The 72,089-nt window shown below is 46.6% G+C and overlaps 1 protein-coding gene across 1 annotated transcript; it reads left to right on the top strand.

Moving 5' to 3' along the window:
* The first annotated feature begins 30,850 nt into the window (after window positions 1-30,850).
* On the top strand, window positions 30,851-32,158 carry LOC134533465 (uncharacterized). Its single transcript, XM_063370988.1, has 4 exons — window positions 30,851-30,995; window positions 31,460-31,700; window positions 31,741-31,882; window positions 31,937-32,158. Exons 1-4 carry the CDS (start codon window positions 30,851-30,853, stop codon window positions 32,156-32,158), a joined length of 750 nt encoding a protein of 249 aa, XP_063227058.1.
* Window positions 32,159-72,089: the final 39,931 nt, after the last annotated feature.

Below are 72,089 nucleotides of genomic sequence, written 5' to 3'. Positions count from 1 at the left end.
ACCCAGGACCCCGCGCACCCCGACAACCCAAGCCGCATTGTGTGCCCTAAACCTTAACGTCACACCGACATTACCGCCAGGCGCGGAGCTTGATGACTTAGACGCCTACGTGCGAGCGGCCCAACTCACGGACACAGACACACAGGAGATCGTGCGCCGTTGCGGGAGCGGAGAATGTGAAGGCTACCGTGTATTGGACGGGACACTGCAGGCGCGACCTAAGGGGACAGCTGGCCAATGGCGGACGTTCGCGCCAGCCGCCACCCGCCGGGAGGTGTTTGACATGTATCACGTGAACAGGCTAGCCGGACACCCCGGCGCAGACCAGACGCGACGCGATCTGCGGGAACAGTTCTACTGGCCAGGGGTAAACAAGTTTGTACGGGACTGCGTGAGGAGATGTAAACATTGCCAGAGGCACAAGGCGCGCCGCACCGACGGGACAGCCCAGCAGGTACCCAGGCAGCCCACCGAGCCATTCCATACAGTCGCCATAGACCTAATGGGACCATATCCCCGCACGCCCCGAGGGAAAAGATTTTTGTTGGTGGTGACAGACTGCTACACGCGTTGGGTGGAGGCCTACCCCCTGGCGAACATCCGCGCCGGCACCATTGCACGCAGCCTGGAAACGGAGTTTTTTCCTAGGTGGGGGTACCCCCGGGTCCTGTTGTCGGACAATGCCACCCAATTTGTCGGGCGCCGGTGGGCGCAGCTGGGGAGAAAATGGCGGGTAATCCTACACACCACCCCCGTGTACCACCCCCGCGCGAACCCCACGGAACGACGCAACCAAGAGGTGAAGGTTCAACTGCGGTTGAGGCTCGCGGATGACCACGCCCAATGGGACACGCACATCCCGGACGTTCTGTACTGCATCCGGCGACGGGTGAACGCGGCAACCGGCGAAACACCAGCCACCATGGTCCAGGGGCGGAACCTCACCCTCCCCGGGGAATATCACGTGCGGCAACAACAAACGGACCCGGACGTAGAGAGCCCCGAAGGACGCCTGAGGCGATTGGCCGAGACGCACGATAGGGCGCGACGTAACCAGGCAGCTTACCAAGCACAACGCACACCCGAGACGACCCGCCCGCCCCCTGAACTGAAACCAGGCCAGCTGGTTTACGCGAGGCTCCACCCCCTCTCCTCCGGCCGACGCAACTTCTGCGCCGGCCTGGCGCCAAAGTGGTTTGGCCCGGTGGCGGTGGTCAAGGCGGGGCCCACGGCGGTCGTGATAAAGTTACCCTCAGGCCGGGCCGCGAAATATCACCGGGACGATGTGCGCTTGGCACAGGAAGAGACGGAGGCGGCGGACGAGGCGGAGACGGGGCAGGAAGAGACGGAGGCGGCGGACGAGGCGGAGACGGGGCAGGAAGAGACGGAAACGAGACGTGACGGAGCAGGGACGCGGCAGGAAGAGACGGAGGCGGCGGACGAGGCGGAGACGGGGCAGGAAGAGACGGAGGCGGCGGGCGGGGCGGAAGAGACGGGAACGAGACGTGACGGAGCAGGGACGCGGCAGAGAGAGACGGAGGCGGCGGACGAGACAGACGGGAGGGCGGCCGCACAGCTGGTCACGTCCACCCCAACAGACGGGGGCGGGTTCAGAGGCTTCCCGGACCTGGGGGCGGGACAGGCGACGCCCCTCGCAGTCACAGATGTCCGGCCGAGGCGGCTGTTCGAAGACTCGGGGAGTGACGTCTCGCCTTTCAGGGGATTTCTCAGGGACACGCCCGGAGTGACGGAGGGCCAGTCGACATCCCAACCACTGATAAGGTGGCCGGAGGAAGTAGAGAGTAGGCCGGGTTCGCCGGACGAGCCATTATGGCCGCTGCATTACTCGTTGGCAGACTCCACGTTCAGGGTGACAGTAACCGAACCGCAGGAAGACGAAACACCGCGGGAAGAGAGGGGAGACCGGGCGTCACAAGACCCAGTTCCGGCTCCGCGATACACGCTACGACCCCGAGGGATCGCGAGGAAGCACAGCTGTTGTTGATAAGGGGGCGACCACGCCCACAGGCGACCCAGCGGAAACGTCGACATGACCGGCTATTCGAGGGGGGGGCAATTGACGTCAGCCGGGGCTACGCCCCATGAGCCTAGTCAGTCTCCGTTTCCTCAACATTCCTCTCCCCTTCCCCGGCATTTGTACCGCCATGTACGTAGTCGTGTGTTTGAATTGCGCGCCACGAACTACCACAAGAGGGCGCTTAGAAGCAGTGCGGCGATCCCTAAAATTGCTATGTTAATATTAATTGTAAGCCTTTTTGTTGTTTTCATCCATCTTCGCCCCAGTGCTGTGTAATTTACTTGTGTTTTCTTTAATTTAAATAGGTTACCTTAAATAACTATAGACGTTGCCCGGGCGGACCCGAACAGGCACGGACTTGGACGAGGGTAGGAATGCTTTTACATAAATTGTCATTAAATAAGTAAATAGTAACGAACTTTCCATTGTCAGTAATTTTTATATATTTTTAATGTTTATCTGTAATTTACTCAACTTTCGCCGGGGCACGGAATCGTAGAATATAGTAACGGTAATTGTGTTGGCGCGAAGGGCGCCATGTTGCCACCTGCGAGCGATGAGCTCAGCCCAGTCCATCTTCATCACTGACCGAGAGCAGACGCGCCAGCACCCCGGGGACTTCACCTTTGTTCTGCACTGACCAAGTAATTCTGTCTCGTTAAGTATTCCTGAATCTCTTTCGCTCGTCATCCTCGGGGCAGCTCTCGGCCAGCGGGCTGTTTAATTAATTAATTGTCTCAGTCGAGTTTTCAGCAATCGTGTAATAAGTAAATTTTGTAGCATGGCCACGTGTGTGGACCATGCCTTCACCTAAGTCGATTCGTGCCTCAGGCTTTTTCTACCGTGTAACGTGTAACGGACGTGGAGATAACGTGTTAGTGAAATTAAATCTGGGAATAAAATATAAACTGAGTATTTTATTTAACCACGTGGTGAGTGACTTAGCCTAGGAGTGTGGCGTGCCCGACGCCTAGAGCGGGCCAGGTCTGGAAAGGTAGGATAGAAAGGGCTGGTAACTCGTCCCCACTTGGGCTACGTAACGCCCTGAGAGAGAGACTCCGCCGGGTCCACGTGCCCTTCCACGTGGTGGCGCCCATATTTAACATCTTAAATTCACCGGTAACGCGCGAGCAGCCCTCACCGTTAATGAGAAACAGTATCACATAAACATCATTTGCAGTTTAGACAAACATAATTTTTTTTGAACGAGAGTAACTAGAATAAAAAAATATATTTTTTTTAATTTGTCAGAAAATTAAACTACTGGTAGAAGATGGAGCATGAGAATAGTTTTTTTTTATTTTGTGATCAGATGTTCACAGTAGTAATCATATTTTGAACTGTTAGTTACAAAAAATTTCACCACAAAATGCCAAACTTCTGCTGTAAGAGGTAGAAAAAGAGGCAGGTTTTTTAAATGTGTAGACAGTGACATTCCTCTAGTTTCAAAGGTTAAATGTGCAAAACTTTATTTGTGTAGAATAAAATTGTACATTTGTATATAAAAAAAAAACAGCATGCAAACAAATTGTTTGTGTTTGTAAGATTAATTTTTTGTTACAAGTAAAAAATATATAAATTTTGTAAGACCACCTAGTGAAAAATGACCAAGCTAATAGTAATTACAACAATTATGTGAACAAATAACCATCAATAATATAATACACTATAACTCTAGTGTGTTAAAATGTAGTAAAAATTTATGTACCTACTTAAAATAATTCTTAAGTGACAGGATTTAAACCTGGAAACTTGTAATCCATAACTACGTACAAACCACTGAGCCAAATAAACATAATAATTTACTGTGAAAAATATTTCATTGTAGGTAAGTGTTTGTATCCTAGGAGTGTAACATCTTTTAAAACTTGCAATATTTATTTTTGTGACTATTAAATTCATTACTAAATGTACTCGTGATTATATTGATGATTTGCATTTCGAAGTCACCATTAATTTAACAGATTTTCATTATTTTTCATGCACATAACACATTTCTCCATATTGAGGGCTGCTCGCGCGTTACCGGTGAATTTAAGATGTTAAATATGGGCGCCACCACGTGGAAGGGCACGTGGACCCGGCGGAGTCTCTCTCTCAGGGCGTTACGTAGCCCAAGTGGGGACGAGTTACCAGCCCTTTCTATCCTACCTTTCCAGACCTGGCCCGCTCTAGGCGTCGGGCACGCCACACTCCTAGGCTAAGTCACTCACCACGTGGTTAAATAAAATACTCAGTTTATATTTTATTCCCAGATTTAATTTCACTAACACGTTATCTCCACGTCCGTTACACGTTACACGGTAGAAAAAGCCTGAGGCACGAATCGACTTAGGTGAAGGCATGGTCCACACACGTGGCCATGCTACAAAATTTACTTATTACACGATTGCTGAAAACTCGACTGAGACAATTAATTAATTAAACAGCCCGCTGACCGAGAGCTGCCCCGAGGATGACGAACGAAAGCGATTTAGAAAGAATTAACGATACAGAAATTACTTGGTCAGTGATGAACAATGGTTGAGGTCCCCGGGGTGCTGGCGCGTCTGCTCTCGGTCAGTGATGAAGATGGACTGGGCTGAGCTCATCGCTCGCAGGTGGCAACATGGCGCCCTTCGCTCCAACACAATTACCGTTACTATATCCTACGATTCCGTGCCCCGGCGAAAGTTAAGCAAATTACAGATCAACATTAAAAAATATATAAAAATTACTGACAGTTTAAAGTTTGTTAATATCTACTTAATTAATGATAATTTATATAAAAACATTCCTACCCTCGTCCAAGTCCGTGCCTGTTCGGGTCCGCCCGGGCAACGTCTGTGGTTATTTCAAGTAACATATTTAAATTAAAGAAAACACAAGTAAATTACACAGCACTGGGGCGAAGATGGATGAAAACAACAAAAAGGCTTACAATTAATATTAACATAGCAATTTTAGGGATCGCCGCACTGCTTCTAAGCGCCCTCTTGTGGTAGTTCGTGGCGCGCAATTCAAACACACGACTACGTACATGGCGGTACAAATGCCGGGGAAGGGGAGAGGAATGTTGAGGAAACGGAGACTGACTAGGCTCATGGGGCGTAGCCCCGGCTGACGTCAATTGCCCCCCCCTCGAATAGCCGGTCATGTCGACGTTTCCGCTGGGTCGCCTGTGGGCGTGGTCGCCCCCTTATCAACAACAGCTGTGCTTCCTCGCGATCCCTCGGGGTCGTAGCGTGTATCGCGGAGCCGGAACTGGGTCTTGTGACGCCCGGTCTCCCCTCTCTTCCCGCGGTGTTTCGTCTTCCTGCGGTTCGGTTACTGTCACCCTGAACGTGGAGTCTGCCAACGAGTAATGCAGCGGCCATAATGGCTCGTCCGGCGAACCCGGCCTACTCTCTACTTCCTCCGGCCACCTTATCAGTGGTTGGGATGTCGACTGGCCCTCCGTCACTCCGGGCGTGTCCCTGAGAAATCCCCTGAAAGGCGAGACGTCACTCCCCGAGTCTTCGAACAGCCGCCTCGGCCGGACATCTGTGACTGCGAGGGGCGTCGCCTGTCCCGCCCCCAGGTCCGGGAAGCCTCTGAACCCGCCCCCGTCTGTTGGGGTGGACGTGACCAGCTGTGCGGCCGCCCTCCCGTCTGTCTCGTCCGCCGCCTCCGTCTCTCTCTGCCGCGTCCCTGCTCCGTCACGTCTCGTTCCCGTCTCTTCCGCCCCGCCCGCCGCCTCCGTCTCTTCCTGCCCCGTCTCCGCCTCGTCCGCCGCCTCCGTCTCTTCCTGCCGCGTCCCTGCTCCGTCACGTCTCGTTTCCGTCTCTTCCGCCCCGTCCGCCGCCTCCGTCTCTTCCTGCCCCGTCTCCGCCTCGTCCGCCGCCTCCGTCTCTTCCTGCCCCGTCTCCGCCTCGTCCGCCGCCTCCGTCTCTTCCTGTGCCAAGCGCACATCGTCCCGGTGATATTTCGCGGCCCGGCCTGAGGGTAACTTTATCACGACCGCCGTGGGCCCCGCCTTGACCACCGCCACCGGGCCAAACCACTTTGGCGCCAGGCCGGCGCAGAAGTTGCGTCGGCCGGAGGAGAGGGGGTGGAGCCTCGCGTAAACCAGCTGGCCTGGTTTCAGTTCAGGGGGCGGGCGGGTCGTCTCGGGTGTGCGTTGTGCTTGGTAAGCTGCCTGGTTACGTCGCGCCCTATCGTGCGTCTCGGCCAATCGCCTCAGGCGTCCTTCGGGGCTCTCTACGTCCGGGTCCGTTTGTTGTTGCCGCACGTGATATTCCCCGGGGAGGGTGAGGTTCCGCCCCTGGACCATGGTGGCTGGTGTTTCGCCGGTTGCCGCGTTCACCCGTCGCCGGATGCAGTACAGAACGTCCGGGATGTGCGTGTCCCATTGGGCGTGGTCATCCGCGAGCCTCAACCGCAGTTGAACCTTCACCTCTTGGTTGCGTCGTTCCGTGGGGTTCGCGCGGGGGTGGTACACGGGGGTGGTGTGTAGGATTACCCGCCATTTTCTCCCCAGCTGCGCCCACCGGCGCCCGACAAATTGGGTGGCATTGTCCGACAACAGGACCCGGGGGTACCCCCACCTAGGAAAAAACTCCGTTTCCAGGCTGCGTGCAATGGTGCCGGCGCGGATGTTCGCCAGGGGGTAGGCCTCCACCCAACGCGTGTAGCAGTCTGTCACCACCAACAAAAATCTTTTCCCTCGGGGCGTGCGGGGATATGGTCCCATTAGGTCTATGGCGACTGTATGGAATGGCTCGGTGGGCTGCCTGGGTACCTGCTGGGCTGTCCCGTCGGTGCGGCGCGCCTTGTGCCTCTGGCAATGTTTACATCTCCTCACGCAGTCCCGTACAAACTTGTTTACCCCTGGCCAGTAGAACTGTTCCCGCAGATCGCGTCGCGTCTGGTCTGCGCCGGGGTGTCCGGCTAGCCTGTTCACGTGATACATGTCAAACACCTCCCGGCGGGTGGCGGCTGGCGCGAACGTCCGCCATTGGCCAGCTGTCCCCTTAGGTCGCGCCTGCAGTGTCCCGTCCAATACACGGTAGCCTTCACATTCTCCGCTCCCGCAACGGCGCACGATCTCCTGTGTGTCTGTGTCCGTGAGTTGGGCCGCTCGCACGTAGGCGTCTAAGTCATCAAGCTCCGCGCCTGGCGGTAATGTCGGTGTGACGTTAAGGTTTAGGGCACACAATGCGGCTTGGGTTGTCGGGGTGCGCGGGGTCCTGGGTATGCGCCCGCTGGGTGGTGGCAAAAGCTCCTCCCACTCCGCATCGTCACAGGCTGTGACGGTGACGTCCGGATCTCGCGACAGCTCGTCCGCTAGTTCGTTCTGTTTTCCCGGTACATGCTCGACTTCGAAATCTAAGGCCTGTAGAAGCATGGCCCAACGCGTCAGCTTCGAACGTCGCCCCTGCATCGTGGCCAGCCATTTGAGACATTGGCTGTCAGTTCTCAGTACGAATTTCTGCCCCTCCAGGTGTGGGCGGTAGCGTCTGAGGGCCCAAACTACGCCTAGACACTCACGCTCGTTCACGCTATACCGCTGCTCGACGTCGCCGAACTTGGCGCTTGCATATTCAATCACCCGGGGCTCGCCGTCGTCGCCGAGTTGTAACAGGATGGCCCCGATGCCCTTCTCGCTCGCGTCTGTTTGTACGATCAGGGGTCTGCCTGGGTCCAGCCGCGCGAGTAAGTGGCACTGTTGAAATCTGCGTTTTAGCTCGTCAAAAGCGTTCTGGGCTTCCACGGTCCACCTGAACGGACGTTTGGGTGACAGCTGTTCTGTCATCGGCGCCGCTACTACCGAGAACTCTGGGACGAAGGCTCGCAGCCAGTTAGCTAGCCCCAAGAACTTTTGCAGTTGCTTGCGCGTGCGTGGGGGCTCCTTGTTGATAATTACACTCAGCTGTTTTTCCGTGGGTCGGTTTCCGTCCGCGTTAACCACTAAGCCCAGGAAATCTAGTTCTGTGGTCCCCAGGTGGCATTTTTCGCGATTGCATGTCAGACCATGGCTCGCCAGGCGTTCCAAGACTAATGCTAAATGATGCGCATGTTCTTCCCACGTCTGAGACCAAACAATTATGTCGTCCAGATACGCGGCCGCAAACTTGCCCGAGTAGTTGTCTAAGACCCGTGTCATCATCCCTTGGAAGGTAGCGGGGGCGTCCTGTAGGCCGAATGGCATCGCGCAAAACTGAAATCTCCGCCCGTCTGGGGCTGTGAACGCCGTCTTAGGTCGGTCCGCCGGACGTATCGGCACCTGCCAATACCCAGATTTTAGGTCGAGGGAAGAAAATATCTTGGCGTTACCCAGGCCTGAAAGTGTGTCGGCCATGTTCAGCAGGGGGGGTGGGGCATTAATTGTCACTCTATTGATAGGTTTGAAATTGACACAGAAGCGTAGTTTCCCGTCTTTTTTTTCTGCCAACACGACCTGGAAATTATACGGACTTTCGCTAGGCTCAATTATCCCGTCATGCAACATGTCCTGAACCTGGTCTAGGATGGTCTGTTTACCAACGTGGCCGTAGCTACCGGGTGGGATAAACATTGGCTCGTGAGGATGGGTCGGGATGGCATGCTCAGCTATGGTGGTACGTTTCAGCGGGTCCGCGGACGCAAACACATTACACTGATGATCGAGGACCTGCTGGATGGTAGCACGAAACTCGGGGGGAACTCCGTGCTGGAACTCGTCGAGACTGACCTGGTTTACTGCTGGTGGAGTAGGCTTACCCAGCCCGTGGATGGTCCGCCGCCCCTGGGTGCCGACGTGGACGCAGCCGGCCCGGATGTCGATGGCTGCGTGCTGCTCGTAGAGCCAGGGTAGCCCCAGAATGACGTCATCACGTAACTGCTCCACCACCAGCGCCGTCGTGACGGACCGTTGGTCCCGCACGTCCACCTCCAGCGTCGCGACGCCCTGGGTGTAGCAGGCGTCCCCCGTGGTAGCCAGCTGGAGTTGGCCCGGGTGGTACTCGAAGTTGTCACGGCCAATCACGCGTGCCGCCACACAGTTGTGGCTGGCGGCGGTGTCAACAAGCGCGTGGACTGCGCGCCCGTTGACAACCACCGGAATGCGCAACAGGTCGGCCTCCGCCGCTCCCACGTGACCCAGGAGAGGCCCCGCCGCCGTAGGTCTGTTGTTGTTAGGTGAGGCGGGGGAGGTGGGCTGTCTTAGCGCGCCGCCCCCTTGCCGTCCGTTTCCCGACGGCTGCTGCGCCGCGAAGTCAGGCCGGAACTTGTTCCTCACCGGGCAGTTCTCGTGCCAATGGAACGTGCCTGGTGGACACGTGTGGCACTGAGGTGGTGGGCTGCCGCCGGTAGTCCGTCTCCGCCATGTCAGCTGCGCGTGGCCGCTCGGTCCGGGTTCGTCGCGCCTAGCTTGGTCTCGGGTGGGCGCCGTGTAGGGCACCAGCGCCTTGGTGTCGGCGGGCGTCGTGTCTTCCTGCTTGGTGCTCAGGGTGGCGTGGATCCTGGTCGGTCTGACAGCTCGTAGGTCCTGCTCTAAGACGCGCGCCTGTTGGACGAACTCCTCTGCCGGACGCCGCGTCATCGGGCGTAAATACGGGCGAAATTCCGGGCGCATCAGCTCAACTACCCGCTCCAGCACTCCGGTAGGTTCTTCTCCGGGAAACAGCCGCTTGTACAGACGTATTTTTTTCATGATAAACGCCTCCGCCGCCTCCGTCGCGCCTTGCTCGAGACAATACAGCTCCGTCCGCACTCTCATCTCTGTCTTCACGTCCGCGAATCTGGCCTCGAACAATCTCGCGAACTCGGTCCACGGCATGTCATACTCCTGGACGATCTGCCACCACGTCTTGGCGTCGCCTTTGAGCGCGGTGCTCACCCTGTTCGCCCACTCACACTCCGGCACTCCGTAGCGATTCAGGCGTTCCCGACACGCGTGTACAAATCTCCGCGGATCGTCGCTGGTTCTGCCCGCAAATTCCGGTAGCTCCACGTGTCCTATGAGAGGTACCCTGCTCCGTGGTGTGTCGGCGGCGTCTCTCACCGGGCTGCGGCCTGACGGGCCCGCTATTCTCACGTGGTGGCACCACTGGCACGTGTACCACCCGTCTTGAAAGGAGATTATTTCGGACTTCGCGAGACACGCCGTGTGCTTGAACGCGCGACAGTTCCGGCACCAGCCTCCCTCCCGCGTCTTGCCCTCACACTCCGCATCCGTGCACTTCCCGTGTCCCGCCTCAAACTGATCCGCCCGTTCTGCCTGCTCGTGGTTCGGCTGCGCTTCATACTGTCCTACGCACACGCACGTGTCCGTCCACGAAGAAATCGCCGTCCCGCTCACCTGGCGCGGTCGCGCGCACATAACACAATATAAGCTATTCTTTTGAAACAACTCACTTGCCTTAATCGCGCCCGGATTTTTGTCAAGTCCGTGGTTGTCCGACATGGTCGTGTGGTGGTGAGGCCGGTCGATTGCCCCTCTTCCCTTCGCTACGCGACGCGACGCGGATGGCGGTACACACACACACTGACCTGGCCCGGCTGCTGTTGTCGCGAGGAATGCGGCCACCTGGCTGCTCGCAGCGAATTCCTGGAAGCGCGCGCCCGGCTGGTCACGTGGCCGGCGCGCCAGAGTCCCGCTATACGCTCCGCGCGAACAATAGTTCCAGCGCGAACTTTAGTTCCGCGCGCTCCGCGTAACAACCGCCTATCTCACACGCTCGTACAGGTCTGGTTTTCGCGGAAGATGTAACTCGCCCCACGCTCTTGGGCGCCATTTGAGGGCTGCTCGCGCGTTACCGGTGAATTTAAGATGTTAAATATGGGCGCCACCACGTGGAAGGGCACGTGGACCCGGCGGAGTCTCTCTCTCAGGGCGTTACGTAGCCCAAGTGGGGACGAGTTACCAGCCCTTTCTATCCTACCTTTCCAGACCTGGCCCGCTCTAGGCGTCGGGCACGCCACACTCCTAGGCTAAGTCACTCACCACGTGGTTAAATAAAATACTCAGTTTATATTTTATTCCCAGATTTAATTTCACTAACACGTTATCTCCACGTCCGTTACACGTTACACGGTAGAAAAAGCCTGAGGCACGAATCGACTTAGGTGAAGGCATGGTCCACACACGTGGCCATGCTACAAAATTTACTTATTACACGATTGCTGAAAACTCGACTGAGACAATTAATTAATTAAACAGCCCGCTGACCGAGAGCTGCCCCGAGGATGACGAACGAAAGCGATTTAGAAAGAATTAACGATACAGAAATTACTTGGTCAGTGATGAACAATGGTTGAGGTCCCCGGGGTGCTGGCGCGTCTGCTCTCGGTCAGTGATGAAGATGGACTGGGCTGAGCTCATCGCTCGCAGGTGGCAACATGGCGCCCTTCGCTCCAACACAATTACCGTTACTATATCCTACGATTCCGTGCCCCGGCGAAAGTTAAGCAAATTACAGATCAACATTAAAAAATATATAAAAATTACTGACAGTTTAAAGTTTGTTAATATCTACTTAATTAATGATAATTTATATAAAAACATTCCTACCCTCGTCCAAGTCCGTGCCTGTTCGGGTCCGCCCGGGCAACGTCTGTGGTTATTTCAAGTAACATATTTAAATTAAAGAAAACACAAGTAAATTACACAGCACTGGGGCGAAGATGGATGAAAACAACAAAAAGGCTTACAATTAATATTAACATAGCAATTTTAGGGATCGCCGCACTGCTTCTAAGCGCCCTCTTGTGGTAGTTCGTGGCGCGCAATTCAAACACACGACTACGTACATGGCGGTACAAATGCCGGGGAAGGGGAGAGGAATGTTGAGGAAACGGAGACTGACTAGGCTCATGGGGCGTAGCCCCGGCTGACGTCAATATCTTAAATTGTTTTCATTTTATTAGATGCAGTCTGTATACTCTCATCATAATTCTTTACTGCTAGAAACAGTAACAAGGTAATTTTTCTCAAATAATTCATCAGAAATATTTCAACACTCCAAATCTTATCCCAGAACATAATTCATTACATCAAAATTCAGTATTTAACAAAATATATTGGTAATCCATAATAATCTACATTTACTTATGCCTATTATAAATTGTGGTGAGTAAGAAGCTATAAAAGAAATACAATTAGTCACTATGTTCTGTCATACAAACTACATCAATTGACATGATTTTTCTTTCTAAATATTTCATCAACATAAATAGGCACTTCAAGTATGTTTTATAATGAACACATATTTGAAAGATAAATAAAAAGCTGACAAAAAATACACAAAACTTTATTTTTTACTACAGGTATTATCTCATTACTATTTTGCTTTAATTGCTTTTTTCAATGCAAATGTGTAGGAATTGTTTTCCCAACTTGTAGCTGATCATTTATTACATTAATTTACATAAAAAGTAATTTAATATTTTTTCTGTAATTTTACATATTTGCGAAGTTTCAAATGGTTTAGCGTTAAGTCTCCTTAATGAAATATGTACATAAATAAATTTTGTTACCAAGATATTTATGTAAATGATATAACATTATTTACATGTTGGTTAATACCACCTCTATTAAATGTTAAATTTATTTATTATACTGTTGCCATTAGTTTTTTTTTATAAAAGTCATTTCGCACAAAATCCTGGATAAAAAGAATTAGTGTGGTAGCTAGCCATGAAAATTAATACCATATTTTCTTTATCTCTGAAATTTATATGGCATATGTATGTATGTGTGTGTGTATATATATACATACACACACACATACATTAAATTACTATATATTTGTACGAATAAAATATAAACTGCAAGGCTTTCAATATCATCACACTTTAATGTGATTGTTAAATGGACAAAGTCACAAGACCCACTTGGCTGACCCAGCCACAGGCTGGAAACAGTGGATGATGATGCTTAGTATAAATTTTGGTGTGTGGTAGACAAATACAGGTTATAAATTGAGGTAAAACTAAGCATGACTCCCTAAATACTTCATTTGGAGCTAACAAGACATATTTTACATCACTAGATTATTTCTTGTTACCATGGGCACCCATACCTGGGGCAAAGCACCTCCCCCCCCCCCCCCCTTGATAGAGAAAGACAAAAATGTAGTTACGTATAAGTCGTCCAACACTGAAATATTTTCACGTAGAAGATTTTAAATATATGTACCTACTTACAAATCACCATTTGTCTTCCAAAATATTTAAAACACCATATACCTCCAGATCTCACTTCCCCCCCCCCCCCCCCTCAAAATATCACATGGGTGCACTTGCTTGTTACATAAGTATACAAACACATTTTTAACTTTTCCATGCATCTGAATTACTTAGTTTGATATGCTACATATTTTCTATTCATGTTGAAAACAACGGTGGTTAGGTTCAGGTTTTTTTTTGTTAAACTGCATTAAATCACTGTGGCCCAATTATGAACACAAAACATATTAAAAATTATAAAATGCACAAATATGTAAATAGAATAAGAACATAGACAATTACTTGTGAATGTAACAAGGGACAACTCTATGCAATATGACCAGAGTTATTTATTTAGTTTCAATTTAGTGAAAAACCAGAGAAAGAAAACAATACAATGAAAGAATGAGTGATCTGACAAGCTATGGAATGTTTGCTATTTAAAGATAAACAAAGCAATGACAAATTAATTAAACCAGAAAATGAAGTTCATTAGGTGTGGTTCACATCAAACATGCTTTTATTCAATGAACGCTGAGCAATATCAGTATATCAATATATTATTGTTTTCCTACAAACATAATACATCCAATAACATTTAGTCCTGTCAAACAGTTTTAGAAGTTCTATCTTGCGAAGTCATAAGTTTTTGTTAAACAATTCTGTAGCAAACACACATTCTGAAATTATCCATGACTGCAATTCACATGTAAATTATTTCATATGAAATACAAAAGATTACTATCACTCCAAACACACCCCACAATTTTTTTTGCTAAATCTAAATTAAATGACACTTCCTTCAAAAAATCTATAAGCCTACTATTTATGTTACAATTTTTTTTCATTTTCTTGCACACTTTGTTGCTGCTTCTTCCAACACGTTTTTTACTTAGCTGTCGATTGAAATGATTCGATCTTAAAAAAGTCCTTATTCTTACAAATGAAGCAACCAATTTCTTCTCAACAGCAGGCATTTTTACATTACTAAACCACAGCACGAAAACAAAATCAAAACATGCACGCAATTTCACAGTTTTGTTTACTTTGAAGGTCTAGCGGTTACGTCATATCACGGAAACACCCGAACGACCAAACTCGTTTTTCTTCTGTTGAGACGACCTGGTATCTAATGACCTTGGTAAGGTTAATTCTACTACAGGTTAGGAAGAAACCGGGTTTTCTTATGGGCGAGTTTGGCACAGGGAAAAATTCTGCCGCTAGGTGCGCTGGCGTAGCGAAAGGGTAACATTTTACACACTGCCATGAGGGCGAACGTGAGAAAACCGCATTGAAGTCAAATAAAATAGTCGGTATGGTATTTAGTTATGTGCTTTTTGTTTGCAAGAATTATATTGAACAAGTCTTCCGTTAAGAACGTGTAAATTTCACAACTTTGTGCCTTTTGGGTACGTAAATAAAAGCTATACTGCGTTTATGTTTCGCCGCGAGCAATCTGCATATTATGAAGGTAAGCAAATATTTGAGGTAAGTTATGTCTGGATGAAAAAAGATGTGCTTGTTTGTGTTTTTATCGGTTTGATATCACAGTATCTATACTATTTAGTTTGTGAACGTTGTTGATTCTCGGATTAATGGAAATTAGGCGAATAATAACTAAAGTGAAGTTGAGGTCATGACCTCACTTTACCTTACTTCAGTTTACCTGCAGGTAAGCTTTGTACTTCAATTACAGATTTACTTGTTAATATAGCAAGCATAACATAAACAACCTTTCACTTGGTTATTATTCGACTGATTTCTCGGGATATGCGACAGTCTTTCCAAGCTTAACGTAATTTTGATTCATGCCACTAATACAATTTACATACCATATTCCATTATCAGTTACAGCAAGTCCGAATTTAAAATTTACGGACACAAAACGTTGGTGATTTACTAAGATATTTAAGAGAAAAATAATTGTTTTTTCAACTTTTCCTCGCTTCACTGTGAAATTTGGTTTTCAAAACTATGAGTGTAGTGAGCTTGTATGGTGCACCCATCTACTTGCAGCATTTGTGCTTGTTTAGAAATTTGAAATAGGGATAAAATGTGGTAGGTAAATGGTTGTTCCTTTTGTGCTTAATCTTCAAGCACTATGTGAAGCAGGATGGAAAATATATTTAATTAAAAAAATTAAATAATTAGATCAATGCCATTGGATGTGTAGTTTAAAGGGGCGGTTCTTAACTAAACGATTTTACTATTTTTTTTTGTAGTTAGCCTAACTCAACTGACTATTTTAATATCTCAATCGTTGTAATGTAACCAACCTAACCAACTGTCCACACCCACTATTTAAGTATTTTAAACGCAGCTTACTAAAAACCTAACCAACCATTTTCACAGTATCAAAATTCTTGACATATTTTTTAAAAATTATGTTATTGTAGTATACTGTTTTAACATGTAGAAACGTTAGGTTAGCTACATTAAAATTACTGTGAAATGGAGTGAATGATTGGTTAGGTTAGTTTTATGTGTATGTTGCAGAACTATTAGTTATTAAAATGGAAACGGGACAAACAAAATAATTCAAATTTTCAACCACATGGTTGCCTTCATAAGAGTGGAGAATACACCATGTAGATATGTGTAAAGGTTTTAAGTTGGATTTTTTATATTTAATTTACTTATTTATTATGCTGTAAGTGATGGCCTCAATTTAATTATTTGTTTATTAAATTGAAATCTCATTGCAAAGTACCACACTTAATTGAAACATATAATTCTATATCCATGTAGTATGCTTTAAAATTGTGAACTTTTATAATGAAGTACCAAAGCTGAATTTTTTATGTTTCAATGGAATTTCACTGAAGTCAAAACACATGTTTTAGAGAAGTAATATAAGCAATTGTAACTATCACGTTTTAAAATTACTAGCTGATTGTTTTTAAATATATTAAATTGTGCTGGAAAAATCAGTGAAATAATATGTGTATTTGTATTACTAAGCCTGCACTAGAATTAATTTGTCCCTTGGCATGTAGTGTCTCTTGCTCCTGCCCTCTCTGTCGTCGCCAGGTGCTCAGAGGCAGGAATGCCACAATTGATATGTCCATAAATTTGTCCCTATTTTTCATTTTCAACACTGATTACTTTCCTGCATTTCATAACATTTTTTTCTGGGGTCTCAAAAATAGTTATTGAAAATTTTATAAGGCAAAAAAATTAAATTCCAATTGCAATATTGAACTTTTCCTATAGACATCACATAAGGATTAGTTAATTAGCTATTATTTGCTTTAAAAAGTCAGCAATGAATGTTTTTTTTAAATAATACATACCTCCAATATGTTTTGGTTGACCTTTGATGTGAGAAGGTAACGAAAGCCAATAGAATTAAGTGTATGTGACAACTCAATGATTGATGTTATCATTACTCTTATTCCACAGGCTGTTGATGGTGAAAGAAACAATTCTGGCTGATATTTGGTGGATAATTCCCACGTGTCAATATACTCCAAGAAACCAAGAAGTGTCTACATAAGAAATAAAGAATCATTAAGTATTTTTAATGTTTCAATACAGGAAAATCTTTATTTTTGTTAAGTGCAGTTTATGAATAGAAGCTGTCTATAAAATTATTTTTGTGTACTTATTTAATAAAACAAGTATATACATTTAATTTACAAAATAATTTTTAATGTGTTGTGTGCACAGGATGTGAATAAATTGGCCGAGCCCATATTTCCCATTTCATTCCCAAAAATGCTCTTGGAAGTAAAAGAAAATTTTGTTCATAAATTCATTAGTGCCTCTGGTAGTTAGTCGGTAAAGAAAACAATGACAAGTACCATTATCGCTTAAATTTTGATGTGTGGAAATTTTATTATGAATAACTGCATTATGGAAATTACATAATTTGTACAGCAATTTTTAGTTACCTGCTTCATGAGAGTAACACTCATTTTCTGGAAATTTTTTGGCTGCACATGTTTATATGTTAAATTTGGGGCCATTCTTAGGCCTGCCGCTTTACTGTCATACTTCAATAGAAGTTCCAAGTGGTTCATGCATGCTGCTTCCATCCCGATCTTAAATGAAACAAATTCCGTAACAGATTTTAACAATCAAATAATCATATTGAAATGTCAGCAATTTTTTTTTTACATTTGAAAACTAACCTTAAATACACGTGATTTAAGCCATCTGTTTCTTATACAAGTGTGGACCATCAGAAATGAAATATAACTTTATGTCGCCTGTGTCACTACATGGGTGGGTAACTGAATTACAAAAGTTCTTCTCATATTTTATGCCAATACCAAACTTTTTCCACATTGAACGGTTTGTTGTTGCTCCATCACACACTACGCAGTCTACAAACAGACCAGCTGCATCTAGTTTCGCAATAGCATCCAGAACCAAATTTGTAAGGACATTGCCAGGGGCTGCATTTTTGGTGAGATACAGACCAACAACCTGGCCCCAGTTACAAATAAATGGCCGAAAGAATAGGACCAAACCATGGTCAGCATACTGAGAGAACTGTGTGTCTGTTGTATTAGAACCTACATCCACTAACCCTGTGATTGTACCAGACACTGATTTAAATCCAAATGTTGTGTTAAACTTATTTCGTCAAACGGCAGTACACCATGATGTTCAATAGTGTCTTTTCTTATAAGCAAGGATTACAGTTTACATTTAATGCACTGCAGAATATAATCTGAAATGCCACATTCTGCCTTTATACCTCGGATGTGTGTGTTGATAGTGCGTACTGTGGGAACAAAAAGAATTTTTTGTTCTTGAATATGCTTGTACAAAGAAGGGCTCTTACATCGCATAAGAATACATTCCAGTATCCATTTCTTACTAAAAGAATTTTTCTGCAACGTACAGGAATGAAAGCACTGTTTTACAGCTTCTTGCTGTTTTTCTGGCAAATTGTTTATGGCCTCTTGTAAAGCAGTAGTAGAAAGCTGTTTGTTTTTTCCTTGTAAGTGTTTTATCATTGTAATGGCAGATCTTTCTTTTAGTACCGAACGCTTCACATTTCTAGTTAGAAAGCATCTTCGTGGAACTTTAGATTTACTTATTAGTCATGTTTTGAAGCATTTGCAGTGTAGGAAAACTTCATTTGAAACAAAGCAACATTTTGGACTAAACAAAATTCCATTGCATATTGTTGCATTACTTAATATTTTTAATGACACTTGAGGTGAGTTCATGCTGGTTATTTCTTTTATATGTACCCCTTTGCAAAACTCTATTATTTCCAACTTTCTGAGAAGTAACAAAATGCTGTCTGTAGTATGGACATAGTTAAAATTTAACCTCCTCATATTTATTTTACAATTGCAAATGTACAAACTTGGCTGAGCACTGTCACGTTCCCAAACAACTTTAATTAACAAATCTGCATTGTTCTGCTCAGATTTTCGGTAGTAGAAATATGTCAGTGAAGCATCGTTTTCTGTTTTTCTGCCCCAACCATTATCAAGAGACCTTGATATTAGCCACTGCCACACATTTTCGTTTTTTGTGGTGCTTGGGGAGCTGGCACTTTGTGGCTCTAAGCGAGCAATATTGACAGAATTTTTGTTATCAATGTTCTGTAAACAAGAATGTTCAAACATGATTATTATTTTGCTATATATTTCTAACAATAAATATTCTGAAAAATTTTTATAACTATTTGTTTTACTTCAAAGTTATATGTATGTAAAACTAAGTATGTATGTGTATTTAAAACTGTGTACATGTAAAACTGTATGTATATGTATAACTGTAAATATGTAAATGACATGCTCCATAGCCTTATGGTTTCTACCAAAAAGAAGGCTCAATGGAATACAAATAAATAAATAAAAAATAATATAATAGTACACTGTTTACCTAGTTTCATACATTGTTTTATGCTTCTGATATAACTTAAATTATTGCCAAAAACTAATGTATTCCAATTAGTAACAAATCAGAGGTGGTAATTGAGTAGTTAATAAAAACACAAGATGATTTTTTTTTAATCACACTTACCTACAGTTTTTAAGATGATCCCTTCTTTTACGAACTACTGGATCTATTACAGATTCCAATGAAGATTGTTTTGACTTCATTTACATTTGCGTGTTCTTTAAAGATGTGTGTATGTATGTGTAAACCATTGTGTGATAAAATAGGATTTTCTAAGCCCAGTGTAAATTAATTTTTCAGATTGAAATTAAAATTCCCTTAAAGTTTTACTTAACAGTGATTAAATTAACTCAAATAGGTTTTGTTTTATAGAAAAGCAAATACTTTGAAAATTATTATTATTCCTATTGTAATGCACTCAAAATCTTTAAAGAATTTCATCATTTTTTTTTTCCTTCTGAATTGTGCTGGCGCCCAAGTTTTAATAAACATTGCAAATTATGGTAAATATGTATTGTACGGATTAGCGCCAAAAAAAATCGTACAAATATGAAATAACTTTCATTATATTCTCTTTTACGTCCTCTTTTCAAAACTGCCTGCGGAGATTAAAAATTCCAATTACTTTAGGAGATATCGCCGTTCTTATTTTGCAATACAAGCCCTATGTAATCATTCGAGCCGCGCCATTTTATATTTTGCCGTGTGTGCAAAACGGGACAAAGGTAGATTAGGTCAGGTCAGCTACATTATAAATAATTGAAAACTGAGCGGACATGAAAATTATATAAATTTATTTCAATTGTTGTTTAGTTTTAGAGCATTTTTAATGTAGCTGACCTAACCTAACAAACCCGGAACAAATGATTAACAGTAGGAACGAACGTAATTTTTTTTTTACGCGCAACAATATAATAAAAAATAACACAACAAAATTTGAAACGTTAAAAACTCACCTAAGTTGGAGGCGGGTACATTTCCTTCGCACTTAATAAGAAATGATGTAGACGTTCACCTACGTTGCGATACCTCCGACGGAACATGAATTCCGCAAGGTACCCGACGTAGTGGTCAACTCGTCGACCATATCGAGGTACATTTTGCCTCACTTCCCGCCAAAGTCTCTCTATTCTTTGGGTGTTCGCCCCTGTGTCGGGATCAACAAAGTTCATATTATGATTAACCTTCAGGTGAAGATAATCATGCTGAGAAAGACAATTATAAGCACGCCAACAGTCGCTTATAATTGTTGTTCCAGGCGAAATGTACTTCTTGATCACGCGCAGAAGCGTTCTGCTAGTACGATCTTTGACAGGAACGAGAAAAATGTTATCACCATTTCTCTCGATTCCGCCAAAAACCCACTGACCCTGGATGACTCGCCCCTTATTGTTTTTACGCTTACCAATTTTTGCCTCATCAATTTCGACAACTTTCCCCGGCCCACCCAACTTCCCTACATTTAAGTCCAAACTCCACTTAATTAATACTTCCCTGCAAAATGACGACCAATCTACGACGGTTTTCAAACTGACATTACAATTCTTCTGAATGAAAACAGTATTTGGGTGATGAATCGTTAAAAAAAAATAAGTCATCTTCATAATCGTTTCAATCGAAAGTCTACTTTTGGAAAACCACGTGCCGGTCCTGAAAGATTTTTTGAAACAACAAGTTACCCTTTTAATTCTTTTACTGGCACGAGTTACCGTTGTCCGGTGACATTGAAAATATTCGCTGTCCTCGGCCAACTCAATTACCGTCCCACATTGGTCGCACTTTACCTCACTACTCAAAACTCCATGATCAACTAAAAATTCAAACAAAAATTTCCAATCATCACACAAATGCACAAAATCGAATACATGCAGGGTACACCCGCCGCATAGCTGACTATTCCCAGATACACAGGCCATTTCAAAGACAGAATGTAACACGATAATGATAGACGAATTCCAAGAACGACTACAACATCTAATACAAATAGCGAAGTGACCGTTGTAATTACACATCGTTTTGAACAATAAGAAATTAATCATCACCTATTGGTTCATTTGAATATTGGCCTATCACGACCTATCACGTGACAACCTTATCCAATAAAACACAATTGACACTCGTAAATAAATAAAACAATGGTCGACGCCGTGTGGATGTACAGATATAGTTATTAAAATTAAAAAATTCATATCTCCTAAAGTATTTGGAATTTCTTATCTCCGCCGGGTTTAATGAAAAGAGGAAGTTATAGAGCACAGAATGACGGTATTTTCGTATTTTTAAAATTTTTTTTAAAAAATTCAGCAAAAAATGAATATTAAAAAATTCAATATCTTCAAAAGTAATTGGAATTTTTAATCTCCGCAGGCAGTTTTGAAAAGAGGAGGTAAGATAGCATATAATGAAAGTTATTTCATATTTGTACGATTTTTATTGGCGCTAATCCGTACAATACATATTTACCCAAATTATACTGCAATAAGGTAATTTTAAACAGACAATCATAGTCAAGTCTTTAAGTGAACAACTGAATTTCATGTTACGATTCTCAATTCTATACCTTTAATAATAAAACTTAAATGTATTTCTTTCAATTTTATGTTTTACTTAAAAGATATGAAAGAGCACTTTGCTGCCATAATTGTTTTACAGCAGATCCAATGTTCCTGAAGAGCCAAAAAATTGTGGAGAAATAAAAATAAGGTAAGTTAATTTCCCCTGCCATGAAGAGAAAAAAATATTTTGTAGGACTTAATGCAATAAAACTATCATAAAACACACACACAAAATTCACAGCTATGCTATAGCATAAAATCAAGTAATTAGGTATCTTGAAAACCACTGAGTACTGTGTGGTAAAAAAATTTCATTAAAAGTAAAAATGCCATCAACGGTAAATGGTTTTAAATGAGATTTTGGTTACTTTGAAATTTTAAATTTAAATGGTCATAACTGCAGCAAGTATTGTGTTTGATTCAAAAATGAACTTGCACTCATCTCTAGTTTTCTTCTGTATGTCTTGCGCTGTGTCAAGTATGGAGGCAAGTTTGGAAAAATAGTTGGCACTGCAGATTATGTTAAAGTTATTTTACCTCTTGGTATCTTGATGGTATCACCTTTAACTTCGTGAACATAATATCTTAATATCATTTGTTCCTGAAATGTGTATACATAGTTGCTAATTACTTGACATTGCAGCTGTAATAACAGCTGTGTTCAACATGTATGCCACATGCCACTTCATGTCCTGTAACACTTTGTGCTCTTTAAAAACTGTGCATCTTTGAATTTGAGCACATTATTGTTCGAGCTAAGTGGTTTTTAATGGATTTTCTCGTTTTCAACACAATCCACAATAATAAGCCCTCATTTGTGTTAAAATATAAGTAAAACTAAAAATGTTGAGTAACATTACAGTCACCCTAACAAAAATTAAACAGTTATCTCATTTTGTATTGTAAGTTTGGAACTATTCAAATCACTTCATTCATATATATATATATATATGTGTGTGTGTGTTTTCTGTAAATCAACTGTGCTTTTTGTTCATCAATATTTTTCGCATGAATTTATTTAAACCCAAATAATATTTAAAATCAAAATGCAATTAAGGTAATAAGAAAGGGATTTTGAATGAGCTTCAAATAGTCATTGGCTTCATTAGAATTTAAATATTAAATAATGTACTTACAGCACACATTGATATACTTTTCAGTAGGTTGTAGCAAACTCAGGGTAGTTGGATATTAAATTATTATCTTTATACACTTGTGGTTGGGCTTTCACCCGTTGGCAAGGAGCTCCCCTCTAGCTCACTCTACCAATTTCTGAAGTCCGTCCCTCCTCTCCCATTCAGTACCCTTCCCTCAAGCCCATTCCACTCGCCCTGTCCTCACCAGAAACACCTGCTTTCCTGGTTCAGTTCGTCTCCACTCCCTCTGGATCTTGCACTGGTGATCCCTCCTCCCTCTGTACACCCCTCGGGTCAGCCTATCTCCCGGATTTCCCCAGCCCCTCTACCCAATTACTATTTTATATGACCTCACTCGTTAAATATATTTTTCCTACTTTATATTAAACTGAGGATCTTGTGTACTAAGTCACGTGCATTTAGATTTTCCTAGTTGTGAAATGAAATTGTATAGGTCTATAAATATATCTTGGGACATCTGGCTTCCACAATGTGTTTTTTTACGTTCCTTAATACACAGTGTATGTTCTCTGTGTTGTGTGTCTATTGGAAGATTGAGCAACAATTTAGACTGAATTGTTATTAATGCCAACAAAGTTTCAAAGTGCTGTTAACTTTCTCTAGTAAGTGCAATTGCATTTCAATTTAAATTAACACACATGCAGTTCTGGTGAAAACCTTTTCAATTGGAATATTTTGATCTAATTGGTTATCTAAAAAAAATGTGTTAAATATAGTCAACAGATTGGAATCCTTGAGCAAAATGATAACCTGAATGAAAATTGAAACGAAAGAAATATTACTTATGGTAAGTAGTATTATAGCAAACTAGAAGGCTATTTGAAAATTTTTTAATTAATTAATAGGTGAATAAATGATATTTAAAGTACCTATTACAATTATCAACAGCCCAAAACGTACTGAAAATATGAATGCCATTTTTTTTTTTTAATTTTGGGGTTATTGGCATACAAAAGATATAACCTGAAGTTTTTTTTAATAATGATACAGAAGCGAACATGAACCTTAACATAAACAAAAATATCAAATGCATGTTGTAATACCATTTTTATATCTGGTTTGATACCAACGAACTCATCCTACTCTACTACAGAGCCTAACGTGACTATCAAGCTGGAAGTCGGGGTGGAATTGGTTAGGATATACTATTTATTTTCACGAACCTCGAAATTAATTTCACAAACATAATCAGCTTTCCTCAAGTCTCTATCACTCATTGGGATCTTTCTGTTCCATAATTCTCTTATTTTTTCGTCTGCAGGAGCCTTAAATACTTTTTAATGCTTGCGTCGTACTTTCTACAACATCCAGTTTTGCAACCGGGCACAAAACAACACTTAGGCATATTGAAAAACTAAATTAAAAACTACTTAGAGATGAAAGTTAAGCTATCCTAATTTTAAATTCAAAACAAACTGACAAGTTTTACACATATTGTTATTTCACTTTGAAAAATGCAAACGGCCCATTTAAATACATTGAAATAGATAAAAGTGACCACCTCATGGAACACTACTGCTACCTGGCGGAGAAACCAAATAGTGTGCCAAACTTATAACATTGATCTTCCCAACCTGTAGTAGAATTAACCTTAACCTTGGGTTGAAATAATAATTATAATCATCAATTCCATAGAGGCAGATTTCTATAAGTTACAAAAAGTGGTCACAAACAAAGAAGAAAGATTTTAAATTAAACAGCTGAGAGAAAGATTAAAGTTCAAATATAACAATATTTTTGCAATTAAATTATTAAAATAATAATTTATAATATTGTATTAATGTGTCTAAAACGACAAATAAGTAAAAAAAATTAACATTCATTAGAATGTTGACATAGCAAATTTTGGCGATAGTTTCCTCATTGAAACGAAAAGTAAACCCAAAACAAGTATATATATGAATTTTCAAAAATTGTTTTAAAAAATTCAAACTTACATATTAACTCCTTAAAAATAAAATTATCAATTCAATAAAAAATGAACTTACTTTATGGTATCCAAAGAAATAGTTAGATATATTGACGCCACTCCCGCTGCCTGTTTAAGTTTTTAATTAAATATTAGCGTTGTAAAAGATCTCAGGGGTTTTAACGGGGGTTCGGCCTCGTGGCTGCAGGCAGGAGCGCGTCGTGGTTCGAAACCTACCTGGGCTGTTCAGGCCACCCAGGACGCCTTGTAAATGATTGGTAAACGAGTTACAGGATACTGCACTTTATTCAGTATTGATACACTTATTGGTCCCGGTACTGGCCGCGTCCGTTGTCGGACCGCTGTGACACGCGTATCTCTGTACGTAAATGACGCGCGCGACCAGGATAGGTTGCAAAGTAATATCGACAAACTGAAACGGTGGGTACACGTCCCTATGAAGGATTTGGCGGATAGTCGCAGAACTTATGTTGCTACAACACTTAGGCTGACATGGAAACACGAAGAGAAATCCCTATGTTCAGGATTGTTTGCAATCTAGCCTGCTACGAGATCTTACTGTCTCTAAAATTACGTAGATACGCCAGCTGGAGACATCTACGTTAAAGTCTCTTGAAAATGAAAGTTATTCAGTTAAATTACACGTTACAAATTACACATTTAAGATGGTGAAAATTAAAAGGCGAAAGTTAGTCAGTAGCATTCCACACTCGTTACAACGAGCCTACGGTAATAACAATTAGCTGGCTGTGAAGCCGAAACTGCGTACCACTATACGCTGTCCTTAAACTAGACATGGAAATACGTAGAATATGAGAAAACTCCCTGTCGGGATAAAAATTAATAAGTTACGAGTCGCACGAAATATCGTGCGACTGGGGTGGGGTCGGCGCCGAGCTAGTTAAAGGATTTTAAAAGACTTACACTATTGCTGATATGGAGATGAAGCGCGAAAGTTGATGGCCCGACGTTCGCGGAGCGCCCGACCCCTTCGAGTTCCCGACGGTAACTGAGCGCGAAACCGCCCTGCGGCCTTGCGCCTAACCACGTGGAACGCGGGAAAACCGACCCGGCCAGTTCTGGACTTAAAGACAAGTTACACAATATATGCTTAAAAAACAATTAGACATAATTTCCCTTACATGAATCCTCTTTTAAATTGTTATTAATTTAGTTGTTTTAATTTGACGGAATAATTATATAATTAATTAGGCGCATTACCACACCCGGCCGGGCGCTGTCGTCGCTTTAGTGTTCGTCGCGGCGCACTTTCACACACTCGGCGGGAATCATGCTCAGGCGTGTTCGATGCACTTAGGAGCAAGTGTTGTTGTGGAATAACGACCTTTGTGGACCAGAGGGAGCACCGGCGGTTGGCGTCAATATATATGTGTTAAGTTTAGTAAATTTATATTAGATCCACAACATTGCAAAAAAAAAAAAAATCCAGTCACTTACTCTCAAATATAGAGAAAAAAAATTTAAATTAAATGTGGAGGAATGAAAAAAAAAATTGGTAACAATAGTTTCTAAAAAAACAAATACAATTATATGGCTGGTAATCATAGTCATGTCTTCAGAAACATCTTGTGACTATCCTGGCAAGAACGTCTTGTTTCTCAAGGCGGGCGATTTCAAAATCCCATTTCCATAGTCCATTAACAAGATTAGATTCATGAAGACTGTGTATGCTCAAGCATTAGGTTCATTAATGTACATACCACTTTGTCGCCGCCTCGTCTCTAGTGAAGATGTGGAGACGGGGTGGATGTCGCTCGGTCGTTCGGTAGTCGTGGTGTTTGCCCGGCGCCAGCTCTTGGGTAGAGCAGCCTCACACTCTGAGGCAGGAGTGGACCGTTCGGCCCAGTGCAGCTGACCGAGGACGTGCTGACAAGGAAGGTGCCCGCAGTATCGCAAAGAGTCGCTAGCGGAATGCCCGCGGTCTTACGAAGAGTCGCTAGCAGGAAGGTTTGTAGTAGGAGAGAGGGGATGTCCGTGGTCTCACGAAGAATCGCTAGTAGAGGATTGCCTGCGGTCTCACAAAGAGTCGCTAGCAGATGGGTAGGCAAAGAGAGGTATTCCAATAATTCCACAATTACTTGTATTGGTGTTTATTCTCCCAGATTGGCTGGGAGAGGAGAGCTCATAATGATATTTCTTATCCCAGATTGGCTGGGAGGGGAGAGCTGTCTAGGCTTGTAAACCCGCACAATTTATACATGTTTCTTCTACAATAATTTGTGTTAGAATATTACATATTCCTATTCTTTGGATCTTTTGCATTTACAATATTATTTACACGTCTACAAAACATACTTCCAATGCACACTTAATAATCTTCATAAATATTAACAATAATAACTTGACGACAGTCGTCATACCCTCCCAGATGCAGAGGCCGTACCTGTCCACCGACGTGGACCTAAGGGAGATATGTTCCCCCCCTGCCCCCCCCCCAAAGCACCGACTGTGAAGTGCAGCGAACAGGGACACACCCACGTGCCCCCTGATACATCAGGAGTGTTGTAAATAATTATGTTCTATTAATACATTTAAATTACTACGAGCCTCCGCAAATATATAACTTATGTCTGGATTAGTGTATATGAATGTCATGTAATACTTCGTTTTATTCTGTAATTTAATAACTGAGCCATTTGTGTTTGTATTATATTAACTGACTATTTTTATATTGTTATAATATTTCTGTAATTCATTCTAGTGTTATGTCAGCCATGTAACTGCAGTCTGGCCTGCAGGCGCGCCTCTCCCACGCCGGCCGATTTCCCCTCCCCTCCTTCACGGCCCATGGGCCTCGGCCTGCCAGCGGGCGGGGGAGGGCAGTGGTGAACCAGACACGAGAGCGAGTGGACGTGCGCTCCGTTCCGCTACACTCGAGAGACGCGTTTTCTTAGCGCAGAGTCAGTAGTCAGTGAAACATCACGGGACTGTCTGCAGCCGAGCTGTTCTTCTTGAGCATTCATCATTCCGCCGGACTTTCTCAGCATTACTTGTCTATCGGGACTTTTAACTGCAAATGTAGCAGGCCGTGTAAGTGCCTTTTCAAACCACCGAAACTCTCAGTCAGTACGAGTAATTTCTTAACCCTGTCTGCTCACGTGATGGGCCGCATACGTGCTGTGTATATATACAGAACTTCCGTAACCGGTATGTTTAGCTATGGGGCTACCTTCTCTGTTCGTTTCCGATCGCATCCTAAGGACGAGACTTATTTCCGGGAGTCCGGGTCGCGGCGGGGAGGACGCTCGTTCCGCGACATGCCGGCCAAGCTGCGGCTCGTGAAAACGGACTTCACCTCATTATCCTTTGAACTACCTACCATTCCTCCTAACCACGTGAAATTCCCTCCAGGTCCCGTATTTTCCAGTCCCGGCCACATTGGCCTGAACTCACTTCCTCACCAACGAGAGCTACATAGGCAAAACAGGACATTTCGCAGATAGGAAATCAGGGACCATAGGCCGAGGGACGTCAAACATATATAACATAACTATACTACATTGTCTCTTTATATTTACAACTGCCATCTGGTGACGAGTGGTGGCACTACCAGGACCATGGCTGGAATATTGTGCCGCGGACAGGGCTGTGACCCAGGTTTTTGTTAAAATAAATAGGAGGTACAACGTCAACTTAACGAAGAAATAACTAAAGACAGCTGGAAAGACACAATCACACACAAACCTTGCCGACTGGACTCGTTCGTTTACAATTCTGCTACTTATCACTGCTTATAACTGAAATCCCAGGGCTAGAGGATATTCACAGTGATGCCAACCATTAGTGCTCCTCGAAACCGCACAGACTGCTAGGGCGCATCGCCGCCTCGCCCCGAGCATGTGCGACGTGAACGCACCTGGGTGCAGGGTGGTGCAACGCCTCGAACATAAGCTGCCCCGCCTAATCGACTGTCGCCCGCGCGATAGTCGACCACGGGGGTACTAAGAGGTGACCTGATTATCGGGACTTTGTAATTAACTTTCAGCACTCTTAAAAACAATCTTAATTGAGTAATGGCTATGATAAAATTTTATTTGTAATTCTGGACGTTAGCGCGATCAGGCGGCGTGCATGGCCCGGGATTACTTTTGCACACGACACTATTTTCGCGGGAGCAAGGCTGGGGAGTCGTGCGGACGCCACAGCCATCGCCAGTTGATCACCAACCCTCCAAGGAGACGAGTCGAGAGTCGCCCACGGAGCCTATCGACCTCTGCCCTTGCCATCTGTACCGGAATTGCGTGAGTTTAAACACGTCAGCTCCGAGCCTCACGGACAGTCTGGCTAGTCGACCTGAGTTCACCCCTTACTTAATTCGTGCTCATCACTGGAACTCCCAGTGTTACTTAAATACTGTTTAAGGTTAGTGGAGTGTGAAGTGTGCACGGAACATAATGGTAGCGCAGCACAAGCCCATCAGAAAGGTGGCCTGTAGAGCGCAGCTCCCAGTAAGCGGGCCATGGACGATGCAGCGCATGTATAGCGTGCCTTATAATAAATCTTTAAATCGAGCCTCCGCATATCTTTTACAATGCCCGTAGCATAGCGTCCCTGGTGGCTAAAACAGCTGGTGGTAACTCTGACGGAAACACCCTCACTGCCTGCCAGCCACGTGGCGACGTCACGCCCTGAGTCAAGAGTATCGGCTACGCACTAGCACATAGTAAATATTGCTAGTTGGCACCCAAAAGCAACTCCACACCCTTAACAGCACATCGGCAGAAGGCATAATGTGTAAAATGGCGCCCACCTACTGTGGCAACATAACAACGCCGCAAACGCCATCCGAATCGCAGAAAATCCGGCAGAGTTACGCGTAGGAACAGCACAAAGGGGAGAGAAAGCGCGCGCAGACGTTCAGGCGCCGCGGAACGGGATGCGCCGGGGTAATCAGGTCATACCACGGCCCTCCCGCTCTCAGATCGTTCGCACTATCCCTCCCGCATTCCACAGTTTCACACCACCCCCCTCCCACGCGCAGATCGTTCACTTACCCCCTCCTGCCAATCCCCTTGCGGGAGAGTGGACTGCCACAACCGATCGCGCGCCGAGGACAAACGAGCCCGCCCGAAGATCACAGTGACGCCATAGTACGTCACCAGCCGCGGCCACGTAAACAACCGCGAAGCGCGTGAGTGCGGGCAAGACCACTCGGTCATAAGCGCAAGGGGGTGATCCCCGGATCTGTCCGCGCCCGCCACCGATGCTTCAACCCGACGCTCGGGTCAGACAGCCGTGGATCACCTATGGACAAGAGGCCGGACATAGCCATCACCATGGAGAGCTATTGCGCCAGGTGCGGCAAGCCGCACACCACCAGCCACAGCACCGGTGAGTACCCCCACCTGTACTGCACCTGCGAAACGGTACGCGTCAAGATGGAGGGGCAGCCCAGAACCCAAGCGGGTCCCTAGTGCACCACTGTCCACTGTCCCGGTTACCAAGGCGAGGTAGCGAAATGCCAGCAGTGCGGAACAATTTAACACCGCGCATGCGCAGACGCCCTGGAATTCGTAAATTTCCGGGACTGACTTTAACTGTGTGGGGGGTGCGAGCGAGGGCACCCAGGGGGTCAGCTAGCTACCACATCCTGCCCCCTCCACCTGGCCTATTACCCTCCCGGAGTTCGCGGGTCTAAACCACGAGGATCCGCACATGTTTTTGCGAGCATGCGAAGCGAGGCGAAGCTCGGGTGGCACCAGATACCGCAGGAAGAGCGGGCGGAATGCATGAGCGCGCAGCTGCATGGGGAGGCGTGCCAGTGGTGGGCCCAGGCGGGCAGCTACGACGCAGACTGGGAGGACTTCGCCCGCCAGCTGGAGGCGCGCTTCAATGACACCCGAGCTCTGAACACATGTCGGAGTGAGATGTTCAGCCGTTGCCAAGGAGACGGGAGGCGGTGGAGACGTTTGTTTATAACAAGCTTAGACTACACCGCCACCTAATACCCGGGGTCAAACTAGCGACTATACTTCCCTTCATAGTGGAGCTAGTGTCCCCCGAACTTCGCCTATTCTTGCGCGTAGCAGTGACTCGCGGGCTGGACATTTTTCTCGCATGAGCTCGAGCCGTAGAGCATGACCTCAAATCAGCTCTCAGCCCGAAGGGCATCGCGATGCCCCAGTCAGCCCCGTCCACCAAGAAGGCAGCGCGCGCAGAGGATGAACGTGCTGTAGTGCCGTACAATGGCCCGCCGCCGCCGAGGCCCGTCTACGATGGGGGAGGGGATGCCCCTACCGGGCTGTCCTCACCATGGCATGGTATAGACACATCGCGACGACCACCGCGGGGGAATACAGGGCGCCCAGGACAGCCGGCCACACCGCTGCTGCTACTCCGCGACAGAGAAGTACCACTGGCACACGGTGTGCCCGACCCGCGAAACAGTCTGGCGAATGCGAGGGGGCGAGGTGAAGCCCCCGGGAAACTCTGTCTAGGGGGTGGTGACGCTGCTGGCCACCCCCCCCCCCCAATTAGCTGCCCAGCTCCACCGTAAGATGCACCCCGGCGCCGCAGAATCACCCAGCCGCCGCCCCGCCCACCTATCACAGCTGGGGGGGCCCGCCTCACCTGTTCGCAATGTTCGTGGCCCGCCCAGGGTCGCCAGCGAACGATGCCGCCCACTTGGCGTCGGCGCCGCCCCCGCACGCTGCTGTGGGGGCCACCCAGCTGCCGTCTCACCAACCTGGCGCGGATGGGGGTGGCCCGCCTCTCCCGTTTGCAGCCTGCCCCAGGTCACCAGTGAGCGACGCCGCCCACATTACGTCGATGCCACCGCCGCACACTACTGCAGGGGGCACCCAGCTGTCGCCCTACCCACTTGGTGCTGATAGGGGCTGCTCGCCTCACCCGTTCGCGGCCTGCCATATGTCGCCAGTGAAGCGACGCCACCCACCTGACGTCGATGCCGCCCCCGCATGCTGCTGCGGGGGCCACCCAGCTGCCGTCACGCCCACCAGGCACGGGTGGGGGCGGACCGCCTCACCCATTCGCGGCCTTTCCCAGGTCGCCGGCGAGCGAAGCCGCATACCTGGCGTCGGCGCCACCCCCGCACTTTGCTGCAGGGCCCACGCAGCTGCCATCTCACCCACCTGGTGCGGATGGGGGAAGCCCGCCTCACCCGTTCGCGGCCTGCCCCATGTTGCCGGCGAGTGACACTGCCCACCTGGCGTGGGCGCCGCCCCCACACTCTGCTGCGTAGGCCTCGCAGCTGCCATCTCACCCATCTGGTGTGTGTGGGGGCGGCCCGCCTCACCTGTTCGCGGCCTTCCTCAGGTCACCAGCGAGCGATGCCGCCCACCTGGCGATGGCGCCGCCCCCGCACGCTACTGCAGGGGCCACCCAGGGGTGTCGGCCCAGACTGAACCGAGTGGGGCCTGAGGCTGTTGTGCTGATCCACATCCCGGTGGAGCTGAACGGCTAGCCAATCACTGCGCTGGTGGACACCGTGGCCACACATACATACGTCGCTGCCCACCTCATCCCTGCGGCGGACCTGGTGCGGGAGGTCGACATCATCCAGCTGGCCACGACTGGGGCCAGCACTTTCACGATAGGGCGTGCCCAGGTAAGGGTCGGCATAAGGGATTTTGTGAGTAGCACCAGTGTCCTAGTGGTGCACGACCTACGCGACGACCTGATCCTGGGGCTGCCCTGGTTGGAGCAGGAGGACGCAATAGTCAAAGTCCGGGGGAACCAGGTCCATGTGGGGACCAGGGGCTGACGGATGGTTTATGGATTCAACTACAGGACCCTGCCACCAAGGGGCGAGCCCCTACACCTAGTGGATCTCTGCCATGGTGTACCCCCTGTATATGTGCCCATGCTTGATGCGGTATTGGGGCAGCTACTCAGGTGTTTGCCGCCATGGACCTACTGCGCCACACTACTATCACAGAACATTGCATACCAACCATACCACACCGGCCCCCTTTCGAGAAGCCGTTTGGGTTTGGACCTCGCGAGCGGTTTGCTATCAGGGATCAAATCACAGAGATGTTAGAGGATGGCGTCATCGAGCCAACAGAATCCCCATACAACTGTCGAATCGTCATGGCTAGCAAAAAGGACGGATCTCTCCGTTTTTGCATTAACTTAAATCCGTCAACGACATCACCATCCCAGCACCACCACCCCTTATTAACATCACTGACGCACTCACTGGGCTGGGGGATGCCCGCATCTTTTCGTCTCTCAACCTCAAGTCGGGGTACTGGCAAGTCCCAGTACGTCCCGAGGACCGCCCCAAGACAGCGATCACGGCCTCCTATGGGCGGAACTTCCATTTCTGTGCGATGCTGTTCGGGCTGATGGACGCCCCCACGATGTTCCAGACCATGATGGTCCGCATCAAGGACGTGGGAGGGCCATGCCCACCATTTCGCGCTGGTCCTCGAACGGCTCGCCACACACGGACTCACATGCTCGCCGCCCAAGTGTCACATCGGTGCCGCTGAGCTGGAATATTTGGGGCATATTGTCAGCGCCGAGGGATGCCGCACCAGGAAGCAGCTCCAGAAACTGATGGGGCTGCTCAACTGGTTGTGGTCGTTCATACCCCATTTCGCAACTATCACAGCACCCATGACCGACCTCCTATCACCCAAGTCAAAGTTCCAGTGGACGACCGCCGCCGAGCAGGCCCTGACTGCGGTCAAGCAGCGATTCAGAGAGTGCCACACCCTATCGCACCTGGACCCAGACGAACCCATCTTCGTCCAGACGGATGCCAGCCAAGAGGGCATGGGGGCGGTGCACTACCAGGGAGGGGGAGACGGGGAGCGACGAGTGGCCGAGTATGCCAGCGCCAAGTTCGGCCCCGCAGAACGCCACTATCATGCAAACAAGCAGGAGTGCCTTGCGGTGGTGTGGGCCCTAGGGCACTATCGGCAACATCTCGAGGGGAGGCCATTCACCCTGCGCACTGATAGCCAGTGTCTTCGGTGGCTGGACTCTGCCCAGGGGCGGAAGTTCAAATTTACTCGCTGGGCGCTCATGCTCCAGGGCTTCGCATTCCGCATAGAACGCGTCCCTGGGCGGGAGAACTAGCTGGCAGACGACCTGTCCCGTCACCCTGACCCCACTACTGTCTTCCAGGACCCCCAGGGCTGGGAGGAACTCCTGCCACCACCTCACCCGCCAGCCAGCGGCACCATTACACCCGCGCCAGCGGCCCTCTACACCATCCAGCGGGCGAACCCTACCCCCCAGGCAGATACACCAGCCACCCTACTCGCCCTAATGGAGCATGTGAGGCAGGCCCAGGTCGACGACACCGACACGCAGCGCGACCTGGTCGCATGTGGGGAAGGGGTTCAGCCCCATCAGCATAGTCTGGATGGGGTTTTGCAGAATCGGGCCCCAGGTGATATGGAGAGCTGGCAGATCCATGTGCCCCCTGCGGCGAGGCAAGGGGTCCTTCAATTTTTTCACGACCATGATCTGGCTGGCCACCCAGGGGCTGAACAGACCCAACATGCACTCCGAAAACTGTTCCACTGGTCAAGGGTAGCGCGGGATATCCGCGGGCACGTGCGCAGCTGCCAATTTTGTCAGCAACTCAAGGCGTGCCGTGCAGATGGGGTAGAACAGCAGCACCCTTGACGACCGGAGGAGCCCTTCCATACTGTGGCCCTCGACATCATGGGCCCCTACCCCCGCACGACCCTGGGAAAGCGCTTCCTCGTTGTGACCACCGACGTATTCACGCGATGGTCAGAGGCATTCGCCGTGTCCAACGCACGCGCAGGGACTATAGCGGCCCTCCTGGACAGCGAGGTTTTCCCCCGCTACGGGTACCCAAAGACGCTACTCACAGACAAAGGTACCCAGTTCACAGTGAGACGTTGGGCAGCAGACTGCCAACGCTGGGGAGTTGAGCATCACACTACCCCGACGTACCACCCGAGGGCGAACCCGACGGAGTGACGCAACCAGGACATCAAATTTCAGTTGCGCCTCCGCCTGGGGGATGATCACTCGAAATGGGACGTACACCTGCCCAAGTTGCTCTACTGACTGCGCCGACGAGTCAATGCCATTCCCCCGCGGAACTGCTCCACGGTTAGAACCTCGCCCCACCGGGCGAGCCGCGGGTCGCCGAGGCAGCAGGGGCAGTCACCTGCCCACCAGCCATTGACCTAAGGGAAGAGGCATAATGGCACCAGGCCCAGTTCCTTGTCACCCGAACGCCGCAGTAAGCCACTCCCAAACACAACTGGAGCTAGGGCAGATGGTCTATGCCCGGTGTCACCACCTGTCGTCCAGCGGGAAGAACTACTGCACGGGGGTGTACCCCAAGTGGGCGGCCCCCCGGGAGGTCTTGCGACGCCTAGGCCCCACCGCATACCTCATCAGACTCCCAAATGGTAGGACCACAAAAATCCACAATGACGACCTGCGTCTCATTTCCACCGCCGAGGATCCCTCTGAGGGTAGGGAGTGCCCAAGGGCCCCCACCCCAAGCACACCAGCCTCACGTGCCACATCACCAGTCGGCCAATCACCCACTGCCATATCCCCATCCTACACCACCAGCCACGCCACTAGCCACACCACCACCCACCAACTCACCCACCGACACGCAGGATGTATGCCGGCCCACCATCATAGCTGACACACCATCACCAATGTCACCGTTCGCATCACCAGTCACATGCCCCACGTCACCCACCATGTCACCCGTCACGACTTCCTGCCATCTTAGCCGAAGTGCGAGGAACGAGCTAAGGAGACTTAGGTGTCTGATTGGCAGGTTGGACCCAGGGGGCGAATGACCCAGCGGGCCAACTACCACGACCACTCAGCCATGCCCCGAGGTATTTTACCCCCGACCAGCCTGAGGTCAGGCAGTCCCACTGAGCGCGCAGGGCACCGACGAGAGGATGCTGCGCGGGCAGCAGCCAAGAGGTTCCCATTGCTCCTCCCGGCAGGGGGGAGGGTGGTGACCAGTCAGCCCCCGGAGTGGGAGGGGGGAACGTTAGTGCCGAGGGACCACGACAGTCCACCCGAGTCCGCCAAAATCGGGGGCACCTCAGGGAGTTCATTTGGCGCCCACTACGGCCACCAGTAGACCGGAAAAACACCCCGATGTACCCCGCCTCAGTTTCATCTCTCTGCTTCCCCTGTTCGCCCAAAACCCAGCAGCCCCGGGGCCTATCCCCCAAGGCAGTGTCGGCCTCAGTGCAACGAGGCAATGCGTGTGATTGGGGCGTCGATGACCATTGCGGCCTCAGGAAAAGGGGGGCTTTTGACGCCAACCATTAGTGCTCCTCGAATCCGCACAGACCGCTATGGTGCATCGCTGCCTCGCCCGAGCGTGTGCGATGTGAACGCACTTGGGTGCAGGGTGGTGCAACGCCTCGAACATAAGCTGCCCCGCCTAATCGACTGTCGCCCGCGCGATAGTCGACCACGGGGGTACTGTGAGGTGACCTGATTATCTGGACTTTGTAATTAACTTTCAGCGCTCTTAAAAACAATCTTAATTGAGTAATAGCTATGATTAAATGTTATTTGTAATTCTGGACGTTAGCGCGATCAGGCGGTGTGCATGGCCCGGGATTACTTTTGCACACAAGTTTTTGCGGGAGCGAGGCTGGGGAGTCGTGCGGATGCCACAGCAATCGCCAGTTGATCACCGCCCTCCAAGGAGACAAGTCGCGAGTCACCCGCGGAGCCTCTCGACCTCCGCCCTTGCCATCTTTACCGGAATTGCGTGAGTTTAAACCCGTCAGCTCCGAGCCTCACGGACAGTCCGGCTAGTCGACCTGAGTTCACCCCTTACTTAATTCGTGCTCATCACTGGAACTCCCAGTGTTACTTAAATACTGTTTAAGGTTAGTGGAGTGTGAAGTGTGCACGGAACATAATGGTAGCGCGGCACAAGCCCATCAGAAACGTTGCCTGTAGAGCGCAGCTCCCAGTAAGCGGGCCATGCACGATGCAGCGCATTTATAGCGTGCCTTATAATAAAACTTTAAATTGAGCCTCCGGGTATCTTTTACAACGCCCGTAGCATCTGTGGAGGCTAAAACAGCCGGGGGTAACTCTGACGGAACGACCCTTACTGCCTGCCGGCCACGTGGCGACGTCACGCCCTGAGTCAAGAGTATCGGCTACGCACTAGCACGTAGTTAATAATGCTAGTTGGCACCCAAAAGCAACTCCACACCCTTAACATCACCTCGGCAGAATGCATAAGGCATCAACAGTAGCAAGATTTTAAGAGTATTATGAAACTATAAACTATGTATAATTTATATTCATAGAAATAATGATATTAAATATATCATATTAAGCTTTTAAGATGGACAATCAGTTTTTATAAGTAATAATAGAAATATTCAAAAAAATAAAAGTGGTGTTTCTGATATGTAATTTGAATTTCTTACAAAAACTCTATTAGTGATTTCAATATCTATGAATGAATAGAATTTTAATGTAATAGTGTTTAGACAATGTTGCTGTGACAGTTACTTGAAAGTAAAGAAAAACTGTTAAAAATTATTTTACTTGTATGTGCTGTCGCCCAGGTTCTCGCGTTCGAGACTCGGCGGGGTTCCTAGCGGGAAGGCTGTTTTCTTGCGGAGAAACATGTCCGGGAGGGCGCCAGGCTAACTCGGTGGTTAGCCACGAGGTGGGTCGTGAGGTATGAAGGCCCCTGCGTGGCCCACTAGGAACGGCAGCGGTGGTCGTGATGTTAGGGGTCCCTAATGCCAGCTGCACTACTGGCCCTACACAGCATAGGACGCTGATCCCTAACTGGATTGGGGAGGTTCACAAATAATGTACACGGTTTTGCACTATCGTTTACACTTTGCGCACGGAGTGTGCAGAGTGGACATTTAATTAACATTGACAATTACATTTGCAGTTACAGTCACACGATTTCCCTACATAAAGTACACTATCATTAAACACTGGGGTCTGACGCACCGTCACTAAAATTAGGTCCTCACACCAGTCGAGGTGTAGGGGGAGATTTTGATTTGAGTCGCTGTATGCTGCACTGCCCCGCGTAATGCGTTGTGCGGGCGTGTTATGTTTACGCGGCTGGGATAGGCCCTACACCGGAAAAGGACGGGGCGCATACGGGGAGTAATTAAAAAAGGTTTCAAAGTTTGACTATAGTTACCAGAAGGAAGTTTAGTGAAGACAAAGGATGATGGCTCCCCGTGGGACGTGCGTCAGTCCCGGTCCGCGAGTCGCTCGTTTCTGGCGTCTGGCCCTGGCGCGAGGTGAGGGGTGAGCATCCTGTTCTGCCAGAGTTTCTAAAGTTCTGTTATTCGTAAAATATTATGTTAATAACAAAATGTAAGTGGCTCTAAATTCACACAATAAAACATAATAATTAACTATATATATATATATATATATATATATATATATATATATATATGTTTTAGAAATTAGATGTAACAAGTTTATATGATTAATTTTGAATAATCAGAGTCACACTGGAGACTGTTCGTCACTTGATGACTGCTCCATTGGCTAATGATAAATGATAATTTGGGGCGGTTTTAATTAAGTCACATACTACGCTATTGAAATCAGTCTGAAGGCCACAAGGGGATCACTCACAGCTGTTTTAATAAAAAAAACCACACGTGAGTGACCCAGGCACTCCTACGTCGCACTTGTGTTGCATGGGGTTGTTAATTTAAAGTAGCATATTCTTTAATGTGTATTGAATTTACCGTGTACGGGACTCGGTTTATCTTGTCGATTAAGTCAAGGGCGTTGATTATACCTTAGTTCCGTGGCGCTCGCCTGACTCTGGTGGGTCATGGCTAGGGGCGCATTCCGTTAGCGGGATCAGATACTGGCGGTTGCAGGTTGGGTTTTAGGGTGGCCTTCGGCCGGACGACGTCATATCTGAACGTGTGTTTCAATGGTGACAATGTACTTATTTACATGGACATACAAACTTTCACTGCACAAGACAAATATCAACACATTACATGTATTACACAGTGACGCCAACCGCCGGTGCTCCCTCTGGTTCGCACAGGCCGTTATGACACAACAACACTTTACTTAAGTGCATCGAACACGCCTGAGTGTGATTTCCGCCGAGTGAGTGAAAGTGCACCGTGACAAACACCAAGTCGATTACAGCGCCCAGCCGGGTGTGGCAATGGGCTAAATTAAATCATTAATACTTATTTTTAACACAACCAAATTAATAACAATTAAAAGATACTGTAATAATGTTAAAATGATGTACAATTGTTAAATAATCATGTAATGTCAAATATATCATTTAAGTCCAAAACTGGTCGGAGCTGTTTTCCCGCGCTTCACATGTCTTGGCACAAGGTCGAGCAGCGGCCTCACGCTAGTTGCCGTCGGGAGCTCACAGGGGTCGGGAGCTCCGCGAACGCAGAACCTACAGATTTCGCGCCACATCCAGGTCATAGCAATAGTTGTACGCAGGGCCGCTGAGAGAATTTGTGGGCCCCTGGGCAGCTGTGGTAGTAGGCCCCCTTCCGTTTTTTGCATACCACTACTACGTAGGCCTATACCATAAATATATATGGTATCGTAAAATTGCATACTTCATTTGAACATACATAACGATTTCCTAGTTACGCAAAAAAAAAAGAGAGCATTTGCATGTATTATCTCAGTGCACTTTTACATTGTTAGTCCCATCAAAATACAAATAATAATTGAGTCGTCCAGTTGCAAAACTCATTATATCCAGACAAACAGAATTTAAGGAAGGGCAAAAAAACTGTGGTTAATGGAATATTGCAGATAGAAATTTGGATTATGTACTACCCATACAACACACAATGTTTCAGTAACATGTCTGTGATATTGCAGTAACATTACTATGTTTCGAATAGATTACATTTCATCTGTAATGTTTCTGGAATATTTCATAAACATTTCATTGGACACATAGTACTCATGTCTATAAATGAAGTTTCAGATACATTTCAGCAAGATTCCTTTGGAAATATTACATTGTGGTTGATTCTGAAATGTATCTGAGACATTATATTGAAACTTCCCATTATGCTTGTTGGCACTGAAGTTTAGAAATCTTTGGCTTTGTGTATTATTTTTTGTTTTGGCGCAGTATTTTGGTACTTGGATTTTTGTATGTGGTGAATAAATTGTAAGTTTGAACATTATTTATTTCATGTTAGTTTACTATTTTTTGTTTTTACTTTCGCACTTAAGCAAGTACCGGTATAGAAACAATCTTTTATGCGTCTTCGAAATGTGTAAAGCTGTAGGTTAAGGAATGTCAGTATGCTTATTATGCTCAAACATTCCCGTGCCATATTTATATGTGCGCTGTTTTCAGTCTGATTTTTAATTTATGTAATGCATTAACAGGATATTCGCGATTTAATAAAATTGCTAAAGCATCTAACAAGTTTTCTACTAACTGTAGCTATGCCGCTATATGGTCGACTGTAGAACACGAATGCTAATGTATGGGTTAGTCCCTTTAATGTTATCTTTAGTTAAAAATCACAAATATAGGCTTATAGGTTCCTAAATATTTTGGTTTTAATAGCATTTGATTAAACCAATTTATTTTATTCAGTTATCACCTTCGGGCTTTTATAATATACTTAAGTAAATATATTTCATAACCTATAATATGTAGTTAAGGGTAATTTATGTTTATTTACTGTGCACAACACATAAATTAATTATGTTGTGTTTATTTTAATATAAATATTGAAGTGTTCAATTTGGAATAATTTATAATTCTACTGGTTAAGTTATTATTTTTATTATGTTCCGCACTCTGTAGTACTTACATTGTATGTTGTAGGCCTACATATTACTATTAACGGAAATTTAATAAAGCCTGCTATTATATCTGGCTTGTCATAAATGTAATTTATTGTAAGTGAATGCACTAGGCCTACACATATAATTAGACAGCGGTTTCATTAATTGCCATTTCGTTTTAACAAAGTTATTTCTGCAATCTGGCCTTCATTTTATTGGTGGGCTGGAATTGCAGCGCAAAATAATTGAAATAAATTTTGTCCTTTACCGCAGAGAAGGTACAAGTCTTTGAGTTGTGTTGTACTAAGCATAAGCATCATTGGTAATTCTATTTAAATTAGTTTATCTTATGCTAAATTATGGTAGTAACCATGTATGTTTGATTTGGAGAGTTTGACAAAACCTAATTCCATCCATTATATTACAATAAAGGAAACACATTTAATGATGATTTATTAGATTACATGTGTATAGTTATGTAGTGGTAGCAATTTAAATAATGAAAATAAACATTAAATGTGCACTACAAAGGATAATATTGAGAATCTGCTCAAAGAATTACTAGAAATTTTATAGTATTATTGCACAAAAATATGGGCTGAATTGTAATGATGTAACATCACAGGCACTGTTCACACAGACACTTATTAGGAAATCATTAGGATTTAAATTTAAGTTTTCTTTTAAAACTTTGCTTAAAATGTGTTATTATACAATGTCATGGGCCTCTTTGCATTAACCAGACACCATTTAATTGATTATTAGGAATGTAAATAGCATGTTAAGAAATTCCCAGTGAAGAAGTATTCCTGCTTAATAAGTTTGAAAAAAAAAATGCATAGGTTGCAATACCAATTTGTCCCTTTTAAGATGCTTTCAGTTTTGAAATTTATCATTGGCATCAGAAACTATTTTTTTTTCTGTTTGCATGATAATTTAAAAATAAATAATGTAACAACTTAGTGTCTACATATTTAAAAATCTCACATACATGTCATAATTGACCTGAAACAAGTTAAAAATAATTGTTTTTTCTTCTCTTTTTTTTCAGCAAAAATCTCCAAGAACATCTGCATAGAGAGTCAGTTAAAAATTTCATGTATTGTATATATAATATACCTATATATAGTTTTTTTTATTAAAGTCTACTTCTCAGACTACGTTGTTATTTGTTATTGAAAATACCCCTTTTCATCTTTGCCCCTATTGTTAAGTATTCAAATGGAAAGAACCTGGTTAGACCTGGTGTGGCTTTCTGATTATGGTTATATATGGTTCTTAACTTACTTCAGGTGCATTCTTGGCTGGTTTCATAACATAGATCATAGAAGTTACAATCCAAAACCCTATTGTCTGTTTGAATAAGTTTCTCTATCTCTAATGACTTCATTGTTGACGAGTTAGGCCAAACTAGCTACCTTCTATTTTGTACAAAGTATAACTCGCCATGCATATTATTTTAAAATTTTGTACTGCATATTACAAAATTATTTATATTATTTGTTTACAATAAATTTGTGATCTCATTTGAATATAGTTTGTGTGGAAGTACTGTTGTGTTAATATTATTTTGTGTATTTACTTTGAAAATTTGGATTTTAGAGACCCTATATACTATTGCCATATTGTATTTGGGGTATTCCAACGTAACAAATGTTACGGTTTCACACAGTTTGCAGCATGAAAATATTTTCTGAAGTAAAGAAAAAACAATTTCAAATCTGTGTGTCATTCCAAGTTGTATAGGATAGTTAATACGTAAGATTATAATATTAACAAAATTACCTTGAGCTGGCAGGTTTCATAGGATACACTTTGATGTAATGTAACAAACGTTACAAGAAATGACACACATTGTAATTGTAGAAAAGTTTTCTCAAATCTCTGTTCTCTTTTTATTTCAATGCTATCGAAAAAATTGGATTTTAACTATAGAAAACTATGAGAACAATTGTACGTAATGATTGTTTCTATTTAACATATACACACTGGAAAAAAAAATTCTGACAGAATGTAACAAACGTTACAGCTCTGTAACGAACGTTACACAGTCAAATAAAACCTTCTTCACTCAACCTGTACAGCAAAAGTGTTCTTAAAAATGAACTTTCCTCGCACTTACTGAGGCTTACGCAATTTGCACAATACCAAATCTGCAGAAATATCATTGAGATCATCATTTTGTGGATACACAAAATATGTGTTCTTTCCTTCTCTCCGTCGCATGAATTGCACTTTCAATGTGTTTTTCATATTATTAATTAAGATTACATGTCCAACGTAATTCTGTCCAGTTTTTGGATAATGAACCATTACATAATCACCAACTGCTAGTTCTGCAGATTCTGTATTCAAATCAGTTACAGTGGATGTAGATGTGCTTCCATTGTCAGTGTCATGAAAGATATGACACTGTTTGAATGGTTTATCATCACCTGTATTTTACAAGAGTATAGCTGTGTGTGGAACTGCAACCTTTACACACCGGGCTTGCTGTATTCCTACTGCTGGCAAAACATGTTTCCATTTTTCTTCATACTTGGCTTCTATAACTTCAATGTGACTGACAGAAACGTAAAAACAGTGTATGTTCTTAGTGTTACATCTTGCAACATTGTAAAACTGTTCAGCATTTTGGACAGTTGCATTACCTTGTAGAACTCTCTTCCATACAATGCGCTTTCCAACCCCATCATGTGGACCCTTGCCATGATATGACTCTTGATAGTTCTACTCGACATTGCATCCTACAATATTTGTTAAAGTTCACATATATGACAGTACCTTTCGATTCTTGAAATGTCAAGCTGCACCATCAGTTCAAAAATAAATTTTAGTAATGGATGAGCACATTAATAAGGACAAATAATTCAGTAGCACTTCATTGAAAGCTGCAACTTCAGTGGTATAATGGTTCTGAGTATCACTGATGACTGCTAGACATACATTTTTAATATCACTGTTTTTAGAGCACCGGAAGTAACACACTGCAGTGTATATTGTAGTTGAAGTTTCGGGTGAAGCATGGTTCCAATGTACTGTCATAACTTCGCTCTGGAATTTTGCTGTGTAGTTCTCTGCAAAATCTGATAGGAAAATGAGTTGTCCTGGCTCTAGTGAATACTTTTGCTGCTGTTGTTCCTTCCACTGTCTTCTTTTATTATAAATGTGGCCAGTAAGTTGATTGAGTTCATACTTGAATACTGAAGACAATTCATTTATTGTTAGTACTTTTTCGACTAGATGCCCACCTTCCCACTACTTGATACGGACTTCATCACAGTCATCATCAATTCTCTTTGCCATTAGAGCTGCAATGTCACCACATCCTTCACATCTCCTCTTCATGCAATTTTAATCTTCTACGTTGCATACAGTTTCCTTCAGCAGTTCTGTGGTAGTTCTTGGTTTTTCATTTGTTTTCCATGGTGTTGAGGAAATCAGCAGCTGCATATTTTCACAGTATGGACAACAGCACACACACTGATCTTTATCAGAAACCAACTTAACATGCTTTGGTCTCATTGCACAGAACATTGATAGGCCTATCTTTGCATCAGGATTGTGTCCTTGAAAAAATGCAAACGCCTCTTTTAAATTATACATGAGAAGCCTCTTTTGCTTGTGCTCCTTCTTTCCGTCTTCATGCACTGTAACAAAATCTTTCTTCCCTGGAAGAAGCCGTGAAATATCAGCAGATTTGTAAAATTCTTGAACTTTTGATGTAGGTTCTTCAGTTATTGCCAAGGAAGAGTGTCTGCTTTGTTTGACTGGCAGCAGTGGTACATGGAATGATTCAGCAAGTCGTTTCACAACAGCGGATCATTTTTTAGGGCTGTTAGGCAAGTTTCTTTGTGCTCTTTTGACTGCTTTTCCAAAAGAATTCATACTCTTATATGGTGCACATACAGCAGTCTGCTCTGAAGTACACGAGTTTAAAAGTAATGCTTTTTTTCTGTTTCGAAACTTCTGCACTCTTTTCCGAGTAACCTCCCTTTCTGCTGCTTTCTGTGATTTGGATTTTGGTTGTTTTCTTACTTTCTTCATAATGTTTCGACATTTTTCTAATCTTTTTGCATTTCTGTTTGGGCCCATCCATGCTCTGTACTCCCGCATTCTCTGTACAGCTGATTTTGGTGCTTTATTTTCCATTCTGAAAACACACACGCACACAGTGTATTATCTTAATTATTTTACTATAATATCAGGTCTAAACAAACTATGCAAGATACACTATGGTGCAATAAGTTTAACACTACTGCTTCCAAGTATCCATTTATAAACACACAAAACTACAAAATGCAAAAGATGGCTAACTTTGAAAGTGTTGTATTTTGTCTTGCATTCAACACCTAATTGTAAACAAATACAACCTGGAAACTATTTACTACATAATTTCTAATCCTGGCCTAAGTCATTACTTAAATATTTTAGCCATTTAAGTCATACACGTGTAACAAACGTTACAGTAATATTATGTAACTTTGTTACTATTTATGTAACGTTTGTTACACAATTTTTGCATATAACTACACAATTGAGAGGGATGAATCACCATCAGTTGTTAGTATACATAATAAGGGCAGATAATATGAAGTATCTTTTGAAAATGTACATTTGTTTTCATATAGCATTGTCAAACATAAGTTTTTTGTAACAAACGTTACATAACCAAACACTTTTCTTTTACAGTAAATATTTCTTTCCAGTAGGTTGTATTATTGTAAATTTTTGTATACACATGTACTAAAGAATATAGTTTCAACAGTGAAATAACATTTGGTTTTACACCATCAATTTTTATGGACATAATAGCAACACAACAAAGTACTGATACTAACCTTGTCAACTGTGGTGCATCCATCTTGTACTATGCATGCTGGGAAAAAACATATGCTGGTTCTATATTGAAGAAAAAATATTTTTTATTTAAAGGCATACAGTTAAGAATCTTTTGGTGTGCAGTTACAATTATTTTCATTATTTTTAAAAATTTCTCATTTTGTCCCTCTTTTCATGGAATGACCCATTTGTTGTTTTATCCTTAGGCTATTTAGTCAATTTGGTAGTATTAAAATACAAATATAAAACCTAGCTTAATCCACGAACTTTAGGTAGATTAACATGCTTTCTATAGAAAAAATTAAGGAAACCAGATTTTTTATAGACTGCCACTATTGTATCTTCAGCAAGTCACTGGCCACTCAATGTTAGGGAAGCTGAATCAATTTGAGCTCTTGTATGATACAATAAGTCTTTCAATTAGGGAAAGTAACATTGCAATGTTAAAGAGTATTTCTCATTGCACATTTGTTTCATTCCCATTTATATTCCACTACTACACCACCATCTCACTTCATTTAGGCTGGTCAGACAAGTTTTTCGTTTAGTAAGGACAGCCGATTCCAGTCCAGTCTCATTTATGTTAAGCTTGTGTGAAATGGAAAACAATATGTCGATTATAAAGCTATATGATGAATTTGTATTAAGACTGCATTGTTTCATATTTAGACCCTCTGTAAATTAGTATACATATGTGTGTTTAAGAAGAAAAAGACATTAATTATAACACCCATTTTAATCCTTCCCAATGGTTTATTTCGATTAAATCGTGCACTTTTTATTTAAAAATAATTTCTATTCGAGAAAACTTATTTCATTAAAATGGGTTATTTTGATGTTTTTTTCTTTTTCTACTTTATTTTACCAAAATAAGTATATTTGGGTGAAATCAATTTATTTATATTGTATCGAGTGATTTGGTTTCATGTAATAATTTTCAGTGTTGTTAAGTAACGAATTACAAGTAATCGGATTACTTGTAACGATTACTTTTCAAGTAATTTATACTTGTAACGAATTACATTTAAAAAATGTAATTCGTACTTGTAATCGGAATACATAACATTAATTGTAATCGATACATTAAGGTAATCGATACTTTATATTTACTTGCCGTTACTTTTATTCTCGGAACGTATAATGAATACAATTAAGAACAAGAAGATCATACATTTTTGTATTAGTAAATTTTATAATTTTACGCTTGTAGTGCTACGATCGTATGCACAACATCTGTGATCAAAAATGAAGATCCATAGTGACTTGCAGTGTCTCCAACATTACCCCAGGGCCGCAACTAGGAGGGGGCAAACGGGGCATACGCCCCGGGCGCAAAGCTGTGGGGGTGCCGAAATCGCTTGCATTGTAATTCCTACTACAACTGGTAATTGGTAAAATGTTTTTGCATGGAAGTTACAGTAGCACAGAAACTGTTAAATGTAGGTATGGATAATGCTTAAATAGCACCATTTTTCCGTGGGAAAGTCCCCGGACATCCGCTTTATTGGCGTGGTATCAGCAAAAAAAAAAAGGGGGGGGGGGCGCATGAATCCATCCATGCCCCGGTTGCCAGAGACTCTAGTTGTGGCCCTGCATTACCCTATCCTAAAATCTGCATTTTTAAAATTTAACACATAGCTACCGTTGAGCGTCTTTTTAGTGTTGGTAAAGATGTTTTTGCCATCAAGAGAGGGAATCTATCTGATGAGAACTTTAAAATGCAATTGTTTCGTAAGGTCAATTCCAAAATTGAAAGAGTGTTACTTTTATTGCAGGTAGTTACGTGTATGAAGTCTTTTGATGTTATTCAAGCAAGTTTGTACTCAAATATTATTAATTTAACTAAAGATAATAAATTTAATCATTACATGAAATCATTTTTTTTAACAAAACATATAGGTATGTATGTATGCTTATTAATGTAACAAAGTGTAAAAAAATTGAATCGTAGGTCAGTTTTAAAATGGTAGCGGAAAGTAATTGTAATTGTAATTGTTATTTTACTGATTACTTCTATATAAAGTAATTTTTACTTGTATTTAGTTACATTATCACCACAGTAATTGTAATTGAGCCCAATTACTTTTTCCGAGTACTTTTAACAACACTGATAATTTTCCGAATTAATTTGTTATAATTGGTTTATTTCGTATTCATTTAATTGTTTATGATTATTTTTGTTTATGCACATTAAAGTGAACAAGTAGATAACATTTCCACATATTTGAGTCAATTCCAATGGCTTATTTCGATGGTTTATGTGCCTTTAATAATTGAAAATTGATTCTTTTTGAGTAAACTTATTACGTTAAAATGGGTTATTATTATGCTTTATGATCTAACCTACCCTAACCTAACCTAACCTAACCTAACCTAACCCAACCTAACCTAATCTAACCCAACCCAACCTAACCCTACCTAACCCAACCTAACCCAAGCCAACCTAACCCAACCTAACCCAACCCAACCTAACCCAACCTTACCTAACCTAACCTAACCTAACATATCCTAACCCAACCTAACCTAATCTAACCCAACCTAACCTAACCCTACCTAACCCAACCGAACCCAAGCCAACCTAACCCAACCATACCCAACCTTACCTAACCTAACTTAACATAACCTAACCTAACCTAACCTAACCTATCCTAACCTAACCTAACCTAACCTAACCAACCCCTAACCTAACCTAACCTTACCTAACCTAACCTAACCTAACCCAACCTAACCTAACCCAACCTAACCTAACCCAACCTAACCCAAAATTACCCAACCCAACTTAACCTATCCCAAACCAACCCAAACTTACCCAACCCAACATAACCTAACCCAGCCTAACCTAACCTAACCTAACCCAGCCTAACCTAACCTAACCTAACCCAGCCTAACCTAACCTAACCTACCCTAACCTAACCTAAACTTACCTAGCATACCTAACTGGGTTATTATGATGCTTTCTGATATAACTTACCTAACGTAACCTAACCCAACCTTACCTAACCTAACCAACCCCTAACCCAACCTAACCTAACCCAACCTTACCTAATCTAACCTAACCTAACCTAAGCTATCTTAATCTATCCAGACCCTAACCTAACCTCACCTTAACAAACCAAACCTATGCCAACCCAACAAAAACCGAACCAACCATAACCTAACCTTACCTTACCCAACATAATCTAACTTAACCTAACCTAACCTAACCTAACCCAATCTAACTCACCTAACCTTACCTAAACTAACCTAACTTAAACTAACCTAAAATTAACATTTAATTGTACAAGTGGATAACATTTTAACACATTTGAGTCTTTTCCAATGGTTTATTTATAATAAATCAGGCATTAAATAATTGGAAATTTTTTTCTATTCGAATAAACTTAGTTCGTTATAAATGGGTTATTTTGATGCTTTTTGACATTTCTTACTTCATTTTAATTAAATAAGTCGATTGGGTGGAAATCAATTTATTTATATTGATTCAAGTGATTTGGTTTCATGGAATTATTTTCCGAATCAAATCGTTAAAATTGGATTTATTTTTTATCATTGGAATCGTTTTATATTCTTTTGGTTTAATCTCATCAAATTGTACAAATAGATATCATTTTCACCTTTGTGATTCCATTCCAATTGTTTATTTGATTAAATCATGCATTTATTATTGGAAATTGTTTCTTTTCAAGAAAACTTATTTCGTTATAAATGTGTTCTTTTAATACTTATTAACTTTTTTCTACTTAAAATTAATTCTTTAAGTGCATTTAAAAAATCATTTGTTTTGTATTGTACCGAGTGTTTTTGATTGATGAAATAGTTATACCGTCTAATTTAGTTATAATTGGATTCATTTCGTATTCATTGGAATCGATTATGATTCTTTAGGGTAAACTCACTTTAAATTGTACAATGGATAACATTTCCACACATTTGAGTCCGTTCCAATTGTTTATTTAGATTAAATCATGCATTTAATAATTGGAAATTGTTTCTATTCAAGTAAACTTATTTTGTTATAAATACGTTCTTATGATACTTTATGACCTTTTTCTACTTTATATTACTTCTTTAAGTGCATTTTAATATAAATCAATTAGTTAATACTGTACCGAGTGATTTGGTTTGATGTAACTGTTTTACAGACTAATTTTGTTATAATTGGATTTATTTCGTTTTCATTGGAATTGTATACGATTATTTTGGTTAATTCACATTAAAATTTACAAGTGGATAACATATCCACTCATACTTAGGGGGTCGATTTGGTGTCCAATGAAAATAATTCACACAAATTTTTAGCTCTTTAACTCAAATGGTATTCGAGAATTTCAAAAAAAACTGTTTTTTTTTTCAAAATAATTTTTATTTTTATAGTAAAATTCGGAATTGGTTAATGATGATTTTTTTCCCCTTATTCTTACGAGTACAAAACGTGAAAAAATTATATGATCATGATTCTCAAATAGAACCGATTTTTAACGGAGAAAAGAATTATTTTTTCCTAGCCTTCTTGAAATACGTTAGGTACTCACCAAAATTCGTCAGAAAATGTCTTTTATACTCCTCTATGCTCAGGATTTTTTTTTGAATTTTTAGAAATGGTGGAACAATTCCAAACAAATTAAAAACTCATTTTTTTTTCTTAATCTCGTGTTTTAACAAACTTACATTTTTTTAGTACACATAAATAAGTAGAAATTTTGTTTTTTTTTTAAATTCACAATTACATTACTTATTAAATATTCTCAATCTTTATACTAGACAATTCGTTTATGATTATTTAGCTTTAATTCACAATAAATTGACCAAGTGGGTATTGACCAAGTAAACATTTGAGTCAATTTCAATGGTTTATTTCGATGGTTTATGTGCATTTCATAATTGTATATTGTTTCTATTCGAGTAAACTTATTACGTTAAAATTGGGTTATTATGATGCTTTATGATCTAACCTTACCTAACCTAAACTAACCTAACCTAACACAACATAACCTAACCTAAACTAACCTAACCCATAATAACCTAACCCAACCTAACCTAACCCATACTAACCTAACCCAACCTAACCTAACCCAACCTAACCTAGCCCAACCTAACCTCACCGAACATAACCTAACCTTACCTAACCTAACCTAACCTAACCTAACCTAACCTAACCTAACCTTCACATTAAATTGTACTTGTGGATAACTTTTCCACACATTTGAGTGCTTTCCAATGGTTTATTTATAATAAATCATGCAATTAATAATTCGAAATTTTTCTATTCGATTAACTTATTTCGATAATAATGGGTTCTTTTGATGCTTTTAGACATTTTCTACTTCATTTTCCTTAAATGAGTCATTTGGGTGGATATAATTTTTTTTATATTGTTTCCAGTGATTTGGTTTCATGTTATAATGTTATGGCTCAATTCGTAGTAATTGGTTTTATTGGTATTCATTAATATAGATTATGATTTGCTGTCGTCCGGGGTCTCGGGCTCGAGTCCCGGTGTGGCTCCTAGTGGGAAAAGGCGGTTCTTGATATGTATTGTCCGGGTGGGCGCCAGACTAGCTCGGCTCTAGTCGTGAGTTTGGGGTCGTGGATGTATGTGCCCCTGCGTGGCCCACTAGGGCCGGCGGCGGTGTTGCGTGAGATGATGTTTAAATAAGAGACGTTGAGTTGAGGTGGTGGTGTCGTACCTTTTATTCATAGGAGCGAGTCGTACACAATACAACACTCTACAGAGGTCCCCGGGGGGGGGGGGGGGGTTACTCGTTATTCCGTGGCGCCGTATTGTTTGTGTTCCGCGTTACGTGGGCCTCGGACGCTGTTACGTCTCATACGTCTCACTGGTTACGTGGGTAACGTAATTTCGTAACACAAAGGCGGGACACAAAAGTACACTGAATTAAGGGGGTGCGCACAAGTTACGTGGCACTCGTTACTCGGGTAACGTAAGTTAGTAATACAAAATACGGGACACAAAAATACACTGAATTAAGGGGGCGCGCACAAGTTACGTGGCACTCGTTACTCGGGTAACGTAAGTTAGTAATACAAAATACGGGACACAAAAATACACTGAATTAAGGGGGCGCGCACAAGTTACGTGGCACTCGTTACTCGGGTAACGTAAGTTAGTAATACAAAATACGGGACACAAAAATACACTGAGTTAAGGGGTGGGTGGTTGGAGACGGCCTATCCCGTATACGAATATCTCTGCGCGGGTGTTGTGCCCACTGTGGTGAAACACGCACCGCAATTAAGTTTGTCCAAGCTCCCTTGCGGGTTTGTGGTCAGCGTCGTGCGCGTGACCTTAAGTAAAGTTCTGTGAGTTGCGGGAGGCGGCCCGTGCCGTATACTGAAGATCAACCCCGCTGGCCAAGTGTGGTGCGGGGTGTCTTTAAACTGATGCGGTCGGATTAGGTCCTGGACCGAAAAGGGGGACCGGGTACTCACGGAGAGGTTAAGTAAAAAAAAGGGTTCTGTTAATTAGTGACTATATTTACCGGACGTTACTTTCGATGAAGACAAAGGTTGTTGCCCCTCCGTGGGACGTAGGTCCGCCCCGGTCCGTGAGCTGTGCTGAACTGCCGAACTGGCATGGCGTCAGAGGGAGGCTCGGTCTCTCTTGCGCCAGGTTTGACCTCATTACGCTAGACTCTAAATGGGTGTGTCTGGAAGAGACTTTATTGTCGCTAAAATCCTAATTTAATGTTCCAGGAGGAATGGGTACGGTTCTTCTCTTGTCTACTCAGGTTTTCGCGGGTTTGCCTTTAATCGCTGTTCGGCTTGCCTGACTCGGGTGGGCCATGGCCAGGGGTGTGTTCCGTTAGTGGGAGCGTATACTGGCGGGTGCAGGTCGGGCTCTGGGGTGGTCGTCGGCCGGACGACGTCAAATGCCCCCCCCCCCCCCCCGCGAAGCCCGACCTTGCGCCGCTTATGGTCCCGCTAACATGGGGCCACCCCTAGCTCTGGCCGCTCCATCCCGGCGTGGTTCGCGGATCAGCAGCTGGTCGGCTCCGCGTACCGGACCCGGTGATCGTGGCTGACTGGGCCAGCGTGCGCGCCGCCCCGGTTGCCGTCGTGGCAGGCGTGCCGGGGGCGGCATCGTGGTGCCGGTGTGGGGTCAGAGGCTGGTAGGGCCAGCGCACTGGACCTGGTGATCGTGGCTGACTGGGCCAGCGTGCGCGCCGCCCCAGTTGCCGTCGTGGCAGGCGTGCCGGGGGCAGCGTCGTGGTGCCGGTGTGGGGTCAGCGGCTGGTAGGGCCAGCGCACCTGACCCGGTGATCGTGGCTGACTGGGCCAGCGTGCGCGCCGCCCCGGTTGCCGTCGTGGCAGGCGTGCCGGGGGCAGCGTCGTGGTGCCGGTGTGGGGTCAGCGGCTGGTAGGGCCAGCACACTGGACCCGGTGATCGTGGCTGACTGGGCCAGCGTGCGCGCCGCCCCGGTTGCCGTCGTGGCAGGCGTGCCGGGGGCGGCATCGTGGCGCCTCCTAGCTCCGGCAACAGCTCCACCCGGGTGGTGCTCGCGGTGGCCGCAGTTGGTAGGGCCCGAGCACCTGTCCCGGGTCGTCCCACGCCGAACATCCGGGGGTCGACTCGTCGAGGTGGCCTTGCGGCTGACAGGCTCTGCGCCCTGGTCCCAGGTCGTAGTCGGCTAGGTGAACTGGAGGTCTGTGGGCCCGTCGGGGTCGTTCCGCGGGCTCGCTGGCGGGTTCGCTTGTCCCCGGTCGACGTCCCGGTCCGCGGAGGTCCTCCTTCGGCGGCGGTTGACAGTTCGTGGAATGGTACGGACTCCGTTCCCGTTCGGGTATGGCGGCTGATGCTGAGGCGGCGATCTCCGGGTCGGTCTCTCCGGGTTGCGTGACGATCGGCGTTGGCCCGTCGTCGTTGCCCGCGTCGGATTGGCCTATGCTGTGCGACAGCTCGGCGATCTCCACGATCTCTGCTTCATCGCCCCGTGGGTAGTATTGCGGTGGGGGGCTCTCGTACACCCCGCTCCCCTCCCAGGGTACCACTGCCGTCTCCGGTGCGTCCTCGTGGACCTCTTCCGGTTCGTCTGGCACGTCGTGGGCGGGGTCGCCACCGGTGTCCCCCGTGGTCATGCTAAGGGCATAATCGTCGAGGTACGTAGGTGGGCGCCGCCACCGCCGTGGTCGTGGCCTCGCCTCGTCGTCTGATGCGGTCTCCGCGGGCGATGTCCCGGGCATGTCCGCAGGTTCGTCTCGGGGCCTGTTGGACGTGGTGTTCGTGAACACCAGGGTGCGGTATGGGCGTGGTTCGGGTCGGCTTCTAGCGGGGGTCGCTTCTGGCAAGTCGTCTTCTTCCAGGACGGCGTCGCTCTCCGGCGTACGGTGTCCGTTTTCGTCCGGAGTGGGGGGTCCTGCGTCTCCGTCTGGGTTCCTCTCCCCAGGTAGGGCGGTGAGTCGGATGTCGTTCCTGTGTACTTTCTTCAGGCGCCGTCCCTCCGTGCGGACTAAGTACGTCGTCCTGCCTAGTCGTCGCCGTACCGTGTATGGCCCGCCCCAGCGCGGGGCCAGTCCCGCGCAATAGTTGCGGGGTGCGGCTGAAAGCGGGTGTAGTCACGCGAACACCTGATCGCCGACCTGCACGGCGGGTGGAGGATGATCTGTGGTTGGGGTGATCCGGTTGGCGTATCTCTCCTGCCTGCGTCTTGCCTCGTCGTGCAGAGTCACCCGTCGTTGGTCGCGTTCCTCCGTCGTCTCGTCGGGGTGTGGAGTGCCGTGTGTGGCCCATTCTCCCGGTAAGGGCAGGTTGTGGCCCTGTATCATCTCGGCCGGTTGCGGCGTTGGTGCGGCGCCGTACACAGAAGAGGGCGTCAGCCACGTGTAGATCCCACTGCGTGTGGTCCGCCCCCAACCGGATCCGGAGCTGTGCCTTCAGTTCCTGGTTCCGGCGCTCTGTCGGGTTCGCTCTCGGATGGTAGGCGGGCGTCGTGTGGTGCTCGATCTGGTGTTCGTCGCACCAGCCCTTCCAATGTCGCCCCAGGAACTGACTGGCGTTGTCCGTCAACACCGACTGGGGGTATCCCCAACGTGACAGGAATTCCCTGGTCAGCAGGCTGATGATGGTAGTTGTGCGCACGTTCCCGCATGGATACGCCTCTGTCCACCGCGTGAAGAGGTCCGTTGTGACGAGGAGGAAGCGTTTACCGCGCGGCGTGTGGGGGTAGGGGCCCATCACGTCCAAGGCTATCGTTTGGAAGGCGGTGGTGGGTTCCCTGGGTCGTTGTTGCTCCTCGCCGTCACGCCGCCTCGCTTTCCTCGCCTGACAGATCTCGCATTCGCGCACGTACGTACGTACGTCGTACGTGATGCGGGGCCAGTGGTAGTGTCGGGTGACTTCTCGTCGTGTCTGATCGGTCCCCGGGTGTCCAGCAAGGTCGTGGTCGTGGAAGAACCGAAGGACCGCTTCTCGGGCTTCCGTCGGGACGTAGGTCCTCCAGTCCTCCTGGTATCCGGGCGTGTGAGTCTGAATCAGGCCGTCTCGCACGCGCCACGCCTCATGTCCGGCGGTCGCTTGCTGGCGGCGTTTTGCCGCGTCTATTGATGTTTCCTGTGCTCGACGTACCCGGTCCTAGACGTCGGCCACGGTGTTGGGTGGGTCTTCGTCCCCGTCCGCGTCGGCCGTGATGCGCGCGCATGCCGAGTCGTGCGATGCGTGTCCGTGTGGTGTGTCCGGGGGTAGAATCTCCTCCCAGTCGTCCTCGTCCATCAGCTCTGTTCGGGCCTCGGGTTCCCGCGACAGTAAGTCGGGGAGCTGGTTCTCTGTGCCGGGAACGTGCTCGACGTCGAAGTCGAACGACTGGAGGAATAGCGCCCATCGTATGAGTTTGCCTTTCCGCCCCTGCATCGTACGCAGCCAGGTGAGGCAGCGGTTGTCTGTCCTCAGTGTGAAGCACTTCTCCTCCAGGTGGGGCCGGTACTTTTTCATGGCCCAGACTACGGCTAGGCACTCCTGCTCGTTGCTGTGATACCGGCGTTCGGCCGGTCCGAGCTTTGCGCTAGCGTAGTCGACGACCTCGCTGTCCCCGTTCGGGTCCGTGTGGAAAAGCACCGCGGCCACACCGAGCATGCTGGCGTCGGTCTGGAGGTAGAGGCGGCGTCCGGGGTCTACTCGTGTGAGGGTGTGGCAGCGAGTGAAGGCGGCTTTTATTTCTTCAAAGGCGCGTTGCGCGGGTTCGCCCCAATGGTAACGTTCCCATGGTGACAGGAGGTCGGTCAGTGGTGCGATGGTACAGGAGAAGTCGGGAATGTACCCCCTGAGCCAGTTCACTAGGCCGATGAACCGTTGGAGTTGCTTCCTCGTCCGCGGTGGTGCCGCTTCAGCGATCTTGCGCAAGTGAACGGGTTGGGGTCGGTTGCCAGCCGCGCTTACTAGGTGGCCCAGGAATTCGACCTCCTGGGTTTCTATATGACACTTGTGGTGTGCGGCCGTTAGATGGTGTGTGGCTAAGCGTTCCAGGACCAGCGCCAGGTGTCTGGCGTGGTCCTCCAACGTCTCGGAGAAGACGATCACGTCGTCGAGGTACGCGATCGTGAACCGGCCCAGGTACCCCTCCAACACTCGGGTCATCATTCCCTGGAACGTGGCCGGTGCGCACTTTAGCCCAAAAGGCATGGCGCGAAATTGAAACTTCCGCCCGTCTGGTATCGTGAACGCGGTTTTTCCCCTGTCTTCCGCTCCTATGGGCACTTGCCAATACCCAGCCTTCAGGTCGAGCGTACTGAAGACTTTCGCGTGGCCGAGTCCAGCTACGGTGGCGTCGACGCTGATTTGAGGTGGGGGTGAGCTAATCGTGACCGCGTTTAACGGCCGAAAATCGACGCAGAAGCGTAGCGAACCATCTTTCTTTGGGGCTAACACGACGCAAGCATTGTAATGACTGTTGGACGGCTCGACTACCCCGTCGCGAAGCATGTCCGCCACCTGCTCCCGGATGGCCCTCTGCTCCCGGAACCCGTAGCCTCTCGGGGCCTCGTGTACTGGGTTGTCGTGGGTGGTCGGGATGTGGTGTTCGGTGATGGTGGTGCGCTTCAGTGGGTCGGCTACCGCGAAGACGTCCTGTCTTTCTGCCAATACGCGTTCAACTGCTGTTCGGTGTTCGTGGGGGACGTTGTGGCGGAACTGGTCTAAGGTTACCTTCTCCCCCTGACTCTCGGGGGTAATGCCTATGGCGTACACCGTGAGTCGCTCGCGGGTGCCAATGTAAACTCGTCTGGGTTTCATTTCGATTACCGCATCTTGTCTCGCTAACCATGGTTGGCCTAGTACTATCCCTTTGTGTAAGTCCTCTACCACCAGGGCGGTTACTGTGGTGACGTCGTCCCGAATGCGTACCTCGAGTTCGGCTTGCCCCACTGTCGTTCCCGGTTGTGTGCTGGTTGCCAACCGCAATTCGGCCTGGTGGGGCTGCAGCGCGCCGGGAGGTACCAGGTGGGGGGCCACGAACACGTGGCTCGCGCCCGTGTCTACTAGGGCTGCCGTGGGTCGTCAGTTGACTTCCACTGGGATGCGGAGTAGGCCGTCGCGTGGGTGGACTAGCTGGTTTAGCTGCGGTGTGGCTGCCTCCGCGGCGGGTGTGGGTTGGCTCGGGTTGCTCGGAGGCGCGGGTTTTACCGCCGCGCCCCCGGGTGGGCGTTTCCCGACGTGTTGGTGACGGGTGGTGTTTGCCGGCGTGAAGGGCAGTCGGCATGCCAGTGGCGGGTACCTGCAGGGCAGCCCAACTGGCATCGCGGTAGTGGGGGTTCCTGTTGCATCGATGTCCCATCGGGCCTACCAGGTGGTGGTGTGTCCTCGATGGCTCATCGCGGGTAGTCGGGTGGGTAGCCCCCTGCTTCCCGGTTCTGGGCACTGGCTTTTCTCGGACCCATTGGGCGTCTGACCAGGCCCCGATCGGTGTTCGTGGGGTCGTAGTGCCGCAGTCCCCGGATGTTCCGTTCCGTGTCTATGGCTTGTCGGACGTAGTCCTCGACTTCCTCGGCGCGGTAACACCGCATGAACGGTTGCAGTTCATTGTGTAGGAGGGTGGTTATGGTTGCGAGCGCGGCGGTTGGTGCGGCGCCGGGTGCTACTCGGTTGAACAGCTGCATTTTCTTGGCCAGAAACTGTTCAACGGGTTCGCCGTCGCGTTGGCGTTCGCCATAGAACTGCGTAATGCATTGGACCAGTGCGTGGTCCGTGTCAAATCGGCGGTTGAATGACGTTGCAAACTCCTCCCAGGGCATGCCGAAGCATCCCCAGATGCTCCACCATTGGCGGGCTGTCCCCTTCAGCTGTTCGCTCGCTCGCCCCGACCATTCGTCGGTCGGTATTCCGGACCGCGCCAGTCTGACCTCGCAGTGTGTTAGGAAGTCTCTGGGTACTTCGTGCCCTATTCCGCTGAACTCGGGTAGTGCTAACTTCCCTGTGTAGCACGGGTTGCGTGTATGCATCCCCGTGTTTGGTCCGGTGATTGCGCTTGGTGGTTGGATGTATTTGGGTGCCAGATTGGTCCAGGCACTCGTGAGGCCTGTAGTCGGTAGTATGCCTCCTAGTGTGACGTTAGCTGGTGCCTCCGTCTTGAGCGGTGCCCATGCCCACGGTAATTGGGTGTGCTGCTCGCCGAGTAACGTCTCGCTCCAGGGCTTGCCCCAGGTGTGGTCAGTGACGTCGTCCCGGGCGTTCGCGCATTGGCATGTCCTATACCACGGCAGTGATCCCGTCAATAGGTCTATTTCCCTTGGTAATAGGCAACGCGTGCACATGAGGTCTGTAGGTGGTGCCTGCATGTTGAGCTGTATGTTGTACGTTCAAGTTCGCCATTTGTGACGGGCTGTTTGTAGTATGGCGCGTGTCGTAGCGCGCGGGTTTGAGATCGGCGGCGGGCAGGTGCCCGGATAGCCGCACAAAAGGGAGCGCGAAGAGTCCGTGCCGAGTGGGGGTATCAGGATGGTTGCCCGAAGCGGAGAGCGTGAAGAGGGGTGACGAGGTGGGGGCAGGTGCCCGGACAGCCGCACAAAGAGGAGGCGAAAACGGTCCGCGTGGGGTGGGGGTGGTGAAGTCGCTCGGTTGCTCGCCTCGCCGTGATGATGTGCGGGGGTGGGGGGTTGGAGTGTCCTTTGTCCGCTCGCCTCGTCGCGCCGGTCTGTCTGGCCTTCGACCCTTCCTGTGTCCAAAATGGCCGTTTCGTGTCTCCGCTGTCGCCTGTTGGTGAATTTATCTCGAAAATGTCCAGAAGGGGGGAAAAAAAATTTTCACGTTATTTTCTGCCCCACGCAGCGGGCACCAAATGCCGTCGTCCGGGGTCTCGGGCTCGAGTCCCGGTGTGGCTTTTAGTGGGAAAAGGCGGTTCTTGATATGTATTGTCCGGGTGGGCGCCAGACTAGCTCGGCTCTAGTCGTGAGTTTGGGGATGTGCCCCTGCGTGGCCCACTAGGGCCGGCGGCGGTGTTGCATGAGATGATGTTTAAATAAGAGACGTGGAGTTGAGGTGGTGGTGTCGTACCTTTTATTCATAGGAGCGAGTCGTACACAATACAACACTCTACAGAGGTCCCCAGGGGGGGGGGGGGGGTTTACTCGTTATTCCGTGGCGCCGTATTGTTTGTGTTCCGCGTTACGTGGGCCTCGGACGCTGTTACGTCTCATACGTCTCACTGGTTACGCGGGTAACGTAATTTCGTAACACAAAGGCGGGACACAAAAGTACACTGAATTAAGGGGGTGCGCACAAGTTACGTGGCACTCGTTACTCGGGTAACGTAAGTTAGTAATACAAAATACGAGACACAAAAATACACTGAATTAAGGGGGCGCGCACAAGTTACGTGGCACTCGTTACTCGGGTAACGTAAGTTAGTAATACAAAATACGGGACACAAAAATACACTGAATTAAGGGGGCGCGCACAAGTTACGTGGCACTCATTACTCGGGTAACGTAAGTTAGTAATACAAAATACGGGACACAAAAATACACTGAGTTAAGGGGTGGGTGGTTGGAGACGGCCAATCCCGTATACGAATGTCTCTGCGCGGGTGTTGTGCCCACTGTGGTGAAACACGCACCGCAATTAAGTTTGTCCAAGCTCCCATGCGCGTGACCTTAAGTAAAGTTCTGTGAGTTGCGGGAGGCGGCCCGTGCCGTATACTGAAGATCAACCCCGCTGGCCAAGTGTGGTGCGGGGTGTCTTTAAACTGATGCGGTCGGATTAGGTCCTGGACCGAAAAGGGGGACCGGGTACTCACGGAGAGGTTAAGTAAAAAAAAAGGGTTCTGTTAATTAGTGACTATATTTACCGGACGTTACTTTCGATGAAGACAAAGGTTGTTGCCCCTCCGTGGGACGTAGGTCCGCCCCGGTCCGTGAGCTGTGCTGAACTGCCGAACTGGCATGGCGTCAGAGGGAGGCTCGGTCTCTCTTGCGCCAGGTTTGACCTCATTACGCTAGACTCTAAATGGGTGTGTCTGGAAGAGACTTTATTGTCGCTAAAATCCTAATTTAATGTTCCAGGAGGAATGGGTACGGTTCTTCTCTTGTCTACTCAGGTTTTCGCGGGTTTGCCTTTAATCGCTGTTCGGCTCGCCTGACTCGGGTGGGCCATGGCCAGGGGTGTGTTCCGTTAGTGGGAGCGTATACTGGCGGGTGCAGGTCGGGCTCTGGGGTGGTCGTCGGCCGGACGACGTCAGATAATTGTTGTTAAATCAAATTAAATTGTACAAGAAGAAAACATTTCCACACATTAAAGTCCATTCCAATTATTTATTTAGATTAAATCATAAAATAATTATTGGAAATTGTGTCTATTTAAGTAAACATATTTTATGATACTTTTTGACCACTTTCCACTTCAAATTTCTTATTTAAATGCATTTAAGTAAAAATTATTTCATTCATATTGTTCTGAGTTTGATGTAAAAGTTTTACCAACTAGTTTTGTTATAACTGGTTTATTTCGTATTCATTGCAATAGTTTAACACTAGAACTACCAAGGGGGTCATTTTGACCCCTTATGATATTTTTAAATGATGCTAAATCTATATATCTGATTCAAATTAACAGACCTATCGTGACTTTTCCTAAAATTATGCTGTTAACAATTTTTGAACATCGAGTTACTCAGGTTTTATGCGGTAACTATTTAATTACAATATTTTTGTCCAATTTTACCTAGAACAACCGACAGGGGTCAAACTGACCTCTGCAGAAAAGTATTCAGTTTGTGATTAATAAATGCCACAGAAGTACATATTAGTAAATAGGTATTTTTAGTTATGTCTTATTAAGAAAATATACTTCTTTTATGGATGAATAATGTGTCCAAAGGATATTTGGTGTGGAATATCCACGAAGTAAACAATTGCTCTCTCAGTGCATGGTCATGCAGCGTCATTCCGTAGGGCCTATGATATTGTTATCTGACTCCGCCTTTCCTCTCACTAGTGAGACATATTATATACAAAGATAAATATCATCTCGTCTTACAGTGTGTTGCGGTTTTCTAACATTACAAAGCAATTAGTTATCTTCCTCTATCTACAGTTTCTGTGTTACCAGTTCCCAGTTATTCCTCCGCTTGAGATTTGTTCTATTTTTTCATCAATTTTGGAGGACGGGTCGTGAAATGTATTTCGTTTTTGTCTGATACATTTGCAGTTGAGAGAGAGAGAGTTCATTATTGTCTTAGGTAATTGTTTTTTGGTAAACTCTATGTCATTGTACAATCGTTCGAATGTATGATGGATCGTCGCCAAAGACTAACTACAGATCAGGCACTCATTTTCAAGATATTTGTGAAACAAACTCAGGGAGTGCAAATAGTGATATTGATTTGTCTAGTGGTGAAGAATATGTACCTCAGAACAGCGATCGTGACAGACATTCTGATGAAGTGGAATCGAAATCCTATAAGACGCCGATTTCCGTAAAACATCACGGGCTACTACTCCTTCAGTAACACAAGGAAAAAATAAACAGGTAGCTGAGCAGCAAGCTTCTCAAATGAAAGTCGAAGCTGTTAAATTCGCCCCACAAGATGATCATGCTCACGTATTGTGTAGTAGTCGATTGGCTAACCGCAGTAGAAGTAGCTGTAGGTGCAAAACAATTCAACGTGTGAAACCATCAAAGTGTTCTTCACTGAAAAAGATGCCACCTGAATCGGCGACTGTATTGCGAGGTACTGGGACAGAATTAATACACGTTAGAGGGATGCAACCTCAAGGTTCCGTGCCGTGTGTACATGTAGGGCCTGCTGTCGGTCACACTGAGGTTTCTAGGGATGGAACAGAGTGGGAGTTGATTGACTTTGGGAACATCCTGTTAGACGGGGAGCTCAAAATGTAGTAAAAGAAAATAATGCTTCTACACTTCATGCTAAGCGACAGATCAAGGATAATTCTCCGGTAAGTGCGTGGAGACTGTTGCTGACACTAGACATCCTTCTACATATCAAGACATCTACTGAGAATGAAGCCCGCAGAAAATTACATGATAATAAATGGACGTAGAACTTGAAGCTTTCATATCAATAATTTATGCTCGAGGGGCTTATGCAGCAAAAGGTCTGGAGCTATCTGCACTGTGGTCAGCATCTGGGGACCAACATTCTTTACGCAAACAATGTCGCGAAATAGATTTTGCAAAGTTATGCAAATTCTCCGCATTGATGGTCGAGTTACACATAGTGAACGTTTACGGACTGATAAGTTTGCACTAGTGTCACATGTGTGGAATGGCTTTATACAAAATAGCGTTGCATGATACAAGCCTGGTATAATCATCACAGTGGATGAGCAGTTTTTCCCAACAAAAGCTAGGTGCCAATTCACGCAGTACATGGCCAAGAAACCAGATAAATATGGGATAAAATTCTGGCTGGCATAAGATGTCGACTCTAAATATCTAGTCAATGGGTTCCCGTATCTTGGAAAAGAAGATGACCTACCCCGTGATCAGCTACTGAGCACATACGTAGTTCTACGCCTGTTGGAACCATATTTGCTGAGCGTCAGAAATGTAACTACGGACAACTTCTTCACTTCTCTAGAACTCTGCCATAAACTGAAGGACAAGAAAACCAGTTTAGTCGGCACTGTCAATCGCTGTAGGAAGGAGGTGCCACCTAGTGCTAAAAATGGCAAACAACAGTTGCATACAACATACGTGTACAGGAACAAGGACACAATACTTACAGTGTATCAGGGGAAAGTCAGTAAAAATGTGACCCTCATGAGCTCACTCCATCCAAATGTGAGCATTGCTTACAATGAGAAGAAGAATCCTGAAAGATCCAATACTACAGTGCCACTAAATTTGGCATTGATGTTCTGGACCAAATGTCGCGGAAATATTCTGTCAAATCAGGATCAAGACATTTGCCGGTTCATGTTTTGTTCAATGTGTTGGATTTGACGTAATCAATGCATGGATCCTGTTCAAAGAAGTAACTGGAAGGAAAATCAAAAGAAGAACATTTATCCCGGAGCTATGCGAAGAGCTACGAGCAGCTTACCTGGGTAACAAGAATACCAAGCCACATATTGTTAGCAACGGCGATGAAGAAACAGAAAAATCACGAAAGAATTAAGCAACTTCAGAAAGAACAAAACAATGGTAAAATGTGCTGCATGCAGAAAACCAGTGTGTAGTAAATGTGTTGGGAGAAAACGCCTCATCTGTGTAAAATGTAAATAGGATTTTATATTATGTCAAGTTTTGCTGAAAATAGTAGTGTTATGATTTTTTTACTGGTAATGTTTAGGCTGAATAATAACATTGTTATTACGTTTTTATTTTATGTTGTTGAACAATAGTATTTCCATTTTTGGTACAATAATGCATTGCTGCATAAGGGAAAAAAATATGACTAGTGTCGCAGCAATGTATAAAAAACATTGTGTGGTTATGACAGTACTAGGAGTAAATATTTAATGTGGCGAATTATATGTCATATTAGTGGCTGAACAATAGTGGTGTTCCTGCAGAAATAACACATAAAAAGCAAATATTGCAGGATGTACGAAACCTGGGTGTGGTAAATGCATTTCAAGTAAATATTGCATACGTGTAAATTTATCCAAGGTTTGGTGTCTTGTCAAATTGTAGGTGAATAAAAATAGTGCATAATTTGGTTTTGTAATTTTTTTTAGACAAGAAAAACTTAAATCAGTACAATATTTCTTGGCTCTGCAATAAAGGTGTCACAACTATTAAGAAATTTATTTTTTAACAGATAAAAATTTAAAAGGGTCAAGTTGACCCCTCGTGGTAGTTCAAGGTAGTCAGATGGTGCCGGTAGTCCTAGTGTTAAAATGCTTTTGGATAATTCACATAAATTTTACAAGTGAATAACATGCCGTCGTCCGGGGTCTCGGGCTCGAGTCCCGGTGTGGCTCCTAGTGGGAAAAGGCGGTTCTTGCTACGTATTGTCCGGGTGGGCGCCAGACTAGCTCGGTTCTAGTCGTGAGTTTGGGGGTCGTGGATGTATGTGCCCCTGCGTGGCCCACTAGGGCCGGCGGCGGTGTTGCGTGAGATGATTTTAAATAAGAGGCGTGGAGTTGAGGTGGTGGTGTCGTACCTTTTATTCATAGGAACGAGTCGTACACAATACAACACTCTACAGAGGTCCCCGGGGGGGGTTTACTCGTTATTCCGTGGCGCCGTATGGTTTGTGTTCCGCGTTACGTGGCCTCGGACGCTGTTACGTCTCATACGTCTCACTGGTTACACAGGTAACGTAATTTCGTAACACAAAGGCGGGACACAAAATACACTGAATTAAGGGGGTGCGCACAAGTTACGTTGTACTCGTTGCTCGGGTAACGTAAGTTAGCAATACAAAGTACGGGACACAAAAATACACTGAATTAAGGGGGCGCGCACAAATTACGTGGCACTCGTTACTCGGGTAACGTAAGTTAGCAATACAAAGTACGGGACACAAAAATACACTGAATTAAGGGGGCGCGCACAAGTTACGTGGCACTCGTTACTCGGGTAACGTAAGTTAGCAATACAAAATACGGGATACAAAAATACACTGAATTAAGGGGGTGGACGATTGGAGACGGCCAATCCCGTATGCAAATGTCTCGGCGCGGGTGTTGTGCCCACTGTGGTAAAACACGCACCGCAATTAAGTTTGTCCAAGTTCCCTTGCGGGTTTGTGGTCAGCGCCGTGCGCGTGACCTTAAATAAAGTTCTGTAAGTTGCGGGAGGCGGCCCGTGCCGTATACTGAAGAGCAGCCCCGCTGACCAAGTGTGGTGCGGGGTGTCTTTAAATTGATGCGGCCGGATTAGGTCCTGGACCGAAAAAAGGGACCGGGTACTCACGGAGAGGTTAAGTAATAAAAGGGGTTCTGTTAATTAGTGACTATATTTACCGGACGTTACTTTCGATGTAGACAAAGGATGTTGCCTCTCCGTGGGACGTAGGTCCGCCCCGGTCCGTGAGCTGCGCTGAACTGCCGAACTGGCATGGCGTCCGAGGGAGGCTCGGCCTCTCTCGCGCCAGGCGTGACCTCATTACGCTAGACTCCAAACGGGTGTGTCTGGAAGAGATTTTATTGTCGCTAAAATCCTAATTTAATGTTTTAGGAGGAATGGGTACGGTTCTTCTCTTGTCTACTCAGGTTTCCGCGGCTTTGTCTTTGATTGCTGTTCGGGTCGCCTGACTCGGGTGGGCCATGGCCAGGGGTGTGTTCCGTTAGCGGGAGCGTATACTGGCGGGTGCAGGTCGGGCTCTGGGGTGGTCGTCGGCCAGACGACGTCAAACGCCCCCCCCCCTGTGAAGCCCGACCTTGCGCCGCTTATGGTCCCGCTAACATGGGGCCACCCCTAGCTCCGGCCACTCCATCCCGGCGTGGTTCGCGGCTCAGCAGCTGGTTGGCTCCGCGTACTGGACCTGGTGATCAAGGCCGACTGGGCCAGCGTGCGCGCCGCCCCGGTTGCCGTCGTGGCAGGCGTGCCGGGGGCGGCGTCGTGGCGCCTGGGCGGGGTCAGCGGCTGATAGGGTCAGCGCACTGGACCTGGTGATTGTGGCCGACTGGGCCAACGTGCGCGCCGCCCCGGTTGCCGTCGTGGCAGGCGTGCCGGGGGCGGCGTCGTGGCGCCTGGGCGGGGTCAGCGGCTGATAGGGTCAGCGCACTGGACCTGGTGATTGTGGCCGACTGGGCCAACGTGCGCGCCGTCCCGGTTGCCGTCGTGGCAGGCGTGCCGGGGGCGGCGTCGTGGCGCCTGGGTGGGGTCAGCGGCTGATAGGGTCAGCGCACTGGACCTGGTGAACGTGGCCGACTGGGCCAGCGTGCGCGCCGCCCCGGTTGCCGTCGTGGCAGGCGTGCCGGGGGCGGCGTCGTGGCGCCTCCTAGCTCCGGCAACAGCTCCACCCGGGTGGCGCTCTCGGTGGCCGCAGTTGGTAGGGCCCGAGCACCTGTTCCGGGTCGTCCCACGCCGAACATCCGGGTGCTGGCCTGTTGACGTTGGCCCTCAGCGTCTGGTACGGCGTGGATGGGTACAGCCTCCTCTCCCGTTCCGGTGTACCGGGCGGGTTTGGAGTAGAGGCCTCCTCGTCCCCGTCGTCCAGTTCCATCATCATGAGGGTGGTGTCGGCGTGGTCGTTGTGCGGTTGTGCCCTAAGCACCTCCCCGGACTCGTTCTCGGGGGGTGACAGTGGTTCCGAGTGTGGCTGCGGTGTCTCGCAGCGTGCAGCGGTGCGGTGGTGGCCAGGGTGCCGGCCGGCAGGGGCGGCGGCGACCAAGGTCAGGTGGCTCTCGGTAGGCGGGCTGCAAGCGCGGGCGGCGCTCGGCACGGCCCGGCTCAGCCTTGCCGACATGCGGGCGTTTCGCGGCCCGTCGTGCCAGACGGATGACAGGTGTCATCGGCCGAGTGGCGGTCACGTGCGGTGGGGGGGCGGTCGGGCGTCCAGGTGCCGTGGCGTCGACCTGCATTGCGTCAGGCAGATGCAGGGAGCTCAGGCGACCCGGTAGCCGCGGTGACGTCACGGTGTGGCGTCGTGGCGCCTCTTGAGGGCGGAGCGCGCGTCGCCTCGGCAGCTGCTGTGGCAGGCCGGCCGAGGGGCGGCGTCGTGGCGCCTCTTGAGGGCAGAGTGCGCGTCGCCTCGGTGGCTGCTGTGGCAGGCTGTCCGAGGGGCGGCGTCGTGGCGCCTCTTGAGGGCAGTGTGCGCGTCGCCTCGGCAGCTGCTGTGGCAGGCGGTCCGAGGGGCGGCGTCGTGGCGCCTCTTGAGGGCAGAGTGCGCGTCGCCTCGGCAGCTGCTGTGGCAGGCGGTCCGAGGGGCGGCGTCGTGGCGCCTCTTGAGGGCAGAGTGCGCGTCGCCTCGGCAGCTGCTGTGGCAGGCCGGCCGAGGGGCGGCGTCGTGGCGCCTCCTGAGGGCAGAGTGCGCGTCGCCTCGGCAGCTGCTGTGGCAGGCCGGCCGAGGGGCAGCGTCGTGGCGCCTCTTGAGGGCAGATTGCGCGTCGCCTCGGTGGCTGCTGTGGCAGGCTGGCCGAGGGGCGGCGTCGTGGCGCCTTTTGAGGGCAGTGTGCGCGTCGCCTCGGCAGCTGCTGTGGCAGGCTGTCCGAGGGGCGGCGTCGTGGCGCCTCTAGCATTTTTGATGTTTCAGGCGGTGCCGAAGACGGCGTCGACGTCGATGTCGTGCGCGTCTGTCTCGTTTTGGTGGGCTCCATCCCCTGTGCCTCGAAGCCAGGCGGGCACCGCGGGGCGAGTCCCGGTGGCGGGGCCTCGCACAGGCGTCTCGGCGTCGTGGCCCTGGGCATTCCGTTTTCCAGCGTCCCTTTTGAGACCGCGCGCTCATGTGGCAGTGACGACGGCTGCATGTAATTGAAGCTAGGCGGTGGCGACGGTGTGGCGCGACGTGTCGGTGCCGAGTCTGGTGGCGTCCCGGATGAGGCGTGTGTCGTAGACGACGCGGGTTGCGTCGGAACGGTCCTTCGCGGCACTGTGACAGTGGTCAGGTGCGGTGGCGAGGCCATCCCGGCGTCGTGAGGTGTCTCCGACACGCTGCGGATTCGGGTCGTCGTGGCAGACTGCGGTGGGACGGTCGGCGTCGTGCGTCGTTCGGTCGGCTTTGGCGGGTCAAGCGTCGTCGCAGTCATGTTGAGTGGCGTCAGGTCTGCGAGGGGTGTTGAGGCTGGTGGCGTTGGGCCCGGAGGCGGAGGGAGCAGGATTGGCGGCGAGAGGGTGACGAGCGTCGGCGTCGGGACGGAAGGCGTCCTTGGTGAGGCGTAGTGCTTCGGCGTGAGTGGCGTCAGGTTGATGTAGCGTGGTCTCGCTGGTGACGGTGTTTCCGGACTTGGGTCGGGAGGCGTCAGGTCTACGAGGGATGCCGAGGTTGGTGGCTCCGGGACAGGAGGCGACGGGAGCGGGATTGTTGGCGGCATGATGAAGGTCGTCGGCGTCGGGACGGTTGTACGTGACGGTGCGGATGTCGTCGGGGCATGAGTTCGTGATACGTCTTGCGTCTGCGTGAGTGTCGGCGTCGGGACGGTTGTACGTGACGGTGCGGATGTCGTCGGGGCGTGAGTTCTTGATACGTCTTGCGTCTGCGTGAGTGGCGTCTCGATGTCGTGAATTGTCGCGGCGTATCGTAGGGGAGGAATTAGTAGCGCTGCTCCCGAATACTGCACTTGGGTGGCTCGTCCTGCGGTACATCGCGCGCACGTGAACGTGAAGGACTCGCGCCTCAAAGTACCTTCACGCTCGTTGGTGCAGTCACGATGCCATAGGTCGGTACACTCGTCGCAGTGGTAGCCCATGCTACTTCCTCCAGGACACGACCGGCTTCCACACATCGTCATCCCGTATGTGCGATACTCTTGACAATAGCCACACTCGTACCCCGCGGCGATCCTGCCGTTTAAGTACCATCTCGGGTAGAGGTGGTAACACCCACTGCATTCGTCTGCATCCATCTCTTGTTATCGTGCGTGTTCAGCTGTGTCGAGTCGTGTTTTTCACTCGTGGCTCTGTGCGCGCTGTGCAAGTCTGCGCGCGGGGTCGCGCTCGCCGGCTAGGCAGGTGCCCGGACAGCCGCACAAAACAGAGGCCGAGAATGGCCGCGGCATGGGCGGGGGTGCGGATGGGCGTGTGAGGCGATGGCCGAGAGCGCCCGGACAGCCGCACAAAGAGGAGGCGAAAACGGTCCGCGCGGGGTGGGGGTGGTGACGTCGCTCCGTTGCTCGCCTCGCCGTGATGACGTGTGGAGGTGGGGGTGGTTGGAGTGTCCTTTGTCCGCTCGCCTCGTCGCGCCGGTCTGTCTGGCCTTCGACCCTTCCTGTGTCCAAAATGGCCGTTTCGTGTCTCCGCTGTCGCCTGTTGGTGAATTTATCTCGAAAATGTCCAGGAGGTGGAGAAAAAAAAAATTTTCACGTTATTTTCTGCCCCACGCAGCGGGCGCCAAATGCCGTCGTCCGGGGTCTCGGGCTCGAGTCCCGGTGTGGCTCCTAGTGGGAAAAGGCGGTTCTTGCTACGTATTGTCCGGGTGGGCGCCAGACTAGCTCGGTTCTAGTCATGAGTTTGGGGGTCGTGGATGTATGTGCCCCTGCGTGGCCCACTAGGGCCGGCGGCGGTGTTGCGTGAGATGATTTTAAATAAGAGGCGTGGAGTTGAGGTGGTGGTGTCGTACCTTTTATTCATAGGAACGAGTCGTACACAATACAACACTCTACAGAGGTCCCCGGGGGGGGGTTTACTCGTTATTCCGTGGCGCCGTATGGTTTGTGTTCCGCGTTACGTGGCCTCGGACGCTGTTACGTCTCATACGTCTCACTGGTTACACAGGTAACGTAATTTCGTAACACAAAGGCGGGACACAAAATACACTGAATTAAGGGGGTGCGCACAAGTTACGTTGCACTCGTTGCTCGGGTAACGTAAGTTAGCAATACAAAGTACGGGACACAAAAATACACTGAATTAAGGGGGCGCGCACAAATTACGTGGCACTCGTTACTCGGGTAACGTAAGTTAGCAATACAAAGTACGGGACACAAAAATACACTGAATTAAGGGGGCGCGCACAAGTTACGTGGCACTCGTTACTCGGGTAACGTAAGTTAGCAATACAAAATACGGGATACAAAAATACACTGAATTAAGGGGGTGGACGATTGGAGACGGCCAATCCCGTATGCAAATGTCTCGGCGCGGGTGTTGTGCCCACTGTGGTAAAACACGCACCGCAATTAAGTTTGTCCAAGTTCCCTTGCGGGTTTGTGGTCAGCGCCGTGCGCGTGACCTTAAATAAAGTTCTGTAAGTTGCGGGAGGCGGCCCGTGCCGTATACTGAAGAGCAGCCCCGCTGACCAAGTGTGGTGCGGGGTGTCTTTAAATTGATGCGGCCGGATTAGGTCCTGGACCGAAAAAAGGGACTGGGTACTCACGGAGAGGTTAAGTAATAAAAGGGGTTCTGTTAATTAGTGACTATATTTACCGGACGTTACTTTCGATGTAGACAAAGGATGTTGCCTCTCCGTGGGACGTAGGTCCGCCCCGGTCCGTGAGCTGCGCTGAACTGCCGAACTGGCATGGCGTCCGAGGGAGGCTCGGCCTCTCTCGCGCCAGGCGTGACCTCATTACGCTAGACTCCAAACGGGTGTGTCTGGAAGAGATTTTATTGTCGCTAAAATCCTAATTTAATGTTTTAGGAGGAATGGGTACGGTTCTTCTCTTGTCTACTCAGGTTTCCGCGGCTTTGTCTTTGATTGCTGTTCGGGTCGCCTGACTCGGGTGGGCCATGGCCAGGGGTGTGTTCCGTTAGCGGGAGCGTATACTGGCGGGTGCAGGTCGGGCTCTGGGGTGGTCGTCGGCCAGGCGACGTCAAACATTTCCACACATTTGAGTTCTTTCCAATGGTTTATTTTGATTAAATCTAACATTTAATATTTGGAAATTGTTTCTATTCGAGAAAACTTATTTAGTTAATTTGGGTTCTTTTCACGCTTATTGATTTTTTTCTACTGCATTTAACCTAAAAAAGTAAATATGGAGGAAATCAATTTATTTATATTGTTTCGAGTGATTTGATTTCATGTAATAATTTTCCGAATTAATTCTTTATAATTTGTTTATTTCGTTATCATTGAATTCGTTTATGATTATTTTTGTTAATTCACATTAAGTTGTACATGTAGATAACATTTCCACACATTTAAGTCGATTCCAATGGTTTATTTCGATGGTTTATGTACATAAAATAATTGGAAATTGTTTCCATTCGAGTAAACCTATTACGTTAAAATAGGTTCTTATGATGATTTTTGATATTTTCTATTTCGTTTTTACTAAATAAGTACATTTGGGTAGAAAAAAATTATTTATATTGTTTCGAGTAATATGGTTTAATGTTATAATTTTCCGAATCAATTCGTTGTAATTGGTTTATTTTGTATTCATTTAAATCGTTTATGATTACTTTTGTTAATTCTTTTTTAATTGTACAAGTAGATAACATTTCCACACATTTGTGTCCTTTCCATGGTTTATTTAGAATAAATCATGCATTTAATAATTGGACATGTTTTCTATTCGAATAAACCTTTTTCGTTATTTAAGAGATATTTTGATGCTTTTTGATCTTTTTCTTCTTCATATTACTTCTTTAAGTGCATTTAAGTAAAAACTTTTGTTTCATAAATTGTACCGAGTGATTTGGTTTGATGTAATAGTTTTACCGACTAATTACGTTATAATTGGATTCATTAATTAATTATTGGAATCGTTTAAGATTCTTTTTGGTTAATTCACATTAAATTGTACTAGTGGATAACATTTTCACACATTTAAGTCCTTTCCAATGGTTTATTTATAATAAATCAGGCATTGAATAATTGAAAATTGTTTCTATTCGAATAAACTTATTTTGTTATTAATTGGTTCTTTTGATGCTTTTTTTATTTCTTTCTTCATTTTACTTTAATAAGTCATTTGATTGGAAATCAATTTATTTATATTGTTTGAAGTGATTTGGTTTCATGTAATTATTTTCCAATTTAATTTGTTTAAATTGGATGAATTTAATATTCATTGTAAGCGTTTATATTCTTTTGATTAAATCACATTAAATTGTACAAGTAGATAACATTTCCCTCTATGTGAGTCCTTTCCAATTGTTTATTTAGATTAAATCATGCATTTAATTATTGGAAATTGTTTCTTTTCAAGTCAACTTATTTCGTTATAAATGGGTTCTTTTAATGGTTTTTAATCCTTCTCTACTTTTTATTACTTCTTTAAGTGCATTTAAGTAAAAACTTTTGTTTCATATCGTACCGAGTGATTTTGTTCGATGTAATAGTTAAACCGACTAATTTAGTTATAATTGGATTCATTTCATAAATGATTGGAATCGTTTAAGATTCTTTTGGTTAATTCACATTAAATTGTACTAGTGGATTACATTTCCACACATTGAGTCCTTTCCAATGGATTATTTATAATTAATCATGCATTTAATAATTGGAAATAGTTTCTATTCGATTAACTTATTTCGTTAATAATGGGTTCTTTTGACGCTTTTTGACATTTTCTACTTCATTTTCCTTAAATGAGTCATTTGGGTGGAAATCAATTTTTTTATATTGTTTCCAGTGATTTAATTTGATGTTATAATGTTCCGGCTCAATTCGTTTTGTAATTGGTTTATTTGGTATTCATTAATATAGATTATGATTATTGTTGTTAATTCAAAAATTAAATTAAACAAGAAAAAATCATTTCCACACATTAATGTCCATTCCAATTAT

This window comes from Bacillus rossius, chromosome 6 (assembly GCF_032445375.1).
Source record: "Bacillus rossius redtenbacheri isolate Brsri chromosome 6, Brsri_v3, whole genome shotgun sequence".
Taxonomy (NCBI): domain Eukaryota; kingdom Metazoa; phylum Arthropoda; class Insecta; order Phasmatodea; family Bacillidae; genus Bacillus; species Bacillus rossius.
This window is presented reverse-complemented; position numbering and strand designations above follow the sequence as displayed.

Excerpts from the sequence above, each read along its gene's own strand:
- LOC134533465 (XM_063370988.1), top strand. The coding sequence starts at position 30,851 with ATGCCCCAGTCAGCCCCGTCCACCAAGAAGGCAGCGCGCGCAGAGGAT. Across the intron at positions 30,996-31,459 it reads GCTGTCCTCACCATGGCATG|CCTGCCCCAGGTCACCAGTG; the intron begins GTATAGACACAT and ends TCCCGTTTGCAG. Across the intron at positions 31,883-31,936 it reads CGGCCTGCCCCATGTTGCCG|GCCTCGCAGCTGCCATCTCA; the intron begins GCGAGTGACACT and ends TCTGCTGCGTAG.